Raw genomic sequence first — 72,089 nt, forward strand, 5'->3', positions numbered from 1 at the left:
CAGTAATTTGAGTAAAGTAGACGATATTAGTGGATTTAACTATGTCCCAGGGACCAACTTCACGTATAAGTTGTGGATTGGACACATCCTTGGATTGCATAGTCACAGGAATAGGCTTTACCGGATCCATACCAATCCCTATAACATCACTGAAAAATTCTATACGGAAAATAAAATAATAATAACTTCAGATAACCATATTATTGACATATACACCCATATAATGATATGTGCAAAAAATCATCAGACTGAAACCATGTAACCAGCAAGTACACAGGCATATAGTTCACAGAGTACACTGGCACACTAGCCACCATGAAAGTGGGAGAGTTTGCTCATCTTTCCGTGAGAGGATTTTTAACACTGTTGCTTCATGGTTGCTACTTCTGTTGAGTGACTGAAGAAGACTGATGTGTGGTCCCACAGTGTATCACATTAATTGTCTGGTGGTAAGGAGCAGCTTCTATCGGGAGGTGGCTAAAATCCAACAAATAGCGTAACTCCCGCCATATTTTCGACCATTCAGAGCAGAGATCGATGACGTGGGAGCAAGTACAGACATGATGCTGATGCATCGTTTCTACATAACGATTACTGACAGGATTTAAAGTGTATTGAACAGATGTGGAATTTTCGCTCTTAACAATGTTGGAGGATGTAATAGCTTTTACCGCAGTTCCTACTGAATACACTTTCTGGACTTTTTATATTTATTCAGGTGTGTGCAGTACACCCCTGCCTTAATACTGGCAGTATGCATCATTGAACAAGAGACTATAAATTATATCATAGTACTTAATCAATGCAATTTTTGGACCCATTTTATATTTTCACAAGTGTGTGCTGTATCCTTCTGCCTTAATTCTGTTAGTACACTGCACTCTGCAGAAGTATTAATTCACTGTAATTACATATAGTGTATATGCAAGTGTTGTTATTCATAGAAAAGTGTTTATAATTGAATATAATGCCTCTGTACAGCTGAAGTGTCATTACGTTGCATCATAAGTGCATACATGTATAATTATTATTCAGACCGCTGCATTGAGTGTTTTAGTTCATTGTGCTACCTCAGACAGGCACATGCACTAAGATTAAGTGGATGAGGCTGTATATAACAATTAAACAAATGAACAGAGAGTATGATGGACACACATGTTTTGCACTTTACTGACGGCCTCAGGGTAAACTTGCAGGTTATAGCAGCACCTCAGACTGACTAGGAAACATAGCTGAGCTCATGTGCTGCATAATACAATGGCCCTACTATATGCTCAAGCACACAAAACTTCTCAGTTTTTGACACATTTTGTTATTTCTTATTTTGATTACACCTTTCGGCTAATGGTCCTCATCAGATCTTTCATCAAGGAAAAAGTAAAAACATGTGACCTTCCACATATTACAAAATATTTTTCGTAAGGAAAGACAAGTATCAATGGGATGAACATTTTTTTCAGCCGATCACAAAGTGAGAATTGCTCAGAATAAATAGTGAACAAATGCAATAGTACGCAAAGTATTAGATTCAAAGTATATTTTCCATTTTTATTAATGCATAAAATGAAACTGCCATATGGATTAACACATGTGCATCTACATGGCTTTTAACAGAGGTGACATAACATTTGCACAACATATAACAGCTTACACTGAAACATTGCAGCACCAAACGCAAGGCCGCAGATCAAAATGAGGGGAATCCAGGACACAACAATAAAAACAGTCAACACCGGAATAGAACAAAAGTCAAAGGCGGAGTCGTAGGAAAATGTCTCCAAAGCTACCAGTGCATAATTCATGAAACAGTGGTGACCCACTCTGCAACATGGCCAGGGATTGTATATTTCTGACAAAATACGTGCACTTGGAAAGCAGATGTAAGTTTCTAGTAACACTAACACAAAACATGCATGTGGACACAATGTACGTAACTCGCTGCACATTGATCTAAGCTGTTAAAGGGAAAGTTAACTGTTAGCCATTCTCTACAGCTGCTTTTGTGTTCTATTCTGAGAGCCAGCATCCCCTACTATGAGCACTACTAGATTCCCAGTTACAGACTATACCTCCCAAGCTCTTCCTGTCCAGTTTTCCCTACATGAATAGACGAAATAACTTTACTTACCACGTTTTTATGTAGCGTAACTAATTTCAGTTTATCAAACGAGTACCTTTTCCTGGTGTTACGTGAGATTATACATAAAATGTATTACTGTAGACAACGATTGAGAAGTGTTTAGTTTGTAACCGACAAGTCAGTTATCCACGTAGTGTTGGTCGGAAAGGGATTGAATTGGTAAATGTGACACCTTGCTGGTGTATATCATTGACAGCGCATTGTAGAGCCATTTAACTGTGTTATACTAGCTTGGCGCTAAATCAATGAATGGACAGAAAGTCACTGAACTTCTCTCTCCATGATCTGTGTTAGTGATAGGCTGCTTAAATCTTTTTCATTCAGGAATTACTGGTGCTTGCTGAGTTGGCTGACCTCAGTGAAGCCACTTACCACACATCAATAGTATATCTTCCACGATGGCTGCGAATATGTCCGATGGAATTAACTGGTCATGTTCAAGTCTCGAACAGTAATCTGCCGTTATTCATTGCTTTACTTACCTCAAAATATCTGAAGTTCTATAACACCTAGGGTACATACTCCTATTGTAGAGGGATGCTAATTTAAGCCTTGGGTCTCTTCTGATATTGGGAGAGCTGAGGCATATTCTGGGGAAAGTATTCCTGACGAATATTGTTGATGCTATGAAATCGACATTGTCATTAACGAGCTGACAGCTTGTTAAGCTTGAGACAGGCTCTTCAGTGTTGTAGACAGTTGACAGCTGCAGCTGCTGATCTTTATTAGATAATACCCGAATTGACAACTGAAAATAAATACTCAATAAACTGAAAGTAACTACACGATATGATCATAAGCTATGTGAACGTATGTTGTCTATTCACATAAGAGATTTGGATAGGCAGTGCTTTGGAGGTATAGTCTGCAAGTGAAATTCTAGTCGTGCTCATAGTGAGGAGGTTGCCTCTCCTGAAAGAATACAACAGCTGCTGTATAGCATAATTAACAATTAAGTACATCTGTAGCATTGTAGAACTATGTTCATAGAGTTAAGTACATTCTGTCCATATAAGTTACTTGCGTCGTCATTATTACTAACTCATGTTTGCTTTGCATTTAGTGTGGTAAATTAACAACCCCTGGCGTGTTTTCCACTGTGGGGCCAATTTTTGACTAGGCGCGTTGAGGAGGATAGAGATAACCTTATGAAATACCTTGTAGTTGCGTCTCGTGATGTAGTGTGGAAGACAGAGAGGGAAATCGCCTGCTCTGTCTTCATTTTTCAGAATTACGAAAAAGCTGAGTTCATGAACACAGTCCTGCGATCTACCTTATATCGCGCATCTACCCCACACATCTCCCCCACGCCTCCAAGCTGTTTCACCCATGAAACATAAATTATCCATTAATAAAGCTGTAGTGTTTGTTTATAACGCATATACAACCTGTATAGATATCTTATAGCTGTGGCGCCACTGTGCCCCAAGCTACGTTTTGTTTAGCTTGAGACTTAAAACCGGCCCTACTGCTACCCTTACCGTATCTTCTCTTTCCTTTGGCAGGTAATACATACCACAGTGTTGACATTCGTGTGAAAACTGACTACGAACAAGGTGTAGCGATACTGTACTAATAATTTTGAGATTACCTCCAGCTACATATTAATTAATGACATGAGCAGCACATAAATATGTATATAGATGTACCTCATCGCACTGAAGGTGCTTCATAATAAATTGAGGCAATATCTAACTGCATTAATTCAGCTGCAAACAGACATAACTCCAAACTCATTAGTATAATGTACATCAGTTGCATTACATTCATTACTAAAGACGTTAGATTTTCCTGGCGCACTCTTTTCAAAAACGCGTTATGATGTGTGTCTTTCTCCTAAGTACTCGTACTTTAGACAGTTTTTCCTTCCTTCAGGAGCCATGACGACTGAAAAAAGAATCATACAGAGAAGATTTTCTACAATGGGACTTTTGCGTGAGATTTGTTGAAGCTAATAGGGCGCCCCAGCGCGTTCTGTGTGGTAAAGTGCTGACAGCAGAGGGTACGAAACACAGCTAATTAAAAGACTACTTTGAATGAAGTCATGCACGTCTCAGTGTAAAAGACGTTGAATTTTTCAAGTAGCAACAAACTGCACTGTAAAGTTCACGTCTGGATATAACGGGCTCTTTTTTCCATTCAGCAAAAGCTGGTCTTGAAAGTTTCTATCGAACTGCACTTCGAATCCCTGAACAGAGCATACCTCATAAAATAGCAGAGGATCTCATCAAGCCTTGTTAGTACATGATATGAAGCTAATTATAGGTGTGCCACATGTGGAAAAGATAAATAAAACAACTCTTTTAACAATACAATTACAATTCTCATTGAGGTCTTAAGTTTTGATCCTTTGGACAGGGTGCTCAACGAAATAAAAGCAACTAATTTCTTTGCGTTGCGGTTAGATGAATCGACCGACGTTGCATCTTATTACTAGTAGCGTGTCTATGTTAGAGAAGTAAAAAGTGACATCCTGAAAGAAGAATACATATTCTCGGGATCACCGGACACTGCTACACGTGACGAAGATGTTTCCTGGTCAGTGAAGAATTTTACAGAGGAAAATTAGATGCATTGATCAAATTTTATAGGTGTATGATGTTTATTCTTCATGCCTACGTACTTGCTGCCCTGTGCCACTAGAGAACTCCCAATTGTAGCGTGTAACATAACGATGTGCAACGTGAATGTCACTGTTTATGTGAAACAGCGTGCTGCAATCGGCTTTAGAATTCGAAGAATTTCTCTACACATGAAGCATCCTCTCCTTTAGAGGTATAATGCCAGAGGACACCGCACGAGAGCTGAGATATATGCCACAAGAGGACGCTGTGGGTTCACAATCTTTTTCCATACAGACCAAACTACGCCTCATCCGAATTTCATGTTTCCAAATCTTAAAGAACGCCTTCGAGAATTTTCATCTTGCTGAAGCGGTACAAGCAGAGGTTAGGTTGTGGCTTCTTCAACAAACTCATATATGCTACAGTGACGGTATCAACAAAATGCTTTCTCTTTCACAGAAATGTGTTCGTTTTAAACTGACTGTTAAGAAATAAATATGTAGACATGAACAAAAAATATGTAGAATGTCAATAATGCTTGTTTTTATTTAAAAACTTTAAGAGGATTTACATAAATACTCTGAGGCGTTACCTCTCAGCAGGTCTTCGTACTCAACATGCAGTGAGAGCCATAAACCACGTCGAAGGTAATGCTACACACCCCAGACTTCTGAAAGTGTCGTGCAAAGAGGATGGAGCATAATTCAATGCGCTCCTGTTCCACACAGACTCATAATGTCTGTCAAGTGGTGAAGTGTTGCAGAGAGCGTTCAAGTTTCGATAAGAACCCTGTTTCCCGAAAGGGCGAGGATAAAAAGGTTGGAACAGAATATCGCAAAAAACGGATAACATATTTGTTTAAAAGTGTATCTCTAAAAGACTTCTTTGTGGAAATAAATACGGTTAACCTCAGTTAGCTAGGAAATATGATTAACGTTTTAACGGCACAAGATAAAATTGGACAGTTTCGTCGCAGGTTAGAGGTTTACCAACGCAGGGCTTACTTTCAGTACATTTTGACTTCCCATAAATGATAAGATGCTCGACGTCAACAGTGAAATATGCTCATTAACAGAATAAATATGTCAGAATTTATCATCAGCAATAAATTTCTATTAATAGCCATTTCCCACAACCTTGGGGTGACAGGTAAAAGCTTGACGCTCATTCTTAGTGAATGAAGAAAATTTTTAAGGCATTCTTCAAGTCAAAGCATAATTTCTGGAATTCTCTAAAACAGACTGGCAGCATTTTGCAGAAAGGTTGTTGAAGACGATCCATTAGTATCAGAAGAAGACCTTAAAGATACCGAATCCGTTCGCGGTGACTTACACGTGTGAAGCATGTTTGCGACTGTGTGTCAGTGAAAAGAAAAAGCTAGGAACCGATGAACCTGGGGTACGATTTACTAAGTTCTTCGGCCGAGACCAAACCGAATGTGGAAAGATTCACTAAAAGGTGCATTTCATCAAACCTTATATGTGACCCTAATAGATGTTCGTATATTTATGTAAGCTCTGACTTACACCCTACATAATTTCAAACTCCTGACTGATTTTATACGGCCCATCACAAATCTCACTCTTGTGCCCACCTTTCCATCCCAGAGTAACAACTGCTACATATAACCTCAATTGTTGCTGGATGTATTCCAGTTTTTGTCTTCCTCTAAACTTTTTATCCTGTAGTACCCTCTACTACCATGGATGTTATTCCCCATTTCTTAGCAGATGTCCTGTAATCTTGCCAGAGTCTTCCATATACTTTCCTTTCCTTGCCAGTTCTCCTCATTCCCCTAGCTTATCATTCAATCTTTTTTACAACATTCTTCTGTAGCCTTACATCTCAAATCCTTGGTTTCTCTTCCGTTCCGGTTTCCCCATAGTTCATGTTTCAGTAGCATACAATGCTGTGCCCTAATGTCTTCGTAAGATTAAGGCCTATGTTTGATACTAGGAATGGCCTTTCAGCTAGTGCCAGTCTGCTTTTTATGTCCTCCTTGCTCCCTCAATCACAAGCTATTTTTCCGCCTAGGTGGCAGAACTTCTCAACTTTGTGTAACTCGTGATCGTCAAATCTGATGTTAAGTTTCACACTGTTATATGTTTTACTTCTTGTCACAACTTTCCTCTTTCTTCAGTTTATGCTCAGTCCATATTCTGTACTTATATGACTGTTCATTACACTCAACAGATTCTGCAGCTCTTCTTCATCTTTACTAAGGACAGCATTGTCGTTAGAGAACCTTTTCATTTGTATTCTTTCACAATGAATTTTAATATCATTCTGGAAGACAGCTTTTGTTTCGAACGTAGCTCCTTCAACGTGTAGACTGAACAGTAGGGGATAAAGACTACTTCCTTGTCTTACACCCCTCTTAATGTAAGAATTTTCTTATACTTTTCACTCTTCGACCTTGTGCAAGATGCGTATTATCCGCCTTCCCATGTAACGTACCCCTGTTTTTCTCAGAAATTCGAAAATCTTCCACTCTTTTACACTGCCGAACGATCTTTCCAGATCGACAAATCCTGTGAATCTGACGTCTTCCTTCCATTGTGAGCCACAGCTTTAGAACTGAGTCTCTGATTCCCTTTGCCAAACATCGCCGACAAACAGATTCTCAATTTTCTTCTCGATTCTTCTGTATATTATTTTTGGAGAACCATGCAAACCTGAGCTGTTACATTCTAGGTGCTGTAAGTCGCGCACTTGTAGGCTCTTACTATCTTCAGAATTGTGTGAATGATGTTTTTCCGAAGGTCTAACGGTATATCGCCACTCTGATATATTGTAAGCATCAACTAGAACAGTCGTTTTATTGCCACATTCCTTAATAATTTTAGAAACTCTGGCGAAATGTTATTTATAGATTCTGCTTTATTTTGCTTTAGATCTTCGAAAGCTCTTTTAAATTCTTATCTTAATAACGGGTCCCTTGTCCCTTTCCTGTTGACTGATCTTTCTTCGTCTATCACACCATCAACTACCAACTGACTCGTTGGTAGTTTTTGGTTGGAGACATAACGTCGTTGTTACAGGTAGTCTGTGAAAACCAGTTCACAGATGTGGCCGTTGCTGAATCGTGTGTCTGATTGGAGTTAACCCATCCTGTTACTGAAGGCCTGAAGATGGTGCACTGAAGCACCCAGACTGGTAGGTATACAATGAATAACACCTTAAAGACGGCTGTACGTGTTCCATTTTATGAAACACTAATCTCCTCCTCCTATTGTCCTCCTCCGTGTACTTATCATTACAGTATTTGAGAATGACCGTATGGGATATAGCAACACCAGTAGAGGGACGCTATGAACCGAGGTGTTGGGAGTTTGGGGCACATGCACAGCAATGCTGCGGCTTCTGGGCTGGCCGCCGGAGTCAGTCATCACCCGCTCACCAGTAGAGTCGGAGTCACTGCACAGAAAGAGCATACACAGGGCTGCCTCAGTCGGGTGCTGCCATGGGCCACAGAAAATATTTCTTTGCTTATTCTAAATAAATACATTCCTCTCCGAACGTAGTTTGGCAAATGGTTTACAGCTGTTATTTACTGTTGGGATTGCGGACAAATTCGTAGCATTTTTCCACAATAGCACACACACACAAAACAGAGATGTTAGTCATCAATAATATATTCTCCTTCACTATTTACAGCTTTCTATCAGGGCTGAGGTGACTTTTCGATTCGACAACTGCTGAATTCACATGAATTTGAGGTGAAAAACTCGTTGATCCATTTTCAGAGGACATTTTCATCTAGAAATAAAGTTCTTTATAGAGACAGAGACTGGATAAGTTGAAAATATAAGCTCGTAAGATCAAGTGAATGACGTGCGTGCGGAATGACTTCCCAACCCACCTCCTGTAAAGCGACTGAGCGAGATGGCACATTGTTTAGCACACTGGACTCGCTTTCGGGAGGATGACGGTTCTAACTGGCATCAGGCCATCTTCATTTAGGTTTTCAGTGATTTCCCTAAATCGCTCCAAGCAATGGCCGTGATGGTTCTTTGAAACGCCATGGCCGACTTCCCTCACCACCCTTCCATAATCCGATGGGACCGATAACCTTGCTGTTTGGTCCTTTCCCTCCAAATCAACACCGCGCGGTAACCGGGAGGTCATGGGCGCCTTGTCACAATTCCCACAGCTGCCCTGTCAGAGGCTCGAGTACTCCCTCATGCATGGGTGTTTCTGTAGCCCTTAGCAAAAGTTAGTTAGATTAAGTAGTGTGTGAGCCTAGGGACCGATGATCTCACCAGTTTGGTTCCATAGGAACGTACCACAAAGTTCCAAATTTTCCCAAATCAACCAAACTACCCTTATAGCATCCTTTGTCAGTCTAGCAGAACGTAGGCAGGTATGACTGTGGAGTAGTGTCGCTCAACGCAGCCTTCCTGCTTGTTGCTCTGATGTGTGTCCAAGACGTCTCTGGGGTTGACAGTAAATGTCAGCAGTGACTGTTATACATTGGAGAAGCAATTTGCAGTACACCACAATGTCGCTGTTCAACCAGATGCATAATAGTATCTTCTGTGGTGGCGGCCAAGTCATTGTACGAGGAACTGCTGTTTTGTTGAGCTCAAAAAAAGTAAATGGCTCTGAGCACTAAGGGACTTACATCAGAGGTCAGTCCCCTAGAACTTAGAGCTACTTAAGGGGAGCCGGAGGTGCCTCTGCTGCCCATTTTAAAATCACTACGTTTGAGGAACATTTATGAGTAAAATACCAAATAAAAAAATTTTAATTTTTTTTACATATAGAGTGGTTTAGTATTGCAGTTATGACAGAGGAATTTTGGAGTATCTTTTCTAGTTTTCTTCCAATTATTTTTTTATTAATGACCCCAATATTTTTACAGATAATTGCTTTAAAATTGAACTGAAATGAAACTACTGAACATATTGCCAAATGGCTGAGTTACAATGTAAGTTTGACCACTAGGAGTACTGTATAAAATTTCATCTCTCTAGCTTGAGTGGATTTTGAGAAAAGGTTCCTTATATTCGAAAAATTCTGTTTTACAGGAAATGGCTATCAAAGTTTCTCAGTACATTCCTGCAGTATAGGATGGATTATCAGGGTAATCGTCTTCATCCTCCAAAAGCTTCCTCTTCGGGCTTCTTTTCTGGCCTGTTGTTCCATCATACGTCATATGCCTTTCTTTTCTTTCTGCTCCTCTTATCCTTTCTCTGTCAATATTTCTTAGTGCTCGTACAGTGTTCACCCCAACTGTAATTCCTAATGCCTTCAGAACTTCACACTTCACACTGTTCCCTTGGTTGTAGGTTGCTATTGCATCATAAATGCCCAAGTGCAGTGTTTTTATGCTTACAAACACCCTTTTAGGAATCACTTTCTGAATCAAATTGTTTATGCTCTCGTTAGGATTCTGCGTCTTTCCGTGTAGACATTTGTGTAACAATTCTGGCTGTGCTAAGTCATGAAAAATTGGTTTTATTGCATTTATTACAGCTGCTGGCAAACCATGTTTGTGATCATAGTTCTTTTTTGCATTATATTTGCACCAGGAACCTTTCAGGCACAGGCTGTGTTAAGGGTATTCATTGGAAGAGGCAGTATGAAGGGACAATGACCACACTGCTTTTCGCATGTCACTAACATTACTAGTATTTTGCTTTATAGCTTACCCATAGTATCTCTGTAGACGTTCAATCACCTCATCAGTAAGCCTGCCTCTCCCTCCTATTCTCTTTCCATCACTGAGCTTACTTGAACCCAAAGTTAGTTTTAGCCTTTGAAGCTGTGCACCCATACGCTTTTGCACATGCCCAATGCATTCCAACTTTTCAACTGCAAATTCATTTCCATATGGTTTCAGTTCCTCTATAGTCTTGAAACCTTTGGAGTCATTATCCCTAAGGTAGTATTTGTACCTAACGTTGTATCTGGGAACTGAACATTCAAAAATTTGTTTCACTCCATCCACTTCCATTGCTCCATTTGATCCACTAAAATTTGCCTCACAGGTTCCACTGTGCTCTCCTTTGATTTTATTTTGGCACCTACAATGTTTTGATAATATTGCAACAACTATCACTTTTGCACTATCACCACAAGTAGCAGTTACAACCCCATTCAGGGGTTTATGACCCCTCTTTTGCCAGGAACCATCTAATGCCACCACCAAATCCCTAGAACCACCGTTCATTTCTACAGATTCCTCCACTACTTCCTTCATGGGTTTCAAAGCCACATCTTCAACAGAGGATCCTACCAGTTCACAGTAGTACCAAAATTTGTTTGGAGGCGATGGCAAGTTCATAATACCACAAAACAATTTAACAGCTGCAAACCCTTTTCCAATGGATCGAAGACCATACACAAGTCGAACATTCACATCAAACACTCTAGATCGTCCATTTTCACCAAAGAGACTGGCATGTGAATTTTAGAAAGTAACTTGATACTTGCAACATGCACAGATTACCTTCATCTCACAAGCTAAACAAAAGTGCTTTATTATCTCTAGTCCCACTCCTACACTTGAACACATTTTGCACAGAACACTTTCTTTCAGCACAGAAGATAATAATCCAATATTCAGTACTTCGTTAATATCATCACTGTCACTAACGTATTCACGAAATCTGTCACTTCCACCAGTCAGCTTCTTGCTAGAAGATGTCACAGGGCTATCGCCGGCCATTTGTTGCTTAGCAGAAGAACGCATTGTTTCAGATATTGTAGTATCGCAACTTGGTATTAGTGTTAATTTTCTTTTCCCTACATTCTTCCTCTTCTTATATACACGGTTACTAAAACGTGGAATCTTAATCAGAACAGCGCTTTACACAAGAAGGATAATACTACCAACAACAGGCGCAACACTGAACTAATTCGAAACGGTTAACAGCAAAGAGACGAGGTTCCGCGCTCTTAGCGCTTCATTTGTCACAGAAAACAATGTATCCAACCATTGCACACTCGCTGTATACGTAACATAAGGCGCTGTATGCGTAACAAGCCGAGAAAATCCCAAGCAGTTCGCCAGGAAGTCACGAGAGGGTGTTAGATGCATTCAGCGGCCGCCCATTCCCTCTGCAGGCGTGGGGGATAATGGTAATGACTCCACTTATAGGGCGAGTAGAACAATAACTCAAAGTTTACATTAAAGAGGAATGTTCCAATTAATTTTCGGTAGCAAAAAAAAAATCGTAATTTTTAGGATTTGACCACCTCCGGCTCCCCTTAAACCTAACTATCCTAAAGACATCAGACACATCCATGCCCAAGGCAGGATTCGAACCTGCGACCGCAGCGGTCGCGCGGTTCGGGACGAAAGCGCCTAGAACCGCTCGGCCACACTGGCCGGCGTTTGAGCTCAGACATTCCTTCGTTTGCCTTACCTTAGCATACAGACACCATTTATCGTCACTTATAACGATACAGGGTGTGAATGGTTGGTGTTGTCCACGAGCTAATTGACAACGAGACACACACACATATGGCCACCCAATGATTTTTGTGCTTTTGACTTAGAACATGTGAGACACATACACCCGATTTTTGACGCTTGCCCACTGCATGCAAATGTTGCATGATGTTGGAATGGATACAGTTCAACACATTTGCCATTTCGCGAGTACACTGACGTTGATCATTGTAGATTATAGCGTTTAAACTATCTTCATCAAACCCCGAATGTCTCAATGAACGTGAACAACGAGACACACACATATGGCCACCCAATGATTTTTGTGGTTTTGACTTAGAGCATGTGACACACATACACCCGATTTTTGACGCTTGCGCACTGCATGCAAATGTTGCATGATGTGGGAATGGACACAGTTCAACACATTTGCCATATCTCAAGTACACTGACGTGGATCATTGTAGATTATAGCGTTTAAACTATCTTCATCAAACCCCGACTGTCTCAATGAACGTGAAGAGTCGCTAATATCAAAACGATTCTCCTTAAAACCAAAAAGCCATTTTCTTGGCTTGATCTGTCCAGTGGCGCTATCCCCAAACATGGCACAGATCTGTCTGACTGCCTCCTCTGCTGTCACCCTTCTATTGAACTCAAACAGATGAATATGTAAGAAATGCTCCTGGTACTACACTTGGCACTCCATTTATTAGAGCCCATAAATCCACTCTCTGTCTCTAAATGACAATATGTACACTAAAATAGCAAGTGAACTCCAAATTAAAAATGACGATCAACAAATAAACCCAAAGCAATTGAAAAACCAACATGCAAATCAGAGACGCTACGAACTTACGCATCAACCTAATATAACATTACAGAGTCAGATACCTCTAAAATGACCATTGCTTTTTAACAAAGGGATAAGTTATTTACAGTAGCAAGTAACTAGAGCATTTTATTTGCACTGTGTTAATTATTTGGCTGTTGGGATATCAACATAAATTATTTAAATTAGACACTCTGGTGGTAGTTGTTAAACATTTTCAATACTATATTTCAATGTGTCTTCACAACAGCGGGAAAGAATCGACAGAACTGTCCCAAAACTTCATAAATATCTCTTTAATTAGCTGCTGCTGCAGATTCTTTACGTCGTTGATCAACCAACATATAGAGCAGGAATGCTATCTCCATCTCATAATGCTGGGAACACCAAGGAGTCAAGGTGCAGGGTATGAGAAGGACTGGTCAAATTCCACCGTTGGGTTTACTCTACTAGAGATGAGCAGGGATGCAACCATTTTGGATCACAAATTATGCTAATTAAGATTAGACTTCCACAAATAATACTAATGCTCCTCAGTGAGGATAGTCATGTAGATGTACATGCAGATGTAGAAGAATGAGCAATTTAGGGTCACGAATTATGGCAATTAATGAGCCGCACGCGAGTAACTGGTAGTTGACACCAGTTCGAAGCTGTCACTTCATGCATGTATTCTTTTATTTGACCGGTCTTGGCCTGTGGCTTCCGCTAGGAGACTGCAATGGTGGCCTGTGGGAAGCAATTTTAGAGACGTGACCCCCTGAGTCTCGAGCAAGTCGATTCTGGTGTGACTCGTGGACGGAGCGTGCTGCAGGCTGGTGTTGACACAGAACAGGGCACAGAACAGGCAGATTTGGCGTTGCTGTAAAATGTCTGTGCGGCCACGGCCAGTGGGCAGTTGGCACTCCTGTCTGAGGCCGAAAACACAGGAAGATCCGTTTCTCTTTTTCTTTTTTTTTTCTTTTTCCTTTTGTTGAAAGTGCATTTCTTCTACCCCTTGTACACGGAAACGGAATAGTAAATTATTACTATATGAGCATTCTGTTAGTAGAAGGGTGAATGGTCTTCCACCACAATGCAATAATTTTAACACTAAAAGGATTTTGTACTCAAACAAAGGTCACAATAATTACAAACTATGTAGGAAAGTTAATCCAGCGGAAATAGAGAGTTTTATAAAACTCGTCAAGGAACAAGAGTAGCAGGATGTTTATAGTGTTGATAACTTATATGAAAATTATATTGTTTTCCTTAACGTATTTCTCATACTCTATCAGAGCTGCTTTCCACTATAATGTTCTAAGCGGAGTACTAGCAGTAAAAGACAGCCTGGGTAACTAGCTAGTGGTATCAGGAAATCATGTAGAACAACCCAGGAAATTTCAAAATGTTGGAAGTAGTCACAAGGAAGCCACAGTTGCCCATTACAATCATTACTGTAAGGTGTTTAAAAATGTTATTATGAAGGCAAAGACTATATGGTGTGCCAATAAAATAGCCAATTCACAGGATAAAATTAAAACCACGTGGTCGGCTGTGAAGGAAGTGTCTGGTCAGCAGCCCAAGATTGACGATATAAAGTCAGTTCGCAGTAAAAATATTTATGTTACTGATAAATGAGATATATGTACAGTATTTAACAATCATTTTCAGAGAATTGCTGGTGAATTAAATAAAAATTTGGTTTCTACAGGATAACATATAACTCTATGGCAAAATGCCTTTCCGAGACTGATGTCTGAAATACTCCTCTGTGATACTGACAAGGGTGAGATTGAGTCAATAATTAAATCACTGGAGACTGAAGGGTCTCATGGATATGATGGAGTGCCTAGCAGAATATTAAAGTGCTGTGCTGCACATGTTAGCCCTGTACTTGGCCATATTTGTAATTTCTCCTTTAGGAACGTTCAGTTTCCCGTACGATTAAAGTACTCTGTAGTAAAGACACTTCATAAAAAGGGAGAAAGGGATAGTGTAGACAATTTCAGATGTATTTCTGCACCATCAGTGTTTGCTAAGGTTACTGAAAAGCCTGTTTATGTAAGGATAATAGATCATTTTATATCACGTAATTTGCTATCAAATGTACAGTTCGGCTTTAGAAGTCGTTTAACAACTGAAAATGCAATATTCTCTTTTCTCTGTAAGGTAATGGATGGGTTAAACAAAAGGTTACGAACACTAGTCATATTTTTTTTATTTAACTAAGGCGTTTGATTGTGTTGGTCACAAAATATTGTTTCAGAAGCTGGACCATTACGGAATACGGGGAGTAGCTCACAATTGGTACACCTCTTACTTTAACAGCAGACAGCAAAAGGTCGTTATACACAGTGTTGAGAATGGCTGTATTGTGCGGTCTGAGTGTCAAATGATGGGTCATCCAGGGATCAGTGTTGGAGCCACTCCTGTTCATGATTTATATAAATGACATTCTCTCTAGGTTTTAAGCAAAGATGGGAAAGCATGTAACACGTCCGGGGGTACAATGGGTGGGGTTGTACCTTTAACTGTTTGTCGTTTCGGACTGTTGCTGGCCGTGCGCCCTTTCCACACCACGTACCTGGTAATCCCGCGGCGCTCGTGCTGTTCTGCTCGACACTACTGCTGGCTTGCCTGAAATTGTCTATCGAAATATACAAGCGAGTCAGGGGAGCTAATCATCGTCAGAACATAACACTGTTCTACGTCTGGTATGAACAACTATGTTCTGAGAAGATTAAAAGAAATCTCAGGTTGCACTGTTTATATTCTAATTAATAAATGTTTATCCCAATTATCAGTCTTGATGATTATCTGTCCACAATATCATTCAGACTAGCGTAAGCGTAACCGACACGACGCAGGTGATTGTTGATGATGCGGAAGCCGAATGATCGAACCGAAGTTCTTACGCTCCTTACACATTCACTTGTCTGGTAATAGTCATCCTTGACACTAGTAGTGATATAACACTGTTCCTAAAGTTAATTTTTCAGTTCTCAGTTCTCTCTTGTACTAGCGTGGGCGTAACCGTCACGGCGCGGCTGATTGTTGATAAATGCGGAACGCGATGACCGAACGCAGGTTCTCACACTCGCTACAAGACACTGGCAGTTGACCGCACTCTTTTATGGTAACTAATTTTTACTGATTCACGTTGGTTCATTCTGGGAGACCGAACACGGCGCGGATGATCCATGCTGTGCGACACGCAACGAGAGGATACATAAATAAGTTATTGATGGCACTGCTCATTTTTTAATTACTACTTGATGCACTTTCCTCTGAATCATTTGCATATTTTATCACTTTACTGTAATAGCACTTGTATCAATACTTCAACATCCAGACTACAATGCCTCTCACATGCAGAGCTACACACTACACAGCATAGCAGTTTCGTGTCCTGCGCTCGACTCTGCAGTCGCGGCTGCCCGGAAAGATACTTCGCAATCAAGCCAGCGGATTATGTAGAGGGTCAATACATGGGCGATGCACCTGAGGGAAATATTTTGGAAATGGAGGAGGACATAGATGACGATAATGGGAGATATGATACTGCGTGAAGAATTTGACAGACCACTGAAAGACTTAATCAAAAGAAGGCCCCAGGAGTAGACAATATTCCATTAGCACTACTGATAGCCTTGGTGGAGCCAGTCCTGGCAAAACTCTACCATCTGGTGAGCAAGATGTATGAGGCAGGCGAAATACCCTCTGCCTTGAAGGAGAATATAATAATTAGAATCAAAAAGAAAGCAGGTGTTGACAGAGGTGAAATTTACCGAACTATCAGTTTAATAAGTCACAGCTGCAAAATACTAAAGCGAATTATTTACAGACGAATAGAAAAACTCGTTTTAGCCGACCTCGGGGAAGATCAGTTGGGATTCCGTAGAAATGTTACAACACGGGGGGCCATACTGACCCTACAACTTATCTTAGAAGACAGGTTAAGGAAAGGCAAACCTACGTTTCTAGCATCTGTAGACTTAGAGAAAGCTTTTGACAATGTTGACTGGAATACTCTCTTTCAAATTCTGAAGGGGGCTGGTATCAAATACAGGGAGCAAAAGGCTATTTATAGTTTGTACAGAAACCAGATGACAGTTATAAGAGTCGAGGGGCATCAAAGGGAAGCAGTGGTTGGGAAAGGAGTGAGACAGCGTTTTAGCCTATGCCCGATGTTATTCAATCGGTGTATTGAGCAAGCAGTACGGGAAACAAAAGAAAAATTTGGAGTAGGATTTAAAATCCATGGAGAAGAAATAAAAACTTTGAGGTTTGCCGATGACATTATACTTCTGTCAGAGACAGCAGAGGACCTGGAAGAGCAGTTGAACAGAATAGACAGTGTCTTGAAAGGAGGATTTAAGATGAACATTAACAAAAGCCAAACGAGGATAATGGAGTTTAGTGTCATTAAATCAGGTGATGTTGAGGGAATTAGATTAGGAAATGAGGCACTTAAAGTTGTAAAGGAGTTTTGCTATTTGGGGAACAAAATAACTGATGATGGTCGAAGTAAGGAGAATACAAAAAGTAGACTGGCTATGGCAACGAAAGCGTTTCTGAAGAAGATAAATTTGTTAACATTGAGTATAGATTTAAGTGTCGGGAAGTCTTTTCTCAATGTATGAGTGTAGCCATGTATGGATCTGAAACATGGACAATAAATAGTTTAGACAATAAGAGTATAGTAGCTTTCGATGTGTGGTGCTACAGAAGAATGCTGAAGGCTGGATTGGTAGATCACGTAACTAATGAAGGGGTACTGAATAGACATGGGGATAAGAGGAATCTGTGGCATAACTTGACTAGAAGAACGGATCGGTTGGTAGGACTTGTTCTGAGGCATCAAAGGATCACCAATTTAGTATTGGAGGGCAGCGTGGAGCGTAAATATCGTAGAGGGAGACCACGAGATGAATACACTAAGATTCAGAAGGATGTTGGGTGCACTTGTTACTTGGAGATGAAGAAGCTTGCACAGGAAAGAGCAGCTTGGAGAGCTGCCTCAAACCAGTCTCGGGTCTGAAGACCACAACAACAACAAAATGCCCTATAGTATTATGGGTAACTGTAAAATAAACTCCTGGAAATTGAAATAAGAACACCGTGAATTCATTGTCCCAGGAAGGGGAAACTTTATTGACACATTCCTGGAGTCAGATACATCACATGATCACACTGACAGAACCACAGGCACATAGACACAGGCAACAGAGCATGCACAATGTCGGCACTAGTACAGTGTATATCCACCTTTCGCAGCAATGCAGGCTGCTATTCTCCCATGGAGACGATCGTAGAGATGCTGGATGTAGTCCTGTGGAACGGCTTGCCATGCCATTTCCACCTGGCGCCTCAGTTGGACCAGCGTTCGTGCTGGACGTGCAGACCGCGTCAGACGACGCTTCATCCAGTCCCAAATATGCTCAATTGGGGACGGATCCGGAGATCTTGCTGGCCAGGGTAGTTGACTTACACCTTCTAGAGCACGTTGGGTGGCACGGGATACATGCGGACGTGCATTGTCCTATTGGAACAGCAAGTTCCCTTGCCGGTCTAGGAATGGTAGAACGATGGGTTCGATGACGGTTTGGATGTACCGTGCACTATTCAGTGTCCCCTCGACGATCACCAGAGGTGTACGGCCAGTGTAGGAGATCGCTCCCCACACCATGATGCCGGGTGTTGGCCCTGTGTGCCTCGGTCGTATGCAGTCCTGATTGTGGCGCTCACCTGCACGGCGCCAAACACGCATACAACCATCATTGGCACCAAGGCAGAAGCGACTCTCATCGCTGAAGACGGCACGTCTCCATTCGTCCCTCCAGTCACGCCTGTCGCGACACCACTGCAGGCGGGCTGCATGATATTGGGGCGTGAGCGGAAGACGGCCTAACGGTGTGCGGGACCGTAGCCCAGCTTCATGGGGACGGTTGCGAATGGTCCTCGCCGATACCCCAGGAGCAACAGTGTCCCTAATTTGCTGGGAAGTGGCGGTGCGGTCCCCTACGGCACTGCGTAGGATCCTACGGTCTTGGCGTGCAACCGTGCGTCGCTACGATCCGGTCCCAGGTCGACGGGCACGTGCACCTTCCGCCGACCACTGGCGACAACATCGATGTACTGTGGAGACCTCACGCCCCACGTGTTGAGCAATTCGGCGGTACGTCCACCCGGCCTCCCGCATGCCCACTATACGCCCTCGCTCAAAGTCCGTCAACTGCACATACGGCTCACGTCCACGCTGTCGCGGCATGCTACCAGTGTTAAAGACTGCGATGGAGCTCCGTATGCCACGGCAAACTCGCTGACACTGACGGCGGCGGTGCACAAATGCTGCGCAGCTAGCGCCATTCGACGTCCAACACCGCGGTTCCTGATGTGTCCGCTGTGCCGTCCGTGTGATCATTGCTTGTACAGCCCTCTCGCAGTGTCCGGAGCAAGTATGGTGGGTCTGACACACCGGTGTCAATCTGTTCTTTTTTCCATTTCCAGTAGTGTATTTCTGTTTGCTGATGAGACAAGCTTGGTAGTAAATGATGTTGTATGCAACATTGGTTGGTTCAAACGGCTCTGAGCATTATGGGACTTAACATCTGAGGTTATCAGTCCCCTAGAACATAGAACTGCTTAAACCTAACTATCCTAATTACATCGCACACATCCATGCCTGAGGCAGGATTCGAACTTGCGACTGTAGCAGTCGCGCGGTTCCGGACTGAAGGGCCTAGAACCGCTCGGCCACTCCGGACGGCCTTCCTTAACTCTCGCGCAGGAAGGTGTGCAGTATACTGCAGCATCCGTTTTCAATAATCTACAACAAGAATTCAAAAATCTTTGCAGTAATACACGCGCTTTCAAAATGAAACTGAAGAGGTTCTTCATGGGTCGCCTCTTCTATTGTGCTGAGGAGTTCCTTGAACAATGAAGCTGATTCTTATGTTATATTGTTGACTGCGTTTACTGAAATGTATGGCTTTGCTTTTTGAGTTCATAAAAATTTTATTTTTATGTGTTATTACATTTTGTTGTAATTTTATGTGCTGACTCGTTCCATGACCTTGTAGATTTCAATTTCGTCCTACGGAACTTGACACGTAAATAAATAAATAAAATAAAGATAAATGCATCGTTCGAACCGAGCGGTTCTAGGCGCTACAGTCTGGAACCGCGCGACCGCGCGACCTGAGAAGTTAAGCCCCATAGTGCTCAGAGCCATCTGAACCATCACTCGAAAATCGAACCCTTTTTCTTTTTGCGCAGTCAGCGGGAGGCTGGAGCAGGCAAGCCGGTTAGGGGTCGAATTCCGAGACCTGGTCACGATTTCTGTCTCCTCTTACCAGCGAAGGGCGTAATCATATTTTTTCTGTTTTATTTTTCCTTTTTTATAGTAACTAACAAAAACAAGAGAGCCATACGTCCAAAATTGCGCCGATATTGTGAACTGAAAAGGGGCTTCTTGCCCGCTGGGATCGCCTTATTGAAGCGGGCGACAAGTAAGAGGCGGTCATCGTTTCAATGGGCATTACCAGTTTTCAACCGTCGCAGCTTTCGGGGGCACTGCACACAGTCAGAGACTGTTTCTGTTACTGTAAAGCGATCGTGGAAACATGACATCTGCAAGCCAATTTCTTCTCACACCCAGCACAACCCAGCTGGGCAGTGGGTCCGCGAATGACGATCCCAAATAATTAGCGAAAGGGTTCGGCTATTGCTTTCTGTTCGTTAAGACCAGGCATTTGTTGATCATGTATTGCCACAAATCGAGGACTTCATTTTTGCCGTCACGGTATCTGTAGTGTATCGATATCCCTTGTAGCCAGTTGACCGCATTCATCCGGGTCATCGGGAAATGGCTTCGTGATGAAAACGGTCCAGGGGCACAATGGAAACACAGGGGAGGCGTAGCAGGGAAGCCAGAATCTGGCGGATCAGTTTCCAGCACTCGCGTGCGGGGCCACAGCTCAGTCTGTGTTCGTCCGTATCTACCACCACGATGGGAAGTCTCATAGGGTCGTCAGTTATGTGAATGGTGTGTAGCCTTCGTCGGGTCGGAAATTTGTGGTTAGTGACCACATACCACGGCAACCGTACAAACGTTGACAGGGAGGGCGCGTGGATGGGTCGCCAAACCAGCGTCCAGTCGACCTTGGGGTGGCGTCGTACCATGTCGTTTACCGGATTCCAGCGTTGGACAACAGTATAATACATCTTTGCTATCGAATTTCGTGTCTCCGGTATAACCCCCAACATATAGCTGTCCTCCAGGAAAAACGTACGAATATGTGATAGCGAGGGTGATATGTGTCATACAGTTACCGGTGGGCACAGCTTGTGTGGGCCACCTCAACTATCAGGAGGCGCGGAAGACAGTCTGTTGGTGAAAGCCAGAGTTGCTGCATTGAGTGAAGGTACAGCATCAGCCTTCTGTGCTTGACGTGAGTGAGTCCAACACCTTCTTTGTGGAACGATAAAGTAAGAGTAACAAAAGCCATCTTAAAAACTGCACCCGCGTTCACCACATGTCCAAACACTGCCTTTATCGAGGAAGCCATCGTGTCTGTCATCGGTAACAGGTGGGTGTAATGACTAAGTTGAGTAGCCACGTACACATTGACGTACTGAGCGCATTGCAAAATGTCGAACGATCTGAAAACTGAGCTACTCACGCACGTCTCACGACCAGTCCTTTCAGCTATACTTACGCCAGTACCTCTATAGCGAAACAACGTGGCAATACCCTTTCATTCGGGGTTTATATTCTCACAAGTTTCGACGGATAGCTTCTGTGAAGTTCGAAGTTCAAGATGGCAAGATAGTGGCGGAAGTAAAGCTATGATGAGAGGTCATGAGTCTTGCATGAAAAGGTCACTTGGTAGAGCACTCGCACGAGAATTACAAAGGTCTCGAGTCCAGGTCTCGGTCGGGTTCTTAGTCTCCCAAGAAGTTTCATATCAACACTCATTCCACTGGAGAATGAAACCTTCATTCTGTAATTTGTATATCAAATGTGACACACTTCTATGAGCCTTTAAATATTTAAATGTCGCTTTTTCGGTTTCAGTGTTTGAGCTTCTCGGAAGACTAATGCTAGTTTGTAGCGCTAATATTATTAGAGATAATTTATTTTGTGCCTGCCTCTTGATTAGTAATACGTCGTAAGTTTCATAATTTTCTCTTATATGAAAGCTCTCTTAATTGTGTATTGTGTCGCTAAGCAACAAATTTTTAAAGTGCTCTACGCCTATAGATATTATCTTATGATAAGTGTCAGTAATAACTGATTTCAGGTGTATCTTGTACTCAGGCCGACCCGAATTCCTACATTCTCTCTTAATTCGGCTATTGTCAATTAACTACTTTCACAGTAATTTAGGAAGTAAATTTTAAAGGGCCTTTATTTCCGTTACTTATAGCTTGCTATCATTGACTTCTTGAAACTTGCCCATTCTGCTCTCTACTTCGCAACGAGTCTGGTATTAAATGTTAACGAGTAGACTTTGTACTACAGTTGCATCTGGGCATACATTTGTTACTTAGAGACCTGATAAAGGCTATACTCTTGCTATGTTTTGATCTATCTCAGCATTGGAATTCGTTCTGCAATCGCGGCTGGCGTTCAGTGCTACCAGCCAGCTTAGACCATAACATTGATGTTTGGGCACATACAGAAAATGCATTAGAAGGGTCAGCCATTATGCAGGAAACTAAGACTCCATGATTTCTTCAAATTGATATACATTTGTTTGCCCTTGCCACCACCATAGGAGTGTTTTTGAACCATTAAAGCTCTTGTTATTTTACGACTGCCTCGCTCTCTTTCAGTCCTTTGAATTTTAAAGAGTCCGTGGATTAGTATTTTGGTTACTTAACACTCTTAATTTATTCTACTGGTGATTGACTTGGGCACAACCAAAGTGTTCTGTTGTTCAATTGAAACTTGAAAGCTTGCTCATGTAATTTCAAGCTGCTAAAATTTGAGATTTGAGTCCACTCATTGTTTTCTTGAAACTGAAGGTAAAATTAATTTTTTAAAACTTTGTTAAAGTCCGAAATGGTTATCGTCAATCCTTTCAAATGCTGAGTGTGAAATGAAGGTGTTGTTTCCTTTAATGGTGAATGATGTTTTAATAACCCGAAGTCCAGTCCTTCCACTCAACAGCATTTACTGGTGCTGACTTAGGCGCAATTGACAGCGCCAATTGGTAGAAGAGTGTAGTAGTACTGATAAAAGATGGGGTGGGGGGGAGGCTCTTTCCATTGCTGAACTAACCATCACTTGCCATTTATTATATAATATATCTATTTATTAATGTTAAAAAATAGTTTTGATTCATTTGTGTGTTTCATGAATACATTACCAAGTACAGACTCGAGAGGTTGTCCGGAAATTTATTTTCATAAACGTGACCTGTTGGTGTACATACTTAGAATTCGTGAATTAATTGGGGACAGAAGCGTTGCGGAATTGGCAGCCAGCTTACGCATGCAGTTGGACTGACATTTCAGCCTCACAACTGTCAGTATTGGTGAGGTAGTTTTAGCTGAAGGTACTTATCCTGAGGCTGCTGTCGGTCTGAATGAGAACACTCATTTCCCTATGCCAGAAATCCTACCCGAAAACAGATGCACAGATTCCAGACTCAAATTAACTGTTAGGCTTATTGTGTTGGTGATTGTAGACAGCTGCAGGTCAGTCGAGAACAGGTCACGTTATTCATCACTAATCGAGCCAAAGTACTTACTGACAAGGGCAAGTATTTTGATTTTGGACGATATGGAAGCGGTGAGTAAAAGAGTAGTCCAGCCTTTAACCATTTAGCACAGGTTAGTGATCATGTGGGACAGAAAACAGGAAGTAGACCCATCATTGATTCTTTCGCTGTTATCCACTTTATTCAGGCAGTAGCGGAACTTACCACTGAACCGGTCGCTCAGGCAGAGTTTAATCTGTGGTTAACTGCCCGTTTTGACTTTCATACCGATTTATTCGTCATCTTTTTCTGTGAAGACTGGAATTTGTATTAATTCAAGCGGGTTCCCTTCGAGTAGTGAACTGCAACTGCTGCCTTGACACGCCTATTAGAAAATGTGTTGTGCGATCTAAAATTTAAGACAGTGTATAATCACTTGTATGATGTTTAATCTGTATATAGCACTATCTTTGCTGACCACCCGCAGTAGTTAGAACAGGCCCTGCTTAATCCTACTGGAGTCGAGCTTTCTGTTAGACCTTCTAAAATTATCTTGGCTCGTTGTGAGATCACCTTTTTGGGGCAGCGAGGTTCGGCACGTGTGTTAGTATTGACCAAGAGCGGACTCTGGAACTACGAAAATTCGCTCCACGTAATAATAAGAAGGGGATTGCCCAATTTATCGGGATGGGCAATTTAATTGTACATTTCCCTGATCTGTGCCACTCCCCTTAATATCTTAAAGTCGAAGCTTTTACTTTGAGTGAAAGTCATCAGGCCTCCTTCCAAGCTAGTAAGACAGATCTCATCAACACTCCCGATCAAGTTATTCGTAATTTTGAGCTCCCTTTCATCTTCCAAAATGCTGGTGTTGTGGCTTTTCTCTTGCAAGAGCATCACAGTGAACGCCGACAAGTTGCTAGGATATAACCGCTTGTACAGCTTAAGTACTACATGTATGAGTGGGAGGATCAAGCAGTTCATTTCTTCTTGAAAAAGGTTAAATTGTTTCTAGAATTCAGGGAGATCTTACTATAAAACGACAATAAAGCCTTGCATTGGGTCTTTGCTCGCACCAGGAGTCCGATCAGGATTGCTCGGTGGGCCATTCAAATCTCGGTTTTCGGTTGTAAGATTAGGCACACCAGAGGTCCCGATAATTGAACAACTGACAACCTGAGTCGTATGTTTGAAGAAGACAGTCACGGCGAACAGGGTGGACAGGAAACCCAGCAAGTGACTCGAAAGTACACAGTGTTAACTGCGATAGCGGAACTCCTTGGAGTCTTTCAGGGTAAACAGGATCAAGATCCTTTAGTCCTTCCTATTAAACAGAGGTTATTCAGTGGGAAAGACATGCTGGGATATACCTTCAATAATGGCGTTGTGTGTTGTATGAGTAGAGGGGATGAAAACTTTAAAATTTGCTTGCCCAAGGAGTTAGTGCCCTCTATACGCAACTATTTTCACAGTTCTTTGATTGGTTGACTACTTAGGTGTCTGTCAAACGATTTAGAACACTAAGAAACATGTATGTATTGGGATATTTCACGTTTAGTCGCTGTGTAAGATAGCTGATTCTAACTCCAAGTGAAGCATGGGCAAGGGCCATTCTATGAATAAACTCTTTATTGAATATGTGGGACCACTTCGTACGACCTGGAATGGGAACCAGTACATCCTAGTTGTGGCTGACGCATTTTCTGGGTTTACCTGGCTATTCCAAAATCGGGGTGTGACAGCGGCCAAGACCAAATTTTATTTGTCGAAAACATTTTCTATTTTTGGTACGCCCATGTCACCGGTTACTGACAGTGTATCTGCATTTACCTCTACGGAGCTTAAGACGTTTAGTTTTGGAAACGCCACTGGATACCTCGCCACCACCCCTTCATATCCTGAGCCATCTGTTACGGAAATGGGAAACCAGAACCAGAAGTCTGCTTTTATCATGTACTAGTGTAGGTTCAGGAATAATTAAATTTTGCTCTCTCTTTCGCCCTTCCAGACCTCATCAAGGATGCTCCAGTCTCCTTAATGGCAAGCTAACCCCTCGTTTCTACTTTGGCCAATTGGTGGTCGATAAACGATCTCGTTCCGATAAAATTACAACGCACACTGTTGTTGTTGTTGTTGTGGTCGTCAGTCCTGAGACTGGTTTGATGCGGCTCTCCATGCTACCCTATCCTGTGCAAGCTTCTCCATCTCCCAGTACCTACTGCAGCCTACATCCTACTGAATCTGCTTAGTGTATTAATCTCTTGGTATCCCTCTACAATTTTAACCTCCACGCTGCCCTCCAATACTAAATTGGTGATCCCTTGATGTCTCAGAACGCAGACTATTAAGCAAAATGGGATAAGGACTAGGCGGAACATACAGTCTGCCGATAGCAAGCAAGCCCGTCGCAACATCCAGGGAAGACGTGAATTTAGGAATGAGGCTGGTGTTTACATTCGCAACTTTAGAGCAGCAACGGAGAGGGTGGGGTGAGGGGAGGGAAGTTACTGCGATTTCTCGTAAGTTGTCCCATCAGCTTTAAGGGTCTTTTAAGGTATTAAGGTTCTTGAGCCTTGGATCACAGCGGAGACGACGTACAGACTGCATATCACTCAAGTTCAGAAAAGTATCTGCAGTCTTCCGACCCTCCCTTTCCTTCTGGGGAGTATCTTTGGAATTAGGTGGAGAAGGATGAGCCACGGCGACTGTCTTCGATTCTATTTTCAACAGCAGACAATTTAGTTTCTTAGTGATATGTCGACGAGGTGGCGCACGGTGGCGGAGGGAGTATTGGGTCGAGTACTGGCAGCTCGCTAAAGAGTCGCATTTAGAGTGTTCTAGTAGTTTCCCTTCGAGTGCCACTATCAAGGAAAATCTTGAGTGGTAGTTCACAAGTTCAGTCTTACGTAAGGCTAATTTGAATGTGCTTTGTTTACAATTATGAGAAGAAAAATATTGTCTGCTGATGATTTACTATGTGCATCACGAAGACGACAGGAAACGAATGTCCGGGAGCTGCAGAGACTAACTTTCTAAGGGGTGTGTGTTACACTTCACAATACGCTACCACAGCAGATTATTGGTTACTGGAGTAAAACAGAAATTACAAGAGTCACAATGTCCTCATATTGAAGAATAGCGCAACTTTTACAAAGGCAATTCACATTAACAGTGTCACCCACACTATCCTAAGAATATGATATGTAAACTAATTATAAAACAGCACAAGTTACTTCCCTAATGACAGTAATTCATTTCAATCATTTGCACTGCATTTGTTAATCGCAAGATAAAAAAGTTCCAAACAAAGAGAACTTTGGCACGAGCTGCATGTTAGAAACCGCGAACCTTGACACAATGAGTAAAGCGCGTCACCATTGTCAAAACAATAGTTCACTTAATGTTCAAACTGAAATGGCCAGTCACTGTTGCAGCCACTTCGATACCAGTTGTACTGGAAGACCGGCCGTAATACTCGTGCACTCACCTACCTGTAAAGAAGAGATCGCATTTAAAAGATGTTGTTGTGCCAGCTGAGGTTCAGACCGAAGCCCAAATGTCATATTGAGTTGGTAAACATGTAGACATCCCTGACTGTGGGGAAGCCAAGTACATTCGGCAGTTGACTGTATCTTGTTTCACCTGGTGGTACAGTCAATACACGAAGTGCTGCGTCTGCTCTGTTTTCTTCATGCATTGACAAGGTTTTGTGGTAGGAAATTAAAACTGTTCTGCTGCCATCTTGTACAATTTTAGGAAACACCTTCTGTCGTCACATCCTCAACGTCCCTCGTAGACTTTTCCAGATGATGAGGTGACTGCTACAATACTGTAATGGTAGGGCACTTAACGGCGAAAGGCAAAGGTCCCGAGTTCGAGTCTCGGTCCAGCACACAGTTTTAAGCTGCCACGAAGTTTTTGCTGCAATACTGTCTGCATGAAACAAACTTTGATTCACGGTCCAAAAGTCCTCAGATAGTTGAAACTCCTCCTGAACGGTGGCGCGCAAGTTCTATGCGTAAGTGGCACATTGTTACTTCCGCTGAGTGTGACTGCCGTGTTGAAAGTCAAACGATTCGAGAAATCTTCAAGGAATGCCCTATTAGAAAGTACCATGGCCAAACTTTTTACTCCTGAATGCGACCAAAGAGGCCATCGTATTAGTAGTCTGGACATACGTTTGTGGTGTGCAGTCATATTATCGCAATACACTGATTAAGACCTTTGTATCTTTATACGTACATTTACATATTCATTTATAACTATGTTTACATTTTCTTTGCGTATTTGTGATGTGTCTCTTACTTTTATTTGTATTCTTCTTGTAAATTTACGAATTTATGTCCATTACCTGTGTCATTTATAAATGTTTTTTCCATTAGTCAGATAAAATAAATTAATTATACTACATTCATTGACGATGGTTTAGCCATAGAAAACAGTTCTTGTATTGATATTTCTACTACATGGTATCTTTTCGTCAACTGTAGCGAAAAGTTTCTACATTTTGTCTCTGCCCCTCAGAAATGAACAGAAGCTAAGTAGCAAAACTGGCTCTGCTGAAACGTTGTGTGTTAATAATTTTCAACAATATTTCATTTTCTGTCTAATGTAATACACTCCTGGAAATGGAAAAAAAGAACACATTGACACAGGTGTGTCAGACCCACCATACTTGCTCCAGACACTGCGAGAGGGCTGTACAAGCAATGACCACACGCACGGCACAGCGGACACACCAGGAACCGCGGTGTTGGCCGTCGAATGGCGCTAGCTGCGCAGCATTTATGCACCGCAGCCGTCAGTGTCAGCCAGTTTGCCGTGGCATACGGAGGAGCTCCATCGCAGTCTTTAACACAGGTAGCATGCCGCGACAGCGTGGACGTGAACCGTATGTGCAGTTGACGGACTTTGAGCGAGGGCGTATAGTGGACATGCGGGAGGCCGGGTGGACGTACCGCCGAATTGCTCAACACGTGGGGCATGAGGTCTCCACAGTACATCGATGTTGTCGCCAGTGGTCGGCGGAAGGTGCACGTGCCCGTCGACCTGGGACTGGACCGCAGCGACACACGGATGCACGCCAAGACCGTAGGATACTACGCAGTGCCGTAGGGGACTGCACCGCCACTTCCCAGCAAATTAGGGACACTGTTGCTCCTGGGGTATCGGCGAGGACCATTCGCAACCGTCTCCATGAAGCTGGGCTACGGTCCCGCACACCGTTAGGCCGTCTTCCGCTCACGCCCCAACATCGTGCAGCCCACCTCCAATGGTGTCGCGACAGGCGTGAGTGGAGGGACGAATAGAGACGTGTCGTCTTCAGCGATGAGAGTCGCTTCTGCCTTGGTGCCAATGATGGTGCCAATGTAAGGGCCTTAAACGTTTAACTTGAAGTTCTGTCTTACACTCCTGGATATTAAAATAAGAACACCATGAATTCATTGTCCCAGGAAGGGGAAACTTTATTGACACATTCCTGGGGTCAGATACAACACATGATTACACTGACAGAACCACAGGCACTTAGACACAGGCAACAGAGCATGCACAATGTCGGCACTAGTACAGTGTATATCCACCTTTCGCAGCAATGCAGGCTGCTATTCTCCCATGGAGACGATCGTAGAGATGCTGGATGTAGTCCTGTGGAACGGCTTGCCATGCCATGTCCACCTGGCGCCTCAGTTGGAGCAGCGTTCGTGCTGGACATGCAGACCGCGTCAGACGACGCTTCATCCAGTCCCAAACATGCTCAATGCGGGACAGATCCGGAGATCTTGCTGGCCAGGGTAGTTAACTTACACCTTCTAGAGCACGTTGGGTGGCACGGGATACATGCGGACGTGCATTGTCCTGTTGGAACAGCAACTTCCTTTGCCGATCTAGGAACGGTAGAACGATGGGTTCGATGACGGTTTGGATGTACCATGCAGTATTCAGTGTTCCCTCGACGATCACCAGAGGTGTACGGCCAGTGTAGGAGATCGCTCCCCACACCATGATGCCGGGTGTTGGCCCTGTGTACCTCGGTCGTATGCAGTCCAGATTGTGGCGCTCACCTGCACGGCGCCAAACACGCATACGACCATCATTGGCACCAAGGCAGAAGCGACTCTCATCGCTGAAGACGACACGTCTCCATCCGTCCCTTCATTCACGCCTGTCGCGACACCACTGGAGGCGGGCTGCACGATGTTGGGGCGTGAGCGGAAGACGGCCTAACGGTGTGCGGGACCGTAGCCCAGCTTCATGGAGACGGTTGCGAATGGTCCTCGCCGATACCCCAGGAGCAATAGTGTCCCTAATTTGCAGGGAAGTGGCGGTGCGGTCCCCTACGGCACTGCGTAGGATCCTACGGTCTTGGCGTGCATCCGTGCGTCGCTGCGGTCTGGTCCCAGGTCGACGGGCACGTGCACCTTCCGCCGACCACTGGCGACAACATCGATGTACTGTGGAGACCTCACGCCCCACGTGTTGAGCAATTCGGCGGTACGTCCAGCCGGCCTCCCGCATGCCCACTATACGCCCTCGCTCAAAGTCCGTCAACTGCACATACGGTTCACGTCCACGCTGTCGCGGCATGCTACCAGTGTTAAAGACTGCGATGGAGCTCCGTATGCCACGGCAAACTGGCTGACACTGACGGCGGCGGTGCACAAATGCTGCGCAGCTAGTGCCATTCGACGGCCAACACCGCGGTTCCTGGTGTGTCCGCTGTGCCGTGCGTGTGATCATTGCTTGTACAGCCCTCTCGCAGTGTCCGGAGCAAGTATGGTGGGTCTGACACACCGGTGTGAATGTGTTCTTTTTTCCATTTTCAGGATTGTATATTCAGTCCTCTCACAATTATCAGAAGTATTGCTATACATTTATTTAACAAAGGAGTAAAAATAGAAATTCATGCCATTGTAATCTGATGCTCTCCCACTTATCCTAGCGACAGTAACTCTTTGTTTCCCTTAGAACTTCAATTCATTACAAACATACAAGTCACATTGTATATACTACCATATTTCTGAAACGTTTCATGTTAGCCTATCTATGGTGAATTGTTTGCATACCCATGGGGCTACCATGCCATTGTGTGGAAGGGTTAGCTTTAAATTCACTTTTTATGTGCCCAGATAATATCAGAACTTAGGTCTTACATAATAGTTATCAATATCAAAATAAAAATGCAGCGAACATTTCATTGTCTAAGTGTGTGCTCTAGACAACTCCTACATTCATCCTTAAGCACAGCCTTATTCTAGGTTCTAGAACAAATCGGGAACGGATGATATGTACTTCTCATATAGGTCAAGTATCATAATCACTAGAGACCGGATTATATGCATTTGCATGTTGTATATGAATTTGACTATTAGGCTCCATTTCACCGGTTATTCCATATTTTAACTAAAAACTACTGACGGTGCACATTTTCGCGCTACGTTTACAATATTTTAAAAATTTAGGTCGGACGGTGTCAAGCTCGATCTAGTTTCGATGTCTCACAGATTGACCGCGACCTAGATCTGTGTGTAATCGCTAACCAAGAGGCCACTGCATAGCGAAATCATTCCAGAAAAGGAACAGGAACAGGTAGACAGAGTCAATGTGACGGAACTGTTTCTTGTAAATGGAGTTTGCGAGAAAAACATTTCGTACAAAAAAGAATTTCAAATAGACCAGCATTACAAGACAAGTCTTTATATCCCAGGAATGCAGAAGGAAACACTACGAGAATAATTCCTGACTACACCAAGTTTCAGTAGCAGGGATTTGTCCAAAGGTAACCAAAGGAATTGGTTTAACATAAATCTATGTGAAGGATTCATTGCAAGCAATATTCCTCTTCAAAAACTTATAAACCCTATCCTCAAAAGCTTCGTGCACAAATATTGCTTAAATCAAAGATAAATAAACATTGCGTAAAAACTACATAAAACTACGTACCGACAATGTACGAAAATGTTCTGGAAGAAATACTCTAGGAACCCAAGGACAGCATTATATGGATTACAGGTAACAAAACTACAGACGCTTGCGGCCGTTAGATTGCAAATTTAATTGTTGCTACCTAAAAAGAACAGCCTTCTTCTTCCGGCTTGGCGGAATGCCAAGAACTTGAAAAAGGAAATCATCATGTGATCACCAGATCTGTGAATTAGGGTATTCGAAAAATAATTCCAGAATTACCGGAGGCATTCCCAAGAAAACTTAAAGAAAAGTCTGAAAACATTTTAAACAATAACCCAGGCTTTCAACCCTTGTGCCAAATTCATAATTTTATTACTGGGACGGGTGAAGTTTTATCAGAAACAGCAAGTGCCAACACAGCACCCAAATTCTAATGCTGCCCATTTACCTCAGTTGATGTAGAAAGGTCCTATTCTGCTTATAAAAATGTTTTGAATGATCGAAGACACAATCTTACTAACGAACATTTGGAACAATACTTAATTGTTTGTTTACAATAGTAGAAAAATGTAAAATAATTTGTTAATAATGCTTTTGTCGAATAGTATTGATTAAAAGTTAATGCTGTTCAAAAATTCATCATTGTATGATGTTTTTTCAATGAAATATTACGGAGGTCCTGACCGTGCCACTCTGTGTGCGATATATCTCGAAGTTGATCTTGTGCATACCGATTGTTTCGCTGTGACTCACTCGCATCGCATCTGCTTTTTACTGACAACATTATCAAAGAAGGAACAGTTCTTGAAACACGGTATACATCGCCATTCTGCAAATTTTTAGAAAATAATACCAGAAAGACCTCTATGCTAGCTTCTACCAGAAAGTATTCAGAAAATATCAGCGTTCTAAATGTACCGATTTTTTGCATGGCGATTGCTCTTCCTCGTGACTAGCATGAAGAGCTTCGACTTTTAGAAATAATGCTCGCCGTAAATACGATTTTTTTTCTTTTGTTGTTACATCTTGCATATTTCCACAGTTTTCATGCACTTTTGAACATTTTTCATGCACATTTGCATGGGTATTTTAAGGTTTTATGATGCATACAAACCGGTCTCTAACAGTCACATAACATATGTATGTCACTAATGTACTGAGTGATATACAACTGAGTGGTGTACTGAGTGGTACGTATACAATAATTTTCTACACGCAAGCCACGATCCAGTCAAAGCTTTACACTGTTTTAATGTATGTTGACAGTCGTAGGGTACTGCGGCTCTGAACGAAATTTTGATATCAGATTGATATACAAATTAATTAATTTGATCAATTCATCCCTCCCACCTGCTCAACCTCCATCCCTGTCATATGTTTTCCTCGGCCGGCATGTGGGTCCCCAATCCTTCGCCCCTACTCACACTTCATTTCCCACCTACACTATTGGTAGGAATTTCGAATTTTGCAGAGAATTTCGAATTTTAACAGAAAGCACAAGTGAAACTGCGAACACATCGAAACTGGCTAGATGCAGGAGAGGAAGGTTAAGATAGTGTACTCTATTTATTTTGGTTGGAGAACTGAAGTAAATATCAGCCTTAATTATGTAATTAATCATATTTTAAGACCTGTCCTAATTAACACAACTAGTGGCAGATGTACTCACTCTACCTTTCGCCTACAAGCTGGTGGCGAAAAAGGCTGGAGTGGAAGGTAATATCTTTATTTCTTTTAGAAGGATTTGTGTCGAACTGACGAGACAGTCATGTTGGACAGAGAGGAGTTTAATAAGTGTATTACCTGTAAGTATACAGCTGAGGGCTCTATATGTCGCTTTTTGATGTCAGGCTTCGCCACAGATGCTCCCACCTGCACTGCTCGAAAACCACCCTACATCCCAGGTAATTGAAGACAATACACGCCACCAAAACTGGTGGAAAATGCATTACTGTTCTAATTTAACATCAAAATTGTCGTGAAAAAAAAAAAACGAGCAATCAACAGGTCATAACAGATCACATCATGGGGGAACCGTCGTCCCAAAGTATTGCGACAGGTGAGAGGGATGGAAGAGGAAAGTGCGTTCTCCACCATGTTTGGTCAGGAACTAGTAAAATTATACCTATTCTTACCTCTCCTCCCCCTCCTTCTCCTCCTCCTCCTACTCCTTCTCCCTCCCTTCCTCCATCCCTCCCTCCCTCCCTCCATCTGTGGTGCAAATACAGGGTTCTTCAAATGGCCAACTGATATCACACACTGTACTCTTTTGTGCCGTACACCACCCTCCCACCTGTGGACAATCAGTCACTCGTTTATCTGCACCCAGCCTGCCTTGGGGCGATGACACTTGAATGGTCCAGGCAATAATCCTTTGATAACACAGTAGGTTGTAATGCCCCCTAAACAAAGTGAGATAAATGATGCTTGTCTGTATCTAATGTAACCACACACTGACCAGAGCACAGATTGCAATGGGCGATCACACACACAAACACAAACAGGACTGTCTCACGCACTGCTCCATAACTGACCACTGTTTTGAAGAAAACACAGTCGTGATGTTAGAAATGCCTTGTTTCCAGCATACTACAAGCAGCATGTTTTCATTTAGTTTAACGAACAAAATCGGTATAGTATTTATGTTCAAATGCAAGATACAATCTGCATTTCTCTCCCTCTCTCCCTCTTTCTCTCTCTCTCTCTCTCTCTTTCTCTCTCTCTCTCTCTCTCTCTCTCTCTCTCTCTCTCTCTCTCTCTCTCCTCCCCCCCTTTCTCATCCGCTATTTTAGGACATCAAATGAAGTGACAATAATTACTACGGCACTGTAGCCAATTGCAGATGACCAAACTGCAGAGGTCGGGCAACACGTCTCCTACACATGCCCACAAAAAAATTGCAGTGTTTCGCTGCAAAAGCTACTGATCATTGCAGAATGTTCTCGTTATTTTGAAACTGTTGTCGAAGTAAAGGAAAAGTGAAATTTTAAACTCCAAGGAAAAAAAACAGCTGTGTTAAGCAATATCTCTTAGCTTGATGGTCAAATTACACGGCCTGAGAGCGTTCCTCACGTTCAAATCACAGTCTATAAATAAAGTCATATACATGAGAATTACAAACATTTTAGACATAACATTGCAGAAGACAGCCTGTCTTACCATTTGCTCTGATGTCGGAAAAAACACAATCATTTTACTTTCGACAACAACAAGCCATAATTCAAGAGGTCGTACTTGTTATGCAGACTATGGCAGGTCACACTGACGTTTACGAAACAAATCTTGAGAGCGTGTCTTGTAGTAGAACCTTGTAACATCAACTAGTAGAGAACCCTGAGAGATTCATCTGATACATTCATAACGGATACCACATACGTGATGCAATCTGACATTGTTTTCTCCATAACTCACCTCTAGGGACGTGTAAGTAAACTTTCCGTCATCCAGCAGGCAATCATTCGCAATAGCGGAAGATTCTTGCATTTCTGTTTCGCAAGCAATTTCGTCATCACGCAACAGCCTATTTCACGCAATCTATTCACGTGTCCGGAGCAAAACTATCATTTCTAGGTTCCATAACGAGCTATAAATCATTTGGTGTCTACTTTTTAATTAGAGTATGAAATAACACAGGACTTGTGGTAACACATACATTTAAACATGCACTCAAGACGATGATATTAAAAACATTCATGATTCCACAAGAAGAGATACAGTCGATTTATATTAGTTTTATGATCAAAATCGGTGTAGGCTGAGAGCATTCCACAAGTTCAAATCGCAAATTGTCCTGCACGAGGGCATTACATTTATTTCAGACATATGAAATACCAATACAGATCAGGATCTATACAGTCATTCAGTATGTTCGAGGGCATCCCTTGTCGTTATTAGCTGATGAATGACAAAAGAAAGTACAAAAGTGTTCACGTAAATTCAGGAATACAGCAATAGAAGTCGCTGAGGGATTAAATAATTAGGAAGTGCACAGTAGCCAGAGTAGGTAAAAAATTACAAACTATTGCATCCAAACATTAACCAGTCATACCAGTCCTTGTAATAGAAACCCCAATGAGTTTTCACCTCATCTCTCTCAACAAATTCCATCTGCATGCTAATAAATTCACTGGAGCAGGTTGATACTTGCACAGATCTGAGTGTCGTCCATGCTGGAGGAAGACCATATCCAACGGACTATCAATCACAGGAGAAGAGTGTTGCGTTCTTCATTTATAAGCAGTTGAATATATTCTTTTTGAGCTCTAACAAATACAAACAGTGTGCGACTACAGCGTTGTACACTCCCATTTAATTTTTGTCGTCAGTCTTCAGACTCGTTCGTTGCGGCCCGACCACAAATTCCTATCCTGTGTCAACCCTTCATTCTCAGAATAGCACTTGCCATCTATGTTTGATGCTAGTAGATTTCTCTTGTCTAGGATTGCCGTTTTGGCCAGTGCTAGTCTGCTTTTTATGTCCTCCAAGTTCCATCCATCATTGGTTATTTTGCTGCCTAGTTAGTAACAATTCCTTGACTTCATCTACTTCATGACTATCAATCCTGATGTTACGTTACTGCCTGTTCTCATTCCTGCTACTTCTCATTACTTTCGTCTTTCCCCGATTTACTCTCAATCCATAATCTGTATTCATGACACTGTTCAATCCATTCAGCTGATCATTCTTCTTCGCTTTCACTAAATATAGCAATTAAATCACGAATCATATCACTGACATCCTTTCATCTTGAATTTTAATTCCACTCCTGAACCTTTCATGTCCATCACTGCCCCATTGAAGTACAGATTGAACAGTAGGGGCAGATTAAATTCCTGTCTAACACCCTTCTCAATCTGAGCACCTCGTCTTGGTCGTCGTCTATTATTATTATTCCCTCTTGGCTGTTGTACATACTGAATATTACCTGTCTCTCCCCATAGTTTACCCCTATGTTTCTCAGAATTGCGAACATCTTGCACCAGTTTACATGGTCGATTGCTTTTTGTACGTCGGCAAATCCTATGAACCTGTTTTCGTTTTTCTTTGGTCATTCTTCCATTATCAACCGCATCGTTTGAATTGCCTCTCTGGTGCCTTAACCTTTTCTAAAGTAAAACTGTTCCCCCTGCTAGAGGCCTTTGATGTATTCTTTCCACCTATTTGTTTCTCCTCTGCATTTAAGAGTGGAATTCCCGTTGCACTCTTAATGTTACCACCTTCGCTTTTCATTTCACCGAACGCTGTTTTTACTTGCCTTTATGGTGAGTTAGTCCTTTTATAAGCATTTCTTTTTCGATTTCCTCATGTTTCTCATGCAAACATTTCATTCTGGCTACTGTACACTTCCTAATTATTTAATTCCTCAGCGTCTTGTATTACCATATTCCACAATTTCCGTGAACATTTTTGTTTTTACTTTTGTCATCCATCAGCTAAAGTATTTCTTCTGCTATCGGTGGTTTCTTCACAGTTACCTTCTTTGTAGCTATGTTTTCCTTTCCAACTTCTCTGATGGGCCTTTTTGGAGATGTCCAGTCCTCTTCAATTATATTGGCTACTGAGCTATTCCTTATTTCTGCATCTATAGCCTTAGAGAACTTAAAGGTTATCTCGTTATTCCTCAGCGCTTCTATATGCCACTTCCCTGCGTATTTATTCTTCCTGATTAATCTCTTACACTTCAGCCTACTCTCCATCACTAGTACAATTTGATCTGAGTCTATAACTGCTCCTGTTTACACCGTAGAATATAGTATCTGATTTCGGAGTCTCTGTCTAACTACGATGTAATCTAATTGAAATCTTTCCCGTATCACCCAGCCTTTTCCAAGTATGCATCCTCCTCTTGTGGTTTATAAACAGAGTATTTGTTGTTACTAGCTGAAATTTATTACAGAGCTCAGTTAGTCTATCCCCTCCGTCATTACTTGTTCCAAGCCCTTATTCTCCTCTAACCTTCTCTTCTACTTCTTCCCGCACCACTGCATTCCAATCCTCCATGACTATTAGATTTACATCGCCCCTCGTATACTGTAGTAGCCATTCAATATGAGCAGATACGTTCTATATCTCTTCATCTTTAGCTTGTGATGTAGCCATGTACATCGGAACTATTGTTGTCGATGTTTTGTAGTGATTTGCGAAGGAAAACTGCAGGATGGCAGTATGTCTAATGCTGGACAAATAAATCCTGCATTACAGTAATATAAGCGATGCTTTCCATATGAATAACACTTCAAACAACCCTATGACGTTAACAATAAAGCATTTTTAGGTGCAGAACCATGTAGCGTAGCGGTGTGTATTTATGCTCTACATTAATTTCTCTCATGCTGGTACCTTCCAGGTACTGACTCCAGGCAATGGAATAATACTTCAGAGTTCATAGCAGAGTTGATTTACGTGAAATGTTTCAAACTCCATCTGTAGTTCCATCATGTATAAACCACCCGTTTCTTCTTAACCGTCTATCACCTAAACACTCTCTTGTCTACTATACACCAGTAACGGATGGCAGCCTCCTCGACATACACGCACATGGACGCATCTGGAGAGAACTTGTATTCTAGGATGGGTGCTGTGGGTGAGATTGGTGTGGAACGGACTTCGCTGAACAACAGTTACGAATAAAGCTACCTCTGTTCCTTTGAATGACGTAGAATGTAGTGGGTATAGACCCCTCATACTTCCAGCCCCTTGCAGAATAAATAGGCGACGGTATTGCGGGGAGGGTTTGTCAAGGACAGTGTGGTGGGATCTGTCAATCTTAGACATTATCCTATGAATGCCAGATTATTCTGTGAATCCCATCAACACAGGGGAAGATAGCCAGTCGTAACCATAAATACTGTGGTGTGATCGATGTGCTGGAAGTAACTATTTATTTACAGCTCGTACAAAATAGATATGTGTTTCAAAGTTCTACGGACCTTCAAAGTAGTCACCACCATTGTGTATAACCCGTGCCGGTGATGTGATAGAAGTAGGATACTCGTTGCAGTGCCAGTTGTGTTAACTGTTCGAGCGGAGCGGTCTATTGCCCGACAAATTTGTAGCTGTTCTGAAGCGAATGATGTGAAGTTCCAACCAATGTATTTCGGTATTCAACGCTATCTGGTATACGTTGGTGTATATGACCGAATGGACGTACTGCACAATTATCTATCTGCTTTTAGAATCTAGTATGTGGTACTTGCAAAGTAGTTGCAGGGGTGGTGTGGGTGGGGGGTGGATGATTTATCGTTGCTACAGAAACTGGGAAACTTTCTGCTGTTTCATTGTTTGGTGTTGACATTACGTAGCAAATGGTAAAATTGCTAAAATTGTTCACACTTTCAACAGTGGTGTGTATTACAGTACATAGTTCTATATTGGTGTTGTCTTTCCCAATCCATCCATCCGCTATTAAGCTGTTTAATGCCGCATAATGACTGACTGACACAACTTGGCGAGATGGGGAGAGCGTGGCCGAACACTGGGTATCTACTGCTTGTCACTCTGGAGCACGGGAATTAAACGTAGAGAGGTGTTTCAAAGCGTTCCTCAGTGCTGCAGACTAGTCCTACTTCCATAAGCCGCATGCCGTCCACATTTTTTTTCACCAATAAAATAACAGTACCTTTTTTTATTTCCACCACCTCAGGCATGTTGTGAGCAGCAACTTCCAGCGATAATCAACACTGCAACAGTAATCATGTGTATGAGAGCAAAGTGGGGAAATCACGCTCTTCGAAACAGAACACTGAGACATCTGCTACCCCATCACTGTGGAAGAAAAGATGACTGTACAGGTCACAACCATCACTTACCTGTTAGGAAACACTTTACAATGCTGCAGACTAATCCTGTTTCCGTATGTTGGAAGTATTCCAAATTTTAGCCATGAGAAACATCTCCACTGGTTTTTATCTCTACCATCCTGTATGTTGTGGGAACTGCATAGTTCACATTATGCGATCTTCAGATTTCTGTGAGAGCCAATGGATCAAAACATGTTTATGTCAGTCAAGCACTTGACACAGACCTCGAAGTAATGTTATAAATGCAAAGTGTATGGCAGTCAACAAAGCTGTGGCTATACTTGGATAACTTGGACGTGTTACAGCTGAAAATATGGTATCAACCAGTTTATAGCTAAACACAGGACTCCTCTATTGAGACTGATAGTTTGTCGGATATGGTTTTCCACTAGTACAGGCGACAAAACTTTACACAGGCCTGTGCAGCCGTCCTCGACCAGCTCCAGTGGAGTGATATGTGTATACGTAATATGGCCGATGTCAACAAGCAGACCGCATTTGTTTTTCTACACAATGGAATAGAGAGGTGCAATAAAATCTCATAGGAGATATAATTAGAAGGACTGGAACGACGAGTTAAAGTTTGGATGAAGATAGTTTGTAGTTATTTTTACCTACTCTGGGTGTCACAAAATAACGATGAGGAGTGCCCTCTAATGTACTAAATAAATAAACGCTGATCTGTATCGGTATTCCATACATGTTAAATGAATGTAATGGCTCGTGCATGACAATTTGTAAATTCAACGCTTGATATGCTCTCAAACTACACCGATTTTGGCCATAAAACTAGTAGAAATCGACTGCATCTACTCTCGTGGAATTATGACAGTTTTTCTTATCATGGTCAAGACTGCATCTTTAAATATGGGTCTTATTGCAGGTCCTGTGTTATTTCATACTTCGTAACATCTAATGATAAAACAGACATCATTTCAATTCTAGCTCGTTGTGGAACCTAGAAATGAAAGTGTACTTCCCAACATTAGATTGGTTGAAATGGTGATGATGATGATGACGATACTGCTTATGAAACTAGAATGCCAGAATCTGCTGCTACATACAGGTCGCTAGAAGCGAGTTATGGAGGAAAAAAAGTAAGGTATCATCACGCATACGGCATTGGCTTTAGATGTATCGGACGAATCTTACAGGTCTCTCTATTAGGTGACATTGGGGGGGTTGTATTACAGAACAAGCTCTCATAATTTGTTTCCTCAACGCCAGCGCGGTAGAGCACTGCATTGGTAAAATAGCACCTCTCAGCGTACAAAACAAGAACATGTTCTTGAATTATAGCTTGTTGTTGTTGAACTAAAATAATTGTTTTTTATGACATGTGAGCTTGTCTGAAAAGTTTGTAATAGAAAAGTGCATGACCATTTATTTACAAACACTGAATTGAACGTCGTGGGGACGCTCTCAGGCTGTGTAATTTGTCCATCAAGCAGAAAGGAATTGGTTAACATAGATGATTAATTAATGAAGTTAGTTGATTAATTACATTTAATTAATTTTCATGTCAATTTGAGATCAAAATTGCACTCAGAGCCCTAGTGCGTTACTACTGTTGGTATTATGTATTATGTTGTACAATCACTCATTTAACAGTACATGCCACATTAATGGCAGTCACATGAAGTAGCAGCGGCCAAAATAGTATGAAAAAAATCAAAGTGATTGTACATGGATGAATAATGGGATTTTTGGCAGTGGAGGTGCTGTTAATCGCTACCAATATGAATAGAAGGAATATGTACTCTTATTCTTATAGATTGCATTGCTAAAAAAAACCTTGTATTAGTTCACAACAGGTTTATTCTTCAGTTGGATTTCAGTAGGGGTAGCCAATGGATTAAATAAGACCATTTTGAGATTGTAATTGATATTAGTTTCCAATGTTCAGTGAACCAAACGTAATGGGAAAATCATTATAAATGAAAATAGTGTAGCTTGTATCTTTGAATTAATAATTATGGATTTGGAATATTTTTGTACCTCATGCATGGCACACAATGGAACACTATTATCAAACATATAGAGATGTGTAACAAGATTTCACTAAAATCACACGGTGTAAGCCGGCCGCGGTGGCCGAGCGGTTCTAGGGGCTTCAGTCCGGAATCGCGCGACTGCTACGGTCGCAGGTTCGAATCCTGCCTCGGGCATCGATGTGTGTGATGTCCTTAGGTTAGCTAGGTTTAAGTAGTTCTAAGTTCTAGAGGACTGATGACCTCAGATGTTATGTGCCATATTGCTCAGAGCCATTTGAACCATTTCACACGGTTATTTTCTCATGGAGCACTGCGATAGTCCATCTGAGATTAAATATTACTTCATAACGTGACATGTTTCAGTTTTCTTTCCACTGTCGATTGGTGTCATATTTTGACATACTTTAAGAGTATGTCAAAGGACGCGCATACACTCACACACTCACACACACACACACACACACACACACACACACACATACACACACACACACACACAGAGAGAGAGAGAGAGAGAGAGAGAGAGAGAGAGACAGACAGAGAGACAGACAGACAGACAGAGAGAGAGAGAGAGACAGACAGAGAGAGAGACAGACAGAGACAGAGATACACATACACATGTTTAAGCCAGGGATTAAATACCAATTTATCTCACACACTCCATGGCTATGGAATACTAGCTTTCAGTTTTCCTTCCTTCAGTTCGATGCCTCAACTGAGGTACCTTGTGTCTGCTTGTAAGGTCATGCAAGCGGACAAACAGCAGGCTAATAACACGTGCCATCGGCTTCTCAGGTTACTGATAAGACACGCAGTATCTTGCTGTTAACTGAGAGATGACAAAGAACAAGCAAGTACTTGAGTGATGCGATTCTTGTTTCAGTAAACACGTATGTCCAGCATGCCTGGTATCTGACACCATATCTTTCCTGATATTCACAAGGCAACGACTGAACTTCCTGGGAAAAAACAACGAAGAAACTTTCTGCCAAGGAAAGTCGTAGGGTTTATCACTCTCTGCAGTTAGCGACACTAGTAAAAATGTTCCTCCACCCATCAGCTGCATCTTTTGATAAAAACAACTTGTTGATTAAAAAGCAATGGGACAGTTTCTTTCATATGTAAGCGTTGATTACGAACATAAACGAAACATGCATAAAGATTTATTCAATTTAGTACATGCTATCTGATGAAAAGTATTCAGGCACGCCTACTTCACGCAGAATTGACCACTAGATGTCACAATATTCAAACACTCAAGTGTAAAAGGAGGTGCGTAGTACTGTGTAGTCAGTAGAGAAGGAGAAACAGCAGAATGGGTCAGCCAGGAGAGCTGAGTAACCAGCTAATGAACGTCACCTGAGTAACTGATCTAGCATTTAATCCCTTCAAAACCTACCCAGGTCGGCTGGTTGTGATTGTGATCCAGAAAGGCAAAGGAACAATTACAGTTAAAACCAAGAGCAGACTGACTTCATGTACTAAGAGACAGTGTCTCTTAAGCATTTCAGAAGACAGTTGTAAAGGACCACATCATGTCACTGGAAGCAATCACTCTCTACCAGCAGCCCAGCCAGCACAATGACTGTGACCATGGAGTTAAAAAAGATAGGGTGCAGTGGTGGTGCAGCAGTTCATCATAAGCCACACATTTCTGTAGGCAGTGCAAAGCGGCGCTTGGGGGGGCGGGGGTGACGTCACTTGACAGTAGATGACTGGCAACAAATTAAATGTCATGGTGATTCGAGCTATAACCTACGGCAAACCAGTGGAAGTGTCTGGGTTTGGCGAAACGTTTCTGCCGTAAAGTATAGTGTTAACAGTGAAGTACAGAGGAGGTGTTGTTTGGTATGGAGGGTTATTTTCGAAGTTAGTGTATGATCTTCTTATTGTGCTTAAAGTGGCTGCTAAATTCTGAAAGATATAAATACATTTTACACGACTACATACAGTAGAGGAGTAATTAGAAAACGTTGACTGTTTGTATCAGCATAATAATGCTCCCCGTCATAAACCAGCATCTCTGAGGCAATGATTTGTGGATAATAGTATTTCGAAAATGAACCAGCTTGCCCAGAGTCCCGATGTGAACGCAGTGGAACTATCTTGGATGATGTACAAAGTGGACTTCTGTCCATAATCCTGTGTCCATCAACACTATCTTCCATCATGTTTTCAGCTCTTGAGGAAGAATGTGCTACTATTCCTCCACAGCCATTCAAACACTTCATTGACAAGGTCCCCAGGAGAGTTCAAGCCATCAGAAATATGAAGGGTGGACACACCCCATTTTAAAGTTCAATATTAGGTGTCTGGATACTATTGGACTGATAGTGCATCCCTGCCTGACGTTTGCTTTATTATAGTTTGTTGACAGTTTAGCTGCTATCTAGCAATACTAATAACTAGATGGCACACACCTCTCTTTTTGTCTCTGTCTTTCTTTTCCTCTCTCTCTCTCTATATATATACCCCTCCCCCAAATGACACACACACACACACACACACACACACAAACAGAATTTTTACGATTAAGGGAATACGTTAGTAGAGTCTCAGTTAGTTCACGTTTAGAGTTAGTAAACAGATCCACTGACATTCATTCAAATTAAAATGAAGTAATCACGAATAATGATACATCAATACTCCATTACATTCTGGAAATATTTATTTGAAAAATATCTAAAATGTTTCTTTTCGGAATTTGAAAGCAGTGCCAAATAAAGGGTTTATTCATGTTCTACGGATTCGTTGAGCTAATTGTACTGAAATTAGGCAAAACGGTCACTTGACAGGTGAAAAGTCTAGCATTCTCGTGATTATTAACAGTGAAAGTGTACATCAGTATGCCACGTTAGTATTAAGGAAGTCAGTGGGAAAGAATTACAACTTCTTCGGCTTTTTGTAAATGAAGGCCAGTAGGGACAAAAGTCATTGACCTGCAGCCTGATCAGTTGCTAAAGGCGGACTCTACAACAGTTTATAATTAATTAGGCAGACTGTTTTCATAGTGAGCCGAAAATTTATGGCTAGACCTAAAGTTCAATATTTAAGAAAAGCAAATAAGGAACGGAATCAGATGGTTCGTCTCATTTTAATTATAAAACCACAGCAATGAGTTCCATTTTTCGTGCAGTTGCTTCCATAAATCATACAGAAGTCAGATTTTAACACATTTATCACATCTAGTCAGCATTTGAAAGAAGTACTGCAAGATAAGAAGCTCGAACAAAGCTTTTCAAAAATTTTGACATAATTTTGCCATAGTACCTTCCAGTGGCGGCTCGTGATAAACTTTACCACTGTGCCACAATGTGGTGGGTGACAGCACTGTGACTTAAAAAGGTAGTAATCGTAACTAAACTGAATATATTAATGTTAGGTATATAAACTGAGCTATTTAAATACACTTAAATTTACAGTTAATCGTTAGCATTGCAAGACTTGAATTAAAATGAAAAACATTATAGCAGTAGTATTAATCGACTTGGAGTCTACAAAGTGCCAATCCATGCACTTATTCAGTAGTAATTTTTTTTCTTTTTTGAGCTCTCGGTTGCCAAGTAGGTACTTCACCGCTGTTTTTTATTTCTTTTTCACTGAAATGGCAGCAACAAACAGGTAAAAGAAAAAACACATGCCAAAAACGTGGTGTATTTCTCTGTCTATACTAACGGAAGAAGTCGTAACACCGAAACGTAATCAGAGTAGAGTAAAGAAATTTCAAGATCATGTCTACATTGGTAATATTTTTAGGTGATTAGCATTGCAAGATCACAGTCTAATGTAAGCTCAAGATATGCCATTGCAAACGTGAAATGCTGGTGTATTAACAAAAGGGGCAATAGCCACGATGTTGAATGGAAGCACGGGAGCGCGCATGAGTTGTGTTGTACATGTGCCGGATGTCAGTTTGTGGAATGGTGTTCCGTGCCTGCGGCACTTGGCTGCTCGATAAAGGAACGTTGAATGCTGTTTGTGGATGAAGTTGCATATGTCGTCCAATGCTATCCCATATATGCTCGATGGGGGACAGATCTTGCGATCTAGCAGGTCAAGCCAATATGTCCACACTCCGCAGAGTTTGTTGGGATACAACAACGGTATGTGAGCTAAAGTTATCCCGTTGGAAAACACTCCCTGCAGTGCTGTTCATCGATGGCAGCACTACATATCGAGTCATCAGACAGAGGGTACAAATTTGCAGACAGGATGCGTGGGGTAGCCTCGAGATTGCTTCTGCTATCATATGAAATCGTACCTCAGATCATAGCTGCAGAAGTCAACTAAAATACAATGCCTATATATTTATCTGACAAACACGTAGTCCACCGCATGGAAATACGAGTTTCTTTCGTTAGGCTACACGGTGAACAATTGCTAACATACAGGGTGTTTCAAAAATGACCGGTATATTTGAAACGGCAATAAAAACTAAACGAGCAGCGATAGAAATACACCATTTGTTGCAATATGCTTGGGACAACAGTACATTTTCAGACGAACAAACTTTCGAAATTACAGTAGTTACAATTTTCAACAACAGATGGCGCTGCAAGTGATGTGAATGTTATAGAAGACAACGCAGTCTGTGGGTGCGCCATTCTGTACGTCGTCTTTCTGCTGTAAGCGTGTGCTGTTCACAACGTGCAAGTGTGCTGTGGACAACATGGCTTATTCCTTAGAACAGAGGATATTTCTGGTGTTGGAATTCCACCGCCTAGAACACAGTGTTATTGCAACAAGACGAAGTTTTCAATGGAGGTTTAATGTAACCAAAGGACCGAAAAGCGATACAATAAAGGATCTGTTAGAAAAATTTCAACTGACTGGGAAAGTGACGGATGAACGTGCTGGAAAGGTAGGGCGACCGCGTACGGCAACCACAGAGGGCAGCGCGCAGCTAGTGCAGAAGGTGATCCAACAGCGGCCTCGGGTTTCTGTTCGCCGTGTTGCAGCTGCGGTCCAAATGACGCCAACGTCCACGTATCGTCTCATGCGCCAGAGTTTACACCTCTATCCAAACAAAATTCAAACGCGGCAACCCCTCAGCGCCGCTACCAGTGATCACGAAAATGCTGAATCAGGATCTAATGTATTAGATAATGGCTGCGCGTGGTTAGGCGAGCGGTCTTAGGCGCTGCAGTCAGACTGTGCAGCTGGTCCCGGCGGAGGTTCGAGTCCTCTCTCGCGCATGGGTGTGTGTTTGTCCTTAGGATAATTTAGGTTAAGTAAGGTGTAAGCTAAAGGACTGATGACCTTAGCAGTTAAGTCCCATAAGATTTCACACACATTTGAACATTATTTATCAGATAATGAAAATGACACTGCACTGTTACAGGATGGCAATGTCGCAGTCGTAAACAATACACAACTAAAATCAACTGCAATGAATGGACAGGAAGTCAGGCCAAATGATGCCATATGGCTAAGAGTCGCTGAGGTACATTTACATTCTTCAATAGGAAATGTTTCCTTTCAAAATAATTTGGATAGAAACAATTTAACAGACTTAGGAAAGTTTCCGAGTTCGTTATTGAGTGAACAGAACTGACACACTCACACTTAGGCTACACACACATTAGACGATCCTCATTCCCAGGTGTCAACCATAGACCAATACTTACAGAAAGTAATGCAACTGAATACAGACATGAGTTCAAAAATGATAAACATGTCCACTGGTCTTGGCAATTTATATAAATGTCTGAGTACCTCGACCAAAAAGTCACGACGCTTTCGAACGATATCGAACATTTGCGTACTAATTGAACACACAGTTGACAGAGGCAACCAATAAATTAGGTACGAAATTTACAAGTATGTACAATCAGCTAGCCAAAAACTTCCTAATACGAGTGAAAATCAAGGTCTGAGTTCACATCAAGTTGAAGAAACTGAAACGGCGCAAGGTAGTTTACAAAGCGCACATGAAAGCATAACTCATGTAGTACAGCAATTCAAACACGCGTATCTGCAATGAAGCCCGCGAACGAAATTTTCCGTATGATGTACAAAAACTCAAGCAAGACGTAGGGTTTCTGACTTTAGGAAAATCCTTTTTAAACGACGAGTACGTCTGCAACAGAAAGGATGTACAAAGGTTAAATGAGGGAGCAGAGGACGCGCGCCATTGACAGCAATGCTACACTATCTGAAAAGTGCGTCCGGGAACAAAAGGCTTACGTTGACGTAGTCGAAGAGGTCATAAACAATAGAGAACATAAAATGCTCTCTAAAATGGGTGATGATAAGAAAGAATGTAACATTCGTTCCGAATTTATCAGTGGAAGAGAGAGATCGAACGAAGCACCTTCCGCAGCTAATCGTGACAGAAAAGCAGTACTAGACAGCAGTCGCGGGAACTCTGTTTCGCCAAAGTCAGATTATGGTAAAAACGAAGGAGATCAGGTTGCAAACAAACAATTGTATGTGCCAGTTCCACCATACACAGCATTGCCGTCTCTACAAATGCGCAGGATGAGGTCGCAGTCTGTTGATGTAATGCCTGGCCCATCGTCAGTCATAAGACAAGTCTAATAAAAGATAGACAGTTCCCAAGAAAATGTTTTAGGAATGTTTTAACTCGACATTTCTCCTAAATGCGAAAAGGTATGAAGAATTTGAACAGGCCTTCTTAGAGAAATACTGGTCGCACGGAATTCAGGGATGACTACGAATTTATCTTTTTAATACACTGCCACTTAACGTAAAACAAGGTGGATGCCGACACTATTACGAAATTTACGTCAACAAGACGATACACTGGACCAACCCGACATCACTTGTCGATGTTTCGAGGACATTAAGGAGACATGTGCCGATTAACATTCGTTAGAAACTAGTGACTCTGCCATCTTACGACTAGGAATACTTTCTGACGGTAGTGGATTCGATGTACCGCACCTATGAGAATAGTCAAAACTCAAATGAGTCTAGCAGAAACCAGTCGAGTCCACTGAAAAATGAAGGACTTAATAATCGTGGTACCGACAGTAACAACAACAACATCGGCAGTAACAGCAGAAATCAGTGCGGCAAAGCGATGTAGGTTTGGCAGCCATATGTGCCGCCGCAAGGATATAACTGTAATGGAGGATTCATAAATCATCAAAGGAACGCATTCCGAGAGAGAAATAATATAAATTACAATTCACGGTACCGTGGTTCACCACAAGAAATAATCGTTATGGAATAATTGGTGAGCTCCCGGCGATAATAGTAATCAAGCGTATGGGAACAGGAGTGAACACCCATTTATACATAACAGTTATGAAAACAATGGCTATGGGAGCGGTATAAACCAGTCAGCGAAACGCTGCCCCCAATTAAGCACATTACAGGACATGGCAATATACCGACCACGTTATGAACATAGTAGAAGTGACTGACTGGTGAGGCAGCAGCCCGCCTCCCCAGCCCGTAAACGGCGATCGGTCCACCTGTACCTCACATGACCGACCGAAAACAGAAGAACGGTAGTGGTGACATGACGTTGATAAGCAATTATTTCTTAAGGTACAACAAAGAAATATATATGCGAGATTATCTATATACAGGTTAGACCCGCAATATTGTTTCAGATTTACCACGATAATGAAACTCAAAATCTAAATATAATCATTGTTACTAGTTGCACACTGACAAAACGTGAAAGTGCTGGAAACTCTCGAAGTAGTATGGGCTGACCGGAAATTGCAGTATGTCCTACTGAGAAATCACACCCAAATGTATTGTGATCATAAGGCTACTTCATTCTCACTGATACGTAAATCATTGCACAAAGGAATAGCCAGATGGTGTGTCTGTCTTAAAGAGGTTGATTTTGAGGGAATTCATATGAAAGGTGAACAAAATATTTTGGCAGATTCACTGCCTAGACTTCCACAAGGAATAAATGAATATGCAGGATTAACAGAACAAACATCCGACTTTTAGATTCTACTCATGTACGATGGCACATGTAGGCGCTATTTTATGATAATCTGTAAAAAACATGAGTCTGCTTCAAGGAAAGGGTACTTGATGGACCAAGGTAAGGCAACAGCTAATAAGTACTGATGATACAGAGTTGAGAACACGTAAGTTACATGGTGGAATTTTATTTTGTCATCTAACGTCTGAATCCGGTAACTGGCCAGAGTGTTTACTCCAAACATCTCTAAACAGTTTTGTCAGGTATACTCAAAACTCGTGAGGTCAGTATGGTGTAACCGAGGGAGCTCAGATAAAACGTCATACTGCCTTCTCCCCCAACATTAGACATAGAGTGCAGGTCATGAAGGAATGTGCAATTTCTCAAATACCCGACACCTAAACTGATCACGACTGAGTGAATTACATACTGTTATACGAGTAAAGTCCCTTGACCTCGTTTCAGTTGATGCCACAGGAACTTTGCCGACCGCAAAAGGAGGAATGAAATAGGTAACAGCCTTGTATTAAGTGTTTTCCACTAAAACTCTGACGGTGGGGTCTATAATTAAGTAAATAGTGAGAGAATATTTTGTGAGAGTTGGTGAACAAAAGTTATTCTACCTGGTAATGTAGCTAACTTCCCAATTCCGAAGTGTAATGAATTTGTCAAGACATAACATAAAACATACTTACGTTTCCAAATTTCACTCGCGTCCAGCCCAATAGCACAGATATTTTGTGGGTTTAACAGGTTTATCAGAATGTATACATCATACACAAACACTAAGTGATTTGAATAGATGACAGCTTTTCGGTGAAAGGTAAGTAACTGTCACGCTGATCAACAGATATCACTCAATTTGTCTTCATGTACAAGAAACATAAAACTGATGGCTGGGTTAAGTCCTTACCTAAATTTTCTGGAAAGATGTGCTGCTAGAAGAGAAGGTCAGACAAGCCTTCAAAATGTTTAAGCTATGGCCCAAACACGGAAAACACAGAATGATAAGAGACATTTGGGCAGGACATTCTCAATCTTCTACACACAAAAAACTGAAAAAATGGCAGTCGTTTGTAGTGGGACAAGATTCGTATGGCCCCAGTTTCCATTGTTGCCAAATATATTCAAGATGGTGGCGATGACGTCATCCAAGATGGTGGCTTTTGACGGGAAAATAGGTCAATTGTGCTATGTCCACTAACCTAAACCTCGAAAAAAAATGATGGGAATTTTGAATTTTGGCGGGAAAATAGACAAATTGGGCTACTTCTACTAACCTAAGCCTCCAGAAGAAATAGGGGCGAAATTCCAATTCCAACAGGATAATGCATGCAAAACCTTACTTTTCTTTTTATTATTATTATTATTATGCATTATCATTTATTAACATTCATTATCATTTATTATCATTCACTATCATTTATTATTATTTTTATTATTGACCAGCCTCCACTAGAAAACTCCCTCCAAATTAAAATCCCAGCAGGATAATGCATGCAAAACCTTACTTTTCTTTCTTATTATTCATTATTATTCATTATCATTTATTATCATTCATTATCATTCATTATCATTTAATATTATTTATCACTATTGACCTGCCTCCACTAGAAAATTAACTCCAAATTCAAATTCCAGCACGATAATGGCTGCTAAACCGTTTTTGTCTTTTTTTTTTTTTTACAGTCGTATTGACCAACTAGGATCACATTAACAACTACAGTTACTCTTCTTCCTTTGTTGTTGTTTTCGTATTTTTCCAGTGTTCCCTCATCTTGCCATGAAGTCTCTTCCTTTCCTCTGTCCATGTTCCCGATTTTTTATTTCTTCTGCTTTGATAGCCTTCCAAATTTAGTATCTTGTTTTTAAAACGATTTCTTTCTTCAATTTCTGATTCTTTGATATTGTTTCCTTCAAGACCTTGTCTTACTTCTGTAATCCATGCTATTCTTTCTTCTTCCAGAAATATAGGAGTATTTGTTTTATTAGTCTATTTCCATCCATTCGGTAGTGATGTCCAAATAGGTTAATTTTCGTTTGGCCATTTCTTCAGATATTTTCTCTATATTTTTGTAAATCTCCTCATTACTTCTTATTTTCTAACCGTCTACTGTCTTCATTGCACCCATTATTTTTATAATAATCCTTCTTTCTAGTACCTCTAGTTTGTCCATCTTATAGTTCGTCGTTAGACATTCAGATCCATATAAACATTCTGGTCATACCACTGTGGTGTAGTGTTTTAGTCTTGTTTTTCTAGATGTACATTTCTTGTTGTAAATATTTTTGGTCAAACCATATGCTCTTTCCATTTTGTTAATTCTTACATCTATGGCAGATTTCTCTAGTCCATTCTGTAGTATAGTTTCTCCAAGATATTTAAATTTATTTACTTGCACTATTTCACCTATTTGTGTTTCTATGTATTTTGGTGTATTTTTTATATTTGTTATGAATTTTGTTTTTTCAGCTGAAATTTTGAGACCACTTCTGTTTGCTAATTTTTCCAGAATGTGTATTTGAGTAACTGCTTCTGTCAGGTTTTCTGAAAGTATTGTGAAATCATGCGCAAAATTCAAGCAGATTACCTTAATTCCATTTCTTTTCCTTCCCAGAGTTAATGGTTCAATTTTGTGATTTTTAGCTCTGAATTTCAGATCCTTACAATTGTTAGTTAAACAGTAAAGGTGATAAACCATCTCCTTGTGTAACACCAGTTTTTATTACAAAAGTCTGAGATACTTCTCCCACAAATTTGACTTTAGATACTGTACCTGTTAGTGTTTCACGTATTATGTCTGCTAGTTTTGATTTAAAAACAAGTTCTCTAATGACCTTATTTATCGTTTCTCGATCTATGCAGTCAAATGCTTCCTTGAAATCTATGAATGACACCAGTATTGGTTTGCTGGTTAACATTCTATGGTGAATTATTGACTTTCAGTTAAAAATTCGTCCTGCACAGGATCTTCCCTTGTGAAAACCACCATGATATTCTCCTAATGGTTTGTCTAAAGTATCTACCACTCTGTTGAGGAGAATTTTTGAAAAAATTTATATGCCACTGGCAGAAGCGACACTCCTCTGTAATTACTGACATTTTTTGGTCTCCCTTTTTTATGTAGCGGGTGGATTAATGTGGTTTTCCATTCAACTGGAATATTTTCAGTTTTCCAAATGTTCTTAAAAAGTTGCTGTAGATCCTTTAAGATTTTTTGTTTTGACCACTTCAATAATTCTGATGTAACAGTGTCTTCACCACTTGCTTTATTGTTTTCGAGTGTTTTGATGTCTTGGTGAATTTCTAGCTCTGTTGGCGAGAAATCTTCCTCTAGATTTAGAGGTGTCACTGGAAATTCTAATTTGTCGGTTGGAACGGGACAGTTTAACAACTTTCCGAAAAATTTGCTAAAATTTCACAATTTCTTTATTATTTAAACCTATTTTGCCGTTTTCATCTTTGAAACAAATACTTGGTGCCTGACATCCTTTAAGTATGTGTTTAAAGGTTTGGTAAAAATTGCTAGAATTATTTTTGGTGAAATTTTCTTCTACTGCAATAAGCTGACTATTTTCAAAGTTCCTTTTGATTTTCTAGATTATAGTTGATGTTTCATTTCTTTGTCATCTTAATTGTTCAACGTCTTCCTCTTTTTTAGAACATCTCCATTTTGTCCATTTTCGAGTTCTTTGTATTAGTGCTTCTTCTCACTCCTCATTCTACCATGTTTTCTTTTTATTGTTGGCTAATCGTAAAATTTTATCTGCTGCTTGAGTTATTTTCATCTGGAGTTCACGCCAATCACCTTCTTTACTTGTCTCAATTACTTCTCTAAATTTTTCTATATTTTCTTTTGTAATATTAGCTGTATTGGGGTTGCATCTGATCACTTTCTTGGTCGCCTTTTTTGGTATAGATGGGAGAAATTTTATTTTAATCTTAGAGAGATAATGATCGGAATCAAATTCCCCATTTCTGACTATTTTAACATTCATAATTTCCGTTATGTACCTTTTAGATATGGCTACATGATCCAGTTGAAATTCGCCTAAGTTTGGATTTGGATGTCTCCAGGTTTTGGCTTTTCTTGGCAGTTTGCAGAAATGTGTGGACATGAGTTTTACCTGGAACATTTTACACTTGTTGATGAGTCTTTCACCATTTCTGATTGTTCTTGAGTGTGCTGGATATTCACCTACAATAGTTTTAAATTTCTTTTCCCTCCCAATTTTTACATTGAAGTCACCAAGAAGTACTTTAACGTTCTTTTTAGGTATGATAGAAATTTCAGACTCTAAAAGAACCTAGAATTTATTTACTTTCTTCAGATTTCTTCAATTGTCAGCATTTATATGTGCATGACAGTTTATGAGTGTGTAACTTTTATTCTTGCACTTCATTGTTAACATGAATATCCCTTCTGAATTCGATCTAAATTCTGTTGCACTATCTACTATTTTTTTGTTTACATAAAATGCTGTTCCAAACATCGGCATGTTTTCTGTTATTCTCACTGCTCGTTTCCCTTTGTAAATTCTATAATGTTGTGTATCAACTACATCCTCATCTAAGAATCGTGTTTCCGGAACTGCTATAATCTTTATATCGTTCCTCTGCAGAAATAATTCTAATTCCTTTTGTTTCCCAGTTTTCAGAAGAGAGTTTACATTTAAGGTTCCAAAGTAGTACTTCTTAAACTGATACTTGGAAGGCTTTTCCATATATTTCATCTTTTCTTCATCTCAAATGTTGGGACTCCACAAAATCCTATGTCCCATTGAATTACATGGTGTAATGGTGGATTCCTCATCAGAGTTACCACCTGGGGTAGAGCATCCATTGTGTGAACTTTCCATATTGCGACTTGAAGCTGTAAATTGTAAAGAGTAGGGAATCTAAGGTCATCCCTGAATTCCCAAAGTAAGACCAAGTTGTTAGACTGGAATATTATTTATGCAGCCGCCACTAACATGTAGAACAGACACTGTCGGGGTGCTGCCACTAACATGGGGAACCGTCGTGCCCTCTGTCCATTTTGGACTTGGACAAGATGCTGCCTGTTCCGCGAGCTCCACCGTAACGAAGTCCATCTTCTCCGCATCCGCAGTTGCTAAGGTCTTCACCATCTCCATGGCAAGGGGCTCTCACGAGGTACTATCACCCAGCCCAGGTGAGCCAAGGTTTTTTAACGAGGTGTTCCTCCTCCCCGTCCTCCTTCCTCAACCAAGATTGGGTACTGCTATGGTGGAGTTCTTGTCTTTATTATAATTGATTATTATTCATTATCATTCATCATTTATTATTATTATTATTTATTATTATGGGCCTACCTCCACTAGAAAATTGTGCCAAATTCAAATTCCAACATGATAATTTCTCGATAACTGTACATCTACTTATTATTATCACTTATTATTTATTCAAGATGTCCGATTTTCTGGGTGAGAAAGCCATTTACTTTACATCCATGACAAAGATCGATTGCTAGTTCAAATACCAACACTTTAATCAATCACATGTACAAACTTTCACTATCACTTACTTTTTCCACTGGTAACCTATCAGAATCGCGTCAAATAATAAAGTACACTTATACTAACCTAAGTCACATCCTTTGATTTGGCAGGGCGTAAAGAGACTGAAGTCTTTATTTCAAGCAGTACGATCATCACTTGTTCTCAAACACAATCTGTACACATCGTCGAGATCCTAGTGCAGTCGCCCCGACATCCACGTTACAACTGAATTAGTTGAAATCGTCGCCGCACCTTGCGCCGTCATCCAGGTGCCACGATTGCCGAGCGAGCGGCTGCATAGCCCCGCGCGCCACTGGTATAACAGAGCTCTGGCCCCGCTGGGAAGCGCGCATGCCGTGGCCTACGGCAATGCGCTAAGGACGGCCCGGGCTAGCCACTGGACTGGCGATCGCTCCCACGTCGTAAACATGTTTTCGTGGACAGTGGAGTCCACCCCCACCGACCAGTTGGTGCTAAAGCTGTTCGCTGGACAGGTTGGAAGCTGCCGATGCAGCCTTCATAACGGTTGGGCGGTTGATCCAGCACCTGGTTCACAAAGAATGCCCTGCCATACGTTTGGTGGCAAAGTTTGCTCAATAGGAATCCGCCATGACGTCGCAACAAGTGGTCCAGCACATGCGCTCGCCACAACGTCCCTCGCTAAGTTAATTGATCAACCCACTCTCATTATTCAATCCGCATTCTGCACTTACCTAATCGAAGATCTTCGCGAAAACGAACGCCCGTACTTGTGAGCCTTCGCACGCGCTCTGCTTAGTACCTCCGCAAGTGAATGTAATAAAGTTGGCACTACTACTTAATGAAACTGATCAATTAACTAACCTCTCTGATGCGGAAAACTTCCACGTCCACCTAGACTGGGAATCAATTTTCACCAGAACCACGCTCACCAGGACTTGGAGTGAAATAGTTGAAGTTCCTGCCGACCACAACGGACCCTTACCGACCCATGTTCGTCAGCTAACATGTACTAATGTGTATTGCCGTTTAGTAACGTGCACCAACACTACATTAACGTATAACACATTTTTCTATACAAATATGCCAAGTTTGAATTCTGATGGTCAGTTCGTGTTTCGCTACCAACACAAGAAAATTTTGGCAAACGAAGCCACTAACCTGAGTCACCTGTGATGATTCAAAATCGTCGGCTTTGCCTCTCTCACATACCACGAGCGCGTGACCGCCCACGTCACAGCCTCGACATTTATACTCGCGTCGGACATACTCCTCTGTAAATATTCTAGCAAAACTATGGCCCGAATACGGTTGTTCAATCCACACCGTCTAGGACATGGTCAGAGCACACCCCAGTACTTAAGCCGAAAACATAGCTCGCCCCCACCAGTAGTTACCCGCTGAGAGATGGAGATATGCTACAATCACATCCCTCGCGCTCTCGTAGCTACTTGCCTCAGCAATTCGATCTAACAAAACCTCCAAGTAGAAAAACTAATAACCAACTCAAACTCTCTCATATTCCATATCGTCCCAAAAATACTTAACATACATTTTATTTATGCATGTAGTATATCTATATCTCTCAACAAAAAACACTCGCCCTGACGGACCTGGTGTCATGTAGCACAGTCAGCACACACGCAAAGTGCTCCTGATTTCACAGCACAATTTCAAACTGCTCCTAAATAATGCAGTACACATAACTGTAAACGTCATCAGTACTTGCAATCTGTCCAAATAACGCATAGCAAAATAACTCAACAGACGCGCGCCATCAACCTGTCACACACTAAGTCACACGTCCGACAGCTCTCAGGTCACTCAAAGATCTCTGTTCGACCTCTCCAACATGACTTGATGACAACCGCATTCACACCTAACACCTGAGAAATTCATATCCCCTAGACGCTGAACATGACTATCCAAGCCAGGCCAAGCGCGTCGTCTGTTGCCATCCTAGCTCAGTGCGGTCCCACACATGTTAAGGCCGCATTCCATTGCCTGCCGGCCTATTTGCGACACATCTCCACCTTCACGTCTGTAGTCAGAATAGCTGAGAGCGAGTTCACACACACACACACACACACACACCGTCGTCACATATCCCAGTGCTGGCGTCCCCTCACTATGTAAAACGATCATACTACCTAAAAAAATAAAATAAGAACCCAGTCAGCCTCTCTGAAATTATATAGTGCCCTCCAGAAATAGTTAACGCTCGCTTTCGTGTTTTCTCAGCTTACTTCTAAATTCGAATTCTTACCCTAACAGAACTTGGTCATGAAAATAACACTGAATGCGCTCCTAACCTCCTACCCTTCCAGCTCTCAACATACACAAAAGTTCTCACTCCTCCTATATCCCAGAACAAACGATTAATCATTCTTATTCCTTCTTATCGAATTTGCAGGCCTAATTTCATAAGGACCCGTTATCGATGTACAATTCTGCTTTACTTTCTGAGTCTTTCTGTGCTTACTTTTACAGAGATCGCTAAATTACCTCCACAGCCCCTTGACTTTACACACACACACACACACACACACACACACACACACACACACAGAGGGTCATCCTCTCTACTTATCCCATACCATAAGCAATACTAACTTTACAATGCGTTATATTGAAACCCTACACTCTCAAATCTTAAACAGTCTCATATATAAAAGCCTATTCACTACTGCCAAAACTCCCTTAATTATAAAAACATTATCCCTTTCTAAGCGTATATTAGTATGCATTTAGAACAAATAAATAAACCTAATTCCAAGCTGAAGTCATATACATGATTAAACAGAAAAAAAGACCTCAATTTAGGTTATCCAACATTTATTTACATGTCCTAATGATACAGTCGTAGATGAGTCGCGTCATCGACTCGCTAAGTCCTTCAACACACACTTTCACGGAACTTGTTCTACTTATACATCACCCTCCCCTTATAATAATTTTGTACAAGCATTTACGTCCCCCACTTACAAACCAGCTCAGTAGAACATAATAATCCCTTTTTCCACAGATAGTCACAATCGATGAACAATTGTATTAAATTACGCATACATGTAGTCAAATAAGCAAATACTTGTACCTACATACACACCCCTCTCACTAAGGATAGGGCATTTAATATTATATACTTAAATACAGACCAATGATAAAAAAATTCTGACTCGCACCTTGTCCTTGCAATAAAGATAAAATTCATTTTGGTATTTGGACGCTGTAGGAATAGGAAACTTTTTCCCATGTTGTACAGATATATTGGATAAGTACACTGTTTTGGGTCAAATGTGTATATACTGTATTGTAAAGTTAATGTGGTACACATTGTGTAGCGTCTATATATATGAAAGTGTAAAGTTAATATTGTTTATGTTATGTTATGAGTAGAGAGGAAGTCGTAAGGACGGTAGAGATACTTACAGAGTAACAGGGGTCAAGAGAGTGTATTTCCGATACTTAGCTCATTTTCGAATGCCAGTCAATTGAGACCGCGATCGTAACATTTAACTGTAAGTATAATGAGATCAACGACTTCGGTATTCGAGAGTGCAAAGATCATTTTTTGGTCTGGTTGTTTCTAGTTACTCAGTGGTTTACATGATGCTGTAATTTGAAAAATTTTGGTGTGGTCTTGTAGTTTATGAGTGTGGAGATGTTTCTAGAAAAAAAGCGAGATGGCAAGGAAGAAGAGAAATTAACGCATTTGCGTTGAGAGGAAGCGATGGCCGAATTCTGGAACAATTCTGAGAGGGACTTCTGTCCGTTGGTGTAGAAGGGCTTATTACCGCTGAGTGTCACGTGAGTAGAAAGAAAGAGCCGGTTCACAGCGCTTCCTTACGAATGGGGAGCTTTGGGGCATATAGTCGGTATTGTAAAGTTACTTTGGGTTACATTGTGTAGGGTTTGTATACAATGGATTGTAAAGTTAGTATTGCTTATGTTATGAAATGAATAGAGAGGATGACAGTCTGTGTGTGTGTGTGTGTGTGTGTGTGTGTGTGTATAAACTGAGGGGGCTGTGGAGGTAATTTAGCGATCTCTGTAAAAGTAAGCACAGAAAGCCTCAGAAAGAAAATCAGAATGGTTCAAAAGGCTCTGAGCACTATGGGACTTAACATCTATGGTCATCAGTCCCCTAGAACTTAGAACTACTTAAACCTAACTAACCTAAGGACAGCACACAACACCCAGCCATCACGAGGCAGAGAAAATCCCTGACACCGCTGGGAATCGAACGCGGGAACCCGGGCGTGGGAAGCGAAAGTGCTACCGCACGACCACGAGATGCGGGCAATCAGAATGGTACTTCGATAATGGGTCCTTATGAAATTACGCCCATAAATTCGATAAGAAGGGATAAGATTGATTAATCCGTTGTTCTGGGGTATAGAAGGGTTGAGAACTTTTGTGTATGTTGAGAGCTGGAAGGGTAAGAGGTTAGGAGCGCATTCAGTATTATTTTCGTGAACAAGCTCTGTTAGGGTAAGAATTTAAATTTACAAATAAGCTGAGAAAACACGATAGAGAGCGTTAACTATTTCTGGAGGGCACTATATAATTTCAAAGAGGCTGACTGGGCTATTATTTTTTTTAGGTAGTATGATCGCTTTAGAGCAGCACTGGTATATGTGACGACGGTGTATGTGTGAACTCGCTCTCGGTTATTCTGACAACAGACGTGAAGGTGGAGATGTGTCGCAAATAGGCCGGCAAGCAATGGAATGCGGCCTTAACATGTGTGTGGGACCGCACTGAGCTACGGCGGCAACAGACGACGCGCAGAGAATGGCGTGGATAGTCATGTTCGGCGTCTAGGTGATAAGAATTTCTCAGGTGTTAGGTGTGAATGCGGTTGTCATCAAGTCATGTTTGAGGGGTCGAACAGAGACCTTTCAGTGAATTGAGAGCTGTCGGACGTTTGCAGGTTGATGGCGCGCGCCTATTGAGTTATTTTTCTATGCGTTATTTGGTCGTTTACAGTTACGTGTACTGCATTATTTAGGAGCAGTTTGATATAGCCCACTGAAATTAGGAGCTCTTTGCGTGTCTGCTGACTGTGCTACATGACACCAGGTCCGTCAGGGCGAGTGTTTTTTGTTGAAAGATATAGATATACTAGATGCATAAATAAAATGTACGTTGAGTATTTGTGGGACGATATAGAACATCAGAGAGTTCGAGTTGGTTATTATTTTTTCTACTTGGAGGTTTTGTTAGATCGAATTGCTGAGGCAAGTAGCTACGAAAGCGCGAAGGATGTGACTGCAGCATATCTCCGTCCCTCAGCGGTTAACTACAGGTGAGGCGAGCGATGTTCTTGGCTGAGGTACTGGGGGTGAGCTCTGACCATGTCCTAGACCGTGTGGATTGAACAACAGTATTCGAGCCATAGTTTAGTCAGAATATTTACAGAGGTATATGTCTGACGCGAGTATAAATGTCCAGCCTGACGATTTTGAATTATCACTGGTGACTCAGGTTAGTGGCTTCGTTTGCCAAAATTTTCTTGTGTTGGTAGCGAAACACGAACTGACCATCACAATTCAAACTTAGCTTATTTGTATAGAAAAAATGTGTTATACGTTAATGTAGGTTTGTGCACGTTACTAAACGGCAATACACATTAGTACATGTTATCTGACGAACATGGGTCGGTAAAGGTCCGTTGTGGTCGGTAGGGACTTCAACAACTTCATTCCAAGTCCTGGTGAGCGTGGTTCTGGTGAAAATTGATTCCCAGTCTAGGTGGACGTGGAAGTTTTCCGCATCAGAGAGGTTAGTTAATTGATCAGTTTCATTAAGTAGTAGTGCCAACTTTGTTACATTCACTTGCGGAGGTACTAAGCAGAGCGCGTGCGAAGTTTCACAAGTATGGGCAGAATGTGGATTGAATAATGAGAGTGGGTTGATCAATTAACTTAGCGAGGGACGTCGTGGCTAGCGCATGCACTTGACCACTTCTTGCGACGTCATGGCGGATTCCTATTGAGCAAACTTTGGCGCCAAAATTGCGGCAGAGCATTCTTTGTCAACCAGGTGCTGGATCAACCGACCGGCCATTATGAAGGCTGCATTGGCAGGTTCCAACCTGTCCATCGAACAGCTTTGGCGCCTACTGGTCGGTGGGGGTGGACTCCACTGTTCACGAAAACATGTTTACGACGTGGGAACGATCTCCGGTCCAGCGGTTAGCGCGGGCCGCCCCCATCGCATCGCCGTAGGCCACAGCATGCGCGCTTCCCGGCGGGCCAGAGCTCCGTTATACCCGTGGCGCGCGGGGCTATGCAGCCGCTCGCTCGGCGATCGTGGCACCTGGATGACGGCGCAAGGTGCGGCGACGATTTCAACTAATTCAGTTGTAGCGTGGATGTCGGGGTGACTGCACTAGGATCTCGACGATGTGTACAGATTGAGTTTGAGAACTAGTGATGATCGTACTGCTTGAAATACCCCGTGCAAAATCAAAGGACGTGACTTAGCGTAGTAGCAGTGTTACTTGACGCGATTCTGATAAGTTAACAGTGAAAAAAGATAAGTGACGCCGAAAGTTCGTACATGTGATCGACTATGGTGTTGGGATTTGAACTTGAAATAGATTTTTCTTATGTATTTAAGGCAAAGGGCTTTCTCATCGAGAAAATCGGACATCTTGAATAAATAATAAATAATAATAATAAGTAGAAGTACAGTTTTCGAGAAATTATCCTGTTCCAATTTGAATTTGGCGCAATTTACTCGTGGAAGTAAGCCAATAATAATAAATAATAATTATTGTGGTTGGCAGGAGAGCCGACGGTGTTTTTCTAAAGGAGGCCGATATGCACGCGTCTCAGTTCACGCAGGCTGGCATGAGGTCTGGAACATGACAAGGGAATTAGAATTGAGAAAAACGGACGTAGCTGGTGGAATACTTAACTTTAATCCATTCATGGAGAACGTCGCTCTTTATGGTACATGGTTCACAATATCAATAGTACGGATACTGGCGCCTTGCTAGGTCATAGCAAATAACGTATGTGAAGGCTATGCTAATATCGTCTCGGCAAATGAGAGCGTAGAAGTCAGTGAACCATCGCTAGCAAAGTCGGCTGTACAACTGGGGCGAGTGCTAGGAAGTCTTTCTAGACCTGCCGTTTGGCGGCGCTAGGTCTGCAATCATTGATAGTGGCGACACGCGGGTCCGAAGTATACTAACGGACCGCGGCCGATTTAAAGTCTACCACCTAGCAAGTGAGGTGTCTGGCAGTGACACCACATTCCTCCCCCGCAAAATCGGTGTACGGTTGTGGCATAAGGCTTCCGCCTGCCGTGGGGAGGACCCCATGTTGACGTATGCGACGAGGTGGGGAGCCTAACAACAGGCGAGGCTATGCCATCCGCACCCTGCCATTCGGAGCTAGGAAGCGCCTGTAAACCTGCTCCAGGGTGCACGCCAACATGCGGTGTATGCGCCCGTAGAGAGACAGGAGGGGCCGAAGGGTCGACCTCCATCGTGCCGGGGCACCCGACGGGCGAAGACGACATATGGTCCGGAGCGGGCAAGAGTTCCATGGCGGAGGGCAACTGGTCACGGGAAGTGATCGGCGGCGCGTGACCCAGCGAGGCGCCCGGCGGTTGCAGCGTCGCGTCCTCTGCGGGCGTCGCCGGCGGGAGAACAGGCGGCGGCGGTGGCGGCGGCGCGTCGCCATGGGGCAAAATGGAAGACAGCGTCGCTAACACCTGGGGCTGAGGCGGTCCAGTAGATGGGTCCCCGGGGCGCTGACCGGACGGCACCGTCGCTGAAAGCTGACGGTGAGCGGCAGATCCCGTGCGACGACAGAGGCGCAGCTGGTTGAGATGCCGGCGCACCTCACCAGAGGCCCCCAAAACCAGATACATAGCGCGTCCGAGGCAGCGAAGAATGCGCCCTTCGAGCCAACGCCGTGAACCTCAATAGTGGCGATAGTAGACAAAGTCGCCTGGAGCAAAAGCCGGTGTCTGCCGCTGCACAGGAACCTGATGCGGCGGATGTAGCAAAGACATCAAGGTTCGATGACGACGATCGTGGAGCAACTCAGCCGGCGAGCGACCATCTCGGGGCAAAGGGTGATACGAGGACAAAAAGAGCAATAACGCGTCCTCCTGAGAATGCGACTCTTTCAGCTTCAACGACTGTGACTTGAAAGTCCTGACAAATCGTTCAGCGGCACCGTTTGACTGTAGCGAAAACAGCGCGGACGTCAGATGTTGAATGCCATTGGCCTTGCAGAATGACTGAAATTCCGCGGACATGAATTGTGGACCATTGTCGGAAACAATAGTCTGTGGAAGACCTTCAATGCAAAAGATAGCGGATAACGCTTGGATGGTGGCAGATAACGTCGTGGAAGACATCCGGACAACAAAAGGAAAATTACTGAATGAATCTACCACAACCAACCATCGAGCATTCCAGAACGGACCAGCAAAATCGACGTGTAAGCCTTGCCAAGGGGAAGTGGCTTTAGGCCATGCAAAGAATTTCCGCGGTGGTGCTGTTTGTTGTTCGGCACACACCATGCAAGAAGAGCACATATTCGTAATCGCGGCATCGATTCCGAACCAAGAACAGTGCTGACGAGCAAGTTGTTTCGTTCTCACTATACCCCAATGTCCTTGAGGGAGAAGCTGTAAGACAGAGGACTGTAACGAACGTGGGACCACGACCCTGGACTGATCATTATCAGAACACAACAGCAAAACACCACGTCGTACAAATAGTCTCTCCTTGTGAGCAAAAAATCGGCGAACCAACGGCTCCACGATTCGTGACTTCTACAAGGGCCATTGCGTAGCAACAAAACGCAGAACGGGAGCAAGGACAGGGTCGGCAGCTCTGGCTGTAGCTACACGACGAAAATCAATCGGAAACGATTCGACCACGTCATCGGTTTTCGCATCAATGAACATGCAAGCAAGTTCGGAGGAATCGAATGCCCTATCCTCAGCAACAGGCAAGCGGGACAACGCATCGGCGTTTCCGTTCTTAGCAGTGGACCGATACAAGATATCGTAGCGGTACTGCGAGAGGAAAATAGACCAGTGAATATACTTCTTCGCTGTACGTGGAGGTACAGGCTTGGTCGGATGAAACAGCGATGTCAAAGGTTTGTGGTCCGTGATTATGTAAAGTGACGACCATGCAAGAAATCATGAAACTTTGTAACACCAAATACGAGAGCCAATGCTTCTTTCTGGATCTGTGAATAATTTCTTTGCGCAGACGACAGCAATTTGGACGCAAAGGCAATAGGACGGTCATGCGATCCATCTTTGTGCGCAAGCACAGCACCGATCCCGAAATCCGATGCATTCACCATCAACAAAAGGGGCTTCTGGGGATCGAATGGCGTAAGGCAAGTATTGGAAAGCAACACCGATTTCAACTGGCGAAAGGGGCGTTCGCATTCCGTCGTCCAGACGAACGGAACACCTTTACGGCGTAAGCGATGAAGCGGAGCTGAAATGGAAGAGGCCTGTGGCACATAGCGATGGTAGTAATTTATTTTTCCCAGCACACTATGTAGCTGCTTCAAATTCTGCGGCGACGGCAAGTCTTGTATGACACGAAGGTGCGTGGGACTGGGATGTATGCCTTGGGCATTGAGTACATGTCCCAAGTAGGGCAAGTACCGAGCAAAAAACACACATTTGTACTTCTGTAAGCGAAGACCATTTTGTCGCAAGACCTGAAATAATGTTCGGAGATTAGCCAAATGTTCTTCTTCCGTCTTTCCGGAGATCACAATATCGTCCAGATATTCTGCTGCAGTTGGGACCGACGCACAAACAGTTTGTAGATATTGTTGAAAAAATGCAGGGGCGGATGCACACCCGAATGGCAGTCGTTTGAATTGATACAACCCAAGATGCGTGTTAACCACCAAAACGCGCTGGGATTCTTCGTCCACCGGTACTTGCAAGTACGCATCTGCTAGGTCCAACTTCGAAAAATACACTCCTGGAAATGGAAATAAGAACACCGTGAATTCATTGTCCCAGGAAGGAGAAACTTTATTGACACATTCCTGGGGTCACATACATCACATAATCACACTGACAAAACCACAGGAACATAGACACAGGCAACAGAGCATGCACAATGTTGGCACTAGTACAGTGTATATCCACCTTTCGCAGCAATGCAGGCTGCTATTCTCCCATGGAGACGATCGTAGAGATGCTGGATGTAGTCCTGTGGAACGGCTTGCCATGCCATTTCCACCTGGCGCCTCAGTTGGACCAGCGTTCGTGCTGGACGTGTAGACCGCGTGAGACGACGCTACATCCAGTCCCAAACATGCTCAATGGGGGACAGATCCGGAGATCTTGCTGGCCAAGGTAGTTGACTTAGACCTTCTAGAGCACGTTGGGTGGCACGGGATACATGCGGACGTGCATTGTCCTGTTGGAACAGCAAGTTCCCTTGCTGGTCTAGGAATGGTAGAACGATGGGTTCGATGACGGTTTGGATGTACCGTGCACTATTCAGTGTCCCCTCGACGATCACCAGAGGTGTACGGCCAGTGTAGGAGATCGCTCCCCACATCATGATGCCGGGTGTTGGCCCCGTGTGCCTCGGTCGTATGCAGTCCTGATTGTGGCGCTCACCTGCACGGCACCAAACTCGCATACGACCATCATTGGCACCAAGGCAGAAGCGACTCTCATCGCTGAAGACGACACGTCTCCATTCGTCCCTCCATTCACGCCTGTCGCGACACCACTAGAGGCGGGCTGCACGATGTTGGAGCGTGAGCGGAAGACGGCCTAACGATGTGCGGGACCGTAGCCCAGCTTCATGGAGACGGTTGCGAATGGTCCTCGCCGATACCCCAGGAGCAATAGTGTCCCTAATTTGCTGGGAAGTGGCGGTGCGGTCTCCTACGGCACTGCGTAGGATCCTACGGTCTTGGCGTGCATCCGTGCGTCGCTGCGGTCTGGTCCCAGGTCGACGGGCACGTGCACCTTCCGCCGACCACTGGCGACAACATCGATGTACTGTGGAGACCTCACGCCCCACGTGTTGAGCAATTCGGCGGTATGTCTAGCCGGGCTCCCGCATGGCCACTATACGCCCTCGCTCAAAGTCCGTCAACTGCACATACGGTTCACGTCCACGCTGTTGCGGCATGCTACCAGTGTTAAAGACTGCGATGGAGCTCCGTATGCCACGGCAAACTGACTGACACTGACGGCGGCGGTGCACAAATGCTGCGCATCTAGCGCCATTCGACGGCCAACACCGCGGTTCCTGGTGTGTCCGCTGTGCCGTGCGTGTGATCATTGCTTGTACAGCCCTCTCGCAGTGTCCGGATGAAGTATGGTGGGTCTGACACACCGGTGTGAATGTGTTCTTTTTTCCATTTCCAGGAGTGTATTTACCCGGGCACAGTCTGTCAAAAAGATCTACCGGGCGGGGTATAGTAAAAGTTGCAATCACTAGTTGTGGATTCACTGTTGCCTTGAAGTCCACACAAAGTCTCAATTTGCCGGAAGGTTTTGGCAAAATTACTAAGGGTGATGCCCAGAGAGAAGCCTTCACACGTTCAATTACACCTTGTGGTTCCAAATCGTGTAATGTTTTTGCGACCTCAACACGCAATGCGTGGGGAACACTGGGCGCTCTGAAAAATTTCGGTTGCGCGTTTACTTTCAATTCCAAATGTGCTTTATAGTTCGTAGCGCAACCGATGCCCGGTGCAAAAATGTCAGCAAATTCTTCACATACACGAGAAACACTGTCTGAAGGCACAGTCTGGTTAACTGATAAGACCTGATTTACTGTAGACAAGTTAAACAACTGAAATAAATCGAAACCAAACAAGTTGATTGCAGAATAAGAACGAAGGACGTAATATGACACAAGTTTTGTTTGTCCTCTGTATGTTGCAAGAAGGCTGCACTGTCCTAACACGCTTGACCGCAATAACTACTTAAATTAACCTTTGCGCCACGCAACGGAGGTGTGCCCAGCAGTTTGTAAGTGTCTTGATTGATCAGTGAAACTGCTGCTCCGGTATCGAGCTGGAATGGTACCACTTTGCCGTTAATGTCCAAGCCTACAAAACGTTTATTGTCCTGCTGACGACAAGAGCGACTGTCTCGTGCAGCGTGTACTGACACTGGTACATAATCACTAGCGACTTAATGGCAGTTCCGGCGATGTCGACGCACACCATTTTTGGAACGAACACAGTCACTGTTAGAGAGAGTGGCACTGCGCGGATTGGATTGAACTACATGAATTTCTATGGGCGAAGTTTCGCGAGCCGGAATATCCTTGGTTCGATTCCGATTCCGGCGCGAAACAAAGGGCCTGGAACGGTTTTGAGTGTCCGATCTCATCTTTTTGTGGCAAACACTCTGAACATGTCCTTTTTTATTACAATAAAAGCAAATACCTTGGCGTGACGGGCAATGCTCACGCGAATGTTTAGTAGCACACCGCGGGCATGATTTGATGACTGCATTTGCTTGCCTGCGCGGCACACGTGGCTGAGAGCCTGGCGGCAGCGGCGCGGCCGGGCGCGAGGGCTGTTTACTGCTCCGTGCAGCTCGACCGGCGGGCCGGTTAATCTGACACACTGCTGGCGAAGTTTCAAATGACTCCTGAGCACAGTCAAGTATGTCGTGCCGATCCAATATGTCCATAACTTGTTGAAGGGAGGGATTTACTAGTTTCAAAATCTGTTCCCTTACACGAACATCAGAAACGTTCTGTGCAATATCATCACGTACCATAGTATCTGAATAAGGGAGTCCACATTGACACTCAAAAGCACAATCCCTAGTAAGGCCGTGCCAGGTTGCAACCCACTCCCGATTAATCTGACCTGCCGTACGTGTTGTACGAAAGAAAGTATACCGTTTGGCAACTGCATTGACTGATTCTTTGAAATATGCATCTAATGCAGACAAAATTTCTTCGTAGGACAGAGTTGCTACGTCGCGTCGGGGAAATAATTTGACTATCACACGGTAGGTGCTCACCCCTACGGATGAAAGAGGAAAAGGCTGCCGCTCGTTACCTTCAATTCTGTAGGCGGCGAGATGGAATCCAAATTGGCGTGACCACTCCGTCCAGCTTTCGAGTGCAGCATCAAAAGGTCGAAAAGTTGGTGCAACAGCGTGTTGTGGCTGCGTTAGCGGTGAAGCGGCTGTTGCCGCATCATTTTGCATCGCACGTTGACCCTGGACGAGCTGTCCAAGGGCACCCAGTAAGGCCTGCGTCTGCTGATTCTGTAAGCGATAAAATTCGGACAGACCATCTGGAGATTGTGGCGAAGCCATTACACAAGTAAATCAGGGCAATTTAGATAAGAACACTTTGACTCTCGTCGCCAATGTTGTGGTTGGCAGGAGAGCGAACCGTGTTTTTCTAAAGGAGGCCGAAATGCACGCGTCTCAGTTCACGCAGGCTGGCGTGAGGTCTGGAACATGACAAGCGAATCAGAATTGAGAAAAACGGACGTAGCTGGTGGAATACTTAACTTCAATCCATTCATGGACAACGCCGCTCTTTACGGTACATGATTCACAGTATCAATAGTACGGATACTGGCGCCTTGCTAGGTCGTAGCAAATAACGTATCTGAAGGCTATGCTAATATCGTCTCGGCAAATGAGAGCGTAGAAGTCAGTGAACCATCGCTAGCAAAGTCGGCTGTACAACTGGGGCGAGTGCTAGGAAGTCTTTCTAGACCTGCCGTGTGGCGGCGCTAGGTCTGCAATCATTGACAGTGGCGACACGCGGGTCCGTAGTATACTAACAGACCGCGGCCTATTTAAAGTCCACCACCTAGCAAGTGTGGTGTCTGGCAGTGGCACAACATTAATAGTAATAGTTAACGATGAATGATAATCAATAACAATAAAGGCAAGAACGGTATTCAGCCATTATCGCCCTGGAATTTGAATTTGGAGGGAAATTTCTAGTGGAGACAGGTCAATAATAATAAATGATAATGAATGGTAGTTAATGATAAAAAATGATAATGAATGTTAATAAATGATAATAAATAACAATGAATAGTAATAAAGAAAAGTAAGGTTTTGAATGCATGATTCCATTTTAATTTGAATTTCGTGCCTATTTATTCTGGAGATTTAGGTTAGTGGAGGGAATTCAAAATTTCCGCTACTTTTTCTCGAGGGTTAGGTTAGTGGATGTTGCACAATTGAATTTTTTCGCGCCAAAGCCGCCATCTTGGATGACATCACGCGCTGTTGCCAAGTCTACATTCCTCCATCTTGGATGACGGCATCATTGCCATCTTGCATAAATTTGGCAACAATGGAAAGTGGGGCTGCACAAACCTTGTACCAATATTGTCGTTGTAGCCAGGACTTACTTTATATATAGAGTACTATACCTAGACTACTATTTATTGAGCAACCCAAAAACAGGAGAAATATGTGTATTATATCCACAAAAGTAATCAAATAATTTATAAGCTAAACATAAGCGGACAACTATCACAGTATAAGTGTATATTTTTATTTTTATAATTATATAATTTATGTTTTTGGTTGGGGTGGCTTTAAATATTGGGGGCTAGCATGAGACTTTTAATTAATTTATACCGCTATAACACTCGTACGGAAATCGACTGCTCCGAAGTACGTAGGATGTAATATTGTTTGAACACAGCGCGCGACCCACCGCCTTCTAATATATAGTTTGCGTGAGCGCTGGTGTTTAGAAAAGAAAATATGCGTCTTCTTACGCAAACTGTAATTATTAATATGGGTCCCAGGGCCTACTGGTTATTTATGTACCAAATTACACAAAGATTAACTGAGATATCGCGGAATGTAATGCTTTTCAGTATTTCTTGTTCATTATTTGCAAGGCAGAACTGGAGAGAATCTCGTCTGCCATCAGGCGGCCAAAATGAAACATACTGAATTCATTCAGTGCTGTGAATTTTGGTAACTGAAATTAATTTTAACTTCGAAATTAATGAAAGGTCAAAATTGAGAAGTCTCTCGCATTTACATTTAATATTAAGACCTGAAATTTTAGTTATATATTACAGTCAGCGTAATGGCCGACTAAATCCTGTTAGGGGAGATGATCTCCCTGCATTACGAAGTCCTGTAAAAACTTTGTTAATTATAATTAATGGTTGAGATAATGAGAGTTGACAACTAAGTCAATCATACACACTTTCGAATAACAATTTCTATTGTATGCTTCAAAAATACAGTTAAAACGTACGTTAATTATCATTCAGCACTACAATGGTGGCCTACCACTAGGCAAAACAAAAACACTAGAGAAATAGTTCATTGTCTCTTATCTTTATGGCCTATGTTACACAGAGATTATACCAAACAAAACTATATTTTGTTAATTAGATCGATATTTTTATTTTGATAATAATAACTTACGTTCTTTATATTTGTTATACATCGCACACAAGTTCACAGCTTTGAAATAATTTATAATTCACACATCTCATAACAAAAACTTCCTTTCCCTTTCTCCAAACGTCCATTTATGTGATTTACCGTCACATGTGCCCCCTAGTGAGGGTGTAGTTAATGTGGTTTACATCATTATTTAAGTGTTCATGTTTGCGTGTTTAAGATAGGCACGTACATTTGTGTTCAAGTCACAGTTACATGTATGGTCATATTCGTACTATATCGTTCATAAGTTTTAGATGTTTCGATATCATTATTTCGGGTTTTGTACATGCATTTGTTCCAACCATATCTGGTATCAGGAATGTGAACTATCTGGAAACCTACAGACCCGGTACCAACTTGCTTACGCTCCCCATTTGGGTCACAGGCGAAAGGAAAAACGGGTCAAAAACCTCTCCCAGAGCCTTCGGATTGTTGATATTCAGTCCCTCTTTCTATTATTTATGCTGATAATACGTCCGCTGAATGAATCAACAAAGAAAAATATATATCTATATATACATACAACAAGAAATAGATGTTAATTGAAATTACGTACACAGTACGTTTGTCTTGAACTATTAAGTCATCTTTGCGCAAAATGTCTGTCTGTGCTTTCACGTACACAAATACATCACAATAAGAAATATGTAGTCACTTTTTTTACATATACAATTCATTTCAACTGACATAAGCAACCAGTTTCTCAATTTCTGTGTCCTTTGCACATTATGTCAGTTACAAATTTTCATTGTAGTCGGTGTTTATTAATACATCGTCGACCAAAAATATATTTCGAAATTGCATCGTAGAAGCTGGTGTATTATTGAGCTGTCGGCGAATCGTTGTTTGCGACGGCAGAAGCGTGTGCGGCAGCCTGCCACAGCGACAGTTCGTTGACCTGCGCTGTAACGCCCGCGCAGACAGCTGACGATCAGTCGACAGGCGCGGCGCATCAGCTGTGCAGTCAGGAACATCTGCCGGCGCTCGCCTAACGCAACATGGAAATATTCGACCGCGTATCAGTTCATCAGCAAACAAGACAAATACACATATCGCAGGTTCTGAAAGAAATGTTACTAGTTTTCAAGCACTCCACAGTCATTCGTGTTTACTGCTTTTGTATGCACTGATATAATGTACGAACGTGCGAGGTCCAGTACTTTAAATAAGTTCTCAGTCAGAGTTACACATTTCACTACTCGGATTTAATCATTGTTTTTTTTTTTTTTTTTTTTTTTTTTTTTGCTAAGTTATCACTACTCAGCACTATACGCTGTCACTGCGGTGACCGTTCATGCTAGTATCTTGCTGTGACACTTTTCTCTTCACTAAATTGGGCCTGCGTCGCTTCTAACGTGCGCTTGTCTGCCCCGGAATCCGCAGTGCGCTACCCGTAGCGTCCATTCACAGCCCACTGGGAGTATTCCGTTCACAGGAGCATTTTTCCATAGTATGGATGTCAGTATTATTTCGCATATTAAATTGTTTTTTGCGGAAGGCACCACCATGTATACAGTTAATTTTATTTATCTTACTCAAAAACACATTCAGTGTGTTATCACACAGTTTACTCTTCCCTTTTTCCATCACATTCCAATTAGTGATTCAGTTTATCCATACTGCGCTAACTAAACGTCCGGATAGTCTCACTTGTAAATTGGAACCTATTACTTGAGCTACATAAGAAATATGGCTCTCAGTTTACATAATCGTATTTCATACGTTACAAAAATCAGAGTTCTTTCTATATATATCTTTTATCACTCTGTACTAAGTGACTGATCTAGTTGGCATCTCTTATTTAAAGTGTCGATCAATTGGTGTTTCTGGACTCGTGAGTTCAGTAGGTTTTTTATATATGTTCTGTATATTCATTCAACACTGATTTATTGCTTTTATTGTTGCTG

This window comes from Schistocerca gregaria, chromosome 3 (genome assembly GCF_023897955.1).
Source record: "Schistocerca gregaria isolate iqSchGreg1 chromosome 3, iqSchGreg1.2, whole genome shotgun sequence".
Lineage (NCBI taxonomy): Eukaryota > Metazoa > Arthropoda > Insecta > Orthoptera > Acrididae > Schistocerca > Schistocerca gregaria.